Consider the following 72,089-nt stretch of genomic DNA (forward strand, 5'->3'; position numbering starts at 1 on the left):
GCAGGCAGAGAGAGGGGGGAAAGCAGGCTCCCTGCTGAGCAGAGAGCCCGATGCGGGGCTCAATCCCAGGACCATGGGATCATGACCTGAGTGGAAGACAGAGGCTTTAACCCACTGAGCCACCCAGGGGCCCCTATTATAGTCATATTTTAAACTTCATTGTATCTAACTTTATTTCTTGTATACATATAGTGTTTTTTCTCCTAAAAAATTTTGGGATACAACTCCTCCTAATAGAACCAAATATACTCTAAATCTAGTACAGGCCTTTGTTCTAGTCTCCAGCCTGAGCAAATTCTCTCCACTTTTCTTTTTCTTTCTTTTCCCAACCAACTTATCTTATCAACTCCGTTTTTAGAATTTTTTTTAAATTTTCATCTTTACAGTCATAGTCCATCCCTTCATAGTGCTTACCCTTATTTGTGTGTGTGTGTGTGTGTGTATATATATAGATAGATAGATATGTTTTTCTTTCCTTAAACTTTTGGTAGGTAGTTTATTCTAAGAGACCAAAATACACCCAAAATCAAGTGGGTGGCTCTGTCTATTCACCAGTCTAAAACATATATATATATATATATATATATATATATAATTTTTTTATTCTTGTTTTTGAACTTCTTCTTACTCTCTTCTCCCCATGATTTGGGGTCTCTTCTGATTTGGTTAACATACATTTTTCTGGGGTCTTTGTCACCCTTTTAGTATTTTATTCTCTCATTCATATATTCTTCTCTGGATAAAATGACAAGACAGAAAAACTCACCACAAAAAAAAAGAACAAGAGGGGCGCCTGGGTGGCTCAGTGGGTTGAGCCTCTGCCTTCGGCTCGGGTTATGATCCCGGGGTCCTGGGATCGAGCCTCACATCGGGCTTTCTGCTCAGCGGGGAGCCTGCTTCCTCCTCTCTCTCTCTCTGCCTGCCTCTCTGCCTATTTGTGATATATATCTCTCTCTGTCAAATAAATAAATAAAATCTTTAAAAAAAAAAAAAGAATAAGATGCAGTACCAAACCTAGGGACATAATCAATACAGACATTTTAGTATGTCAGGTCTAGAGTTCAGAATAATGATTCTCAAGGTGCTAGCTGGGCTTGAAAAAGGCATGGAACATATTAGAGAAACCCTGTCTGGAGAAATAAAAGCCCTTTCTGGAGAAATGAAAGAACTAAAATCTAACCAAGCTGAAATCAAAAAGCTATTAGTGATGTGCAATCGAAAATGGAGGCTCTTACTGCTAGGATAAATGAGGCAGAAGAGAAAATTAGTGATATAGAAGACCAAATGACAGAGAATAAAGAAGCTGAGCAAAATACAGATAAACAACTACTGGACCATGAGGGGAGAATTCGAGAGATAAGTGATACTGTAAGATGAAACAATATTAGAATAATTGGAATTCCAGAAGAAGAAAGGGGGGGGGGGGGCAGAAGATATATTGGAGCAAATTATTGTAGAGAATTTCCCTACAATGGCAAAGGGAACAAGCATCAAAATCCAAGAGGCACAGAGAACCCCACTCAAAATCAGTAAGAATAGGTCCACAACCCATCACCTAATAGTAAAACTTACAAGTCTTAGTGACACAGAGAAAATCCTGAAAGCAGCCTGGGACAAAAAGTCTGTAACATACAATGGTAAAAATATTAGATTGGCAGCAGATTTATCCACAGACCTGGCAGGCCAGAAAGAACTGGCATGATATATTCAGAGCACCAAATGAGAAAAGCATGTAGCCAAGAATACTATATCCCAACTAGGCTATCACTGAAAATAGAAGGAAAGATAAAAAGCTTCCAGGACAAGCAAAAACTAAAAAAATTTGTAAACACCAAACCAGCCCTACAGGAAATATTGAAAGGGGTCCTCTAAGCAAAGACAGAGCCTAAAAGTAGCAGACTAGAAAGAAACAGAGACAACATACAGTAACAGACATCTTACAGACAATACAATGGCACTAAATTCATATCTCTCAATAGTTACCCCGAATGTAAATGGGCTAAATGCCCCAATCAAAGGACACAGGGTATCAGAATGGATAAAAAACCAAGACCCATCAATATGCTGTCTACAAGAAATTCACTTTAGACCCGAAGACACCTCCAGATTTAAAGTGAGGGTGGAAAACAATTTACCATGCTAATGGACATCAAAAGAAAGCTGGGTGGCAATCCTTATATCACATAAATTAGATTTTAAGCCAAAGACTATAATAAGAGATGAGGAAGGATGCTATATTATACTCAAAAGGTCTGTCCAACAAGAAGATCTAAAATTTTAAATATCTATACCCCGAACAAGAGAGCAGCCAACTATATAAACCAATTAATAACAAAATCAAAGAAACACATTGACACTAATAAAATAATAGTGGGGGACTTTAACATCCCCCCTCATTGAAATGGATAGATCGTCCAAGCAAAAATCAACAAGGAAATAAAGGCCTTAAATGACACACTAGACTAGATGGACATCACAGATATATTCAGAACATTCCATCCCAAAACAACAGAATACACATTCTTCTCTACTGCACATGGAGCATTCTCCAGATATATCACATCCTGGGTCACAAATCAGGTCTCAACTGGTACCAAAAGATTGGGATCATTCTCTGCATATTTTCAGACCACAATGCTCTGAAGCCAGAACTCAATCACAAGAGGAAAGTTGGAAAGAATCCAAATATATGGAGGCTAAAGAGCATCCTACTAAAGAATGAATGGGTCAACCATGAAATTAAAGAAGAATTGAAAAATTTCATGGGAACAAATAAGAATGAAAACACAACTGTTCAAAATCTGTGGGACACAGCAAAGGCAGTCCTGAGAGGAAAATATATAGCTATACAAACCTTTCTCAAGAAACAAGAAAGGTCTCAAGTACACAACCTAACCCTACACCTAAAGGAGTTGGAGAAAGAACAGCAAAGAAAGCCTAAACCCAGCAGGAGAAGAGAACTAATAAAGATCAGAGCAGAAATCAATGAAATAGAAACCCAAAAAACCAGTAGAACAATTCAACAAAACTAGGAGCAGGTTCTTTGAAAGAATTAATAAGATTGATAAACCCCTGGCCAGACTGATCAAAAAGAAAAGAGAAAGGACCCAATTAAATAAAATCATGAATGAAAGAGGAGAGATCACAACCAACACCAAAGAAATACAAACAATTATAAGAACATATGATGAGCAACTATACGCCAGCAAATTGGACAATCTAGAAGAAATGGAGGCATTCCTAGAAACAAATAAACTACCAAAACTGAACCAGAAAGAAATAGAAAACCTGAACAGACTGATAACCAGTAAGGAGATTGAAGCAGTCATCAAAAATCTCCCAACAAACAAGGGCCCAGGGTCAGATGGTTCCCCAGGGGAATTTTACCAAACATTTAAAGAAGAATTAATTCCTGTTCTCCTGAAACTGTTCCAAAAAACAGAAATGGAAGGAAAATGGCCAAACTCATTTTATGAGGCCAGCATTACCTGGATCCCAAAACCAGACAAAGACCCCATCAAAAAAGAGAATTACAGACTAATATCCTTGATGAACACCGATACAAAAATTCTCACCAAAATACTAGCCAAGAGGATCCAACAGTACATCAAAAGGATTATTCACTACGACCAAGTGGGATTTATTCCAGGGCTGCAAGGTTGGTTCAACATCCACAAATCAATCAATGTGATACAATACATTAATAAAGGAAAGAACGAGAACCATATGATACTCTCAATAGATGCTGAAAAAGCATTTGACAAAGTACAGCATCCTTTCTTGATCAAAACCCTTCAAAGGGTAGAGATAGAGGGTACATACCTCAATATCATCAAAGCCATCTTTGAAAAACCCACAGTGAATATCATTCTCAATGGAGAAAATCTGAGAGCTTTTCCACTAAGGTCAGGAACACGGCAGGGATGTCCATTATCACCACTGCTATTCAACATAGTACTAGAAGTCCTAGCCTCAGCAATCAGACAACAAAAAGAATTTAAAGGCATCTGAATCAGCAAAGAAGAAGTCAAACTCTCACTCTTTGCAGATGATTTGGTACTTTATGTGGAAAACCCAAAAGACTTCACTCCAAATCTGCTAGAATTTGTACAGGAAATCAGTAAAGTGTCAGGATATAAAATCAATGCACAGAAATCAGTTGCATTTCTCTACACCAACAAAAAGACAGAAGAAAGAGAAATTAAGGAGTCACTCCCATTTACAATTGCACCCAAAACCTTAAGATACCCAGGAAGAAACCTAACCAAAGAGGCAAAGAATCTGTACTCAGAAAACTATAAAGTACTCATGAAAGAAAATGAGGAGGACACAAAGAAATGGAAAAATGTTCCATGCTCATGGACTGGAAGAACAAATATTGTGAAAATATCTATGCTACCTAAAGCAATCTACACGTTTAATGCAATCCCTATCAAAATACTGTCCTTTTTTTTTTTTTCAAAGAAATGGAACAAATAATCCTAAAATTTATATGGAACCAGAAAAGACCTTGAATAGCCAGAGGAATGTTGACAAAGAAAGCCAAAGTTGGTGGCATCACAATTCCAGACTTCAAGTTCTATTACAAAACTGTCATCATCAAGACAGTATGCACTGGCACAAAAACAGACACATAGATCAATGGAACAGAATAGAGAGCCCAGAAATAGACCCTCAACTCTATGGCCAACTAATCTTCAACAAAGCAGGAAAGAATGTCCAGTGGAAAAAAGACAGTCTCTTCAACAAATGGTTTTGGGAAAATTGGACAGCCATGTGCAGAAGAATGAAACTGGACCATCTCCTCACACCACACACAAAAATAGACTCGAAAAAGATGCAATACCTCATTGTGAGACAGGAATCCATTGAAATCCTTGAGGAGAACACAGGCAGCAACCTCTTCAGCCACAGCCACAGCAACTTCTTCCTAGAAACATCGTGAAAGGCAAGGGAAGCAAGGGCAAAAATGAACTAGTGGGACTTCATCAAGATCAAAAGCTTTTGCACAGCAAAGGAAACAGTAAACAAAACCAAAAGAATGACAGAATGGGAGAAGATATTTGCAAATGACATATCAGATAAAGGGCTAGTATTCAAAATCTATAAAAAAAACTTATCAAACTCAACACCCAAAGTACAAATAATCCAATCAAGAAATGGGCAGAGGACATGAACAGATATTTCTGCAAAGAAGACATCCAGATGGCCAACAGACACAGGAGAAAGTGCTCCACATCACTCGCCATCAGGGAAATACAAATCAAAACCACAATGAGATACCACCTCACACCAGTCAGAATGGCTAAAATTAACAAGTCAGGAAATGACCGATGCTGGAGAGGATGCAGAGAAAGGGGAACCTCCTATGATGTTGATGGGAATGCAAGCTGGTGCAGCCACTCTGGAAAACAGCATGGAGGTTCCTCAAAAAGTTGAAAATAGAGCTACCCTATGACCCAGCAATCACACTACTGGGTATTTACCCTAAAGATACAAATGTAGTGATCCAAAGGAGCACATAAACCCGAATGTTTATAGCAGCAATATTCACAATAGCCAAACTATGGAAAGAACCTAGATGTCCATCAACAGATGAATGGTTAAAGAAGATGTGGTATATACATACAATGGAAATGTATTTAAGAGAAATGAAATCTTGCCATTTGTGACGATGTGGATGGAACTAGAGGGGATTATGCTGAGTGCAATAAATCAATCAGAAAGAATTATCATATGATTTCCCTGATATGAGGAATTTGAGAGGTAGGGTGGGGGTCATGGGGGGGAGGGAGGGAAAAAATGAAACAAGATGGGATCAGGAGGGAGACAGGAGGATTAAGAGACTCTTAATCTCACAAAACAAACTGAGGGTTGCCAGTGGGAGTGGGGTAGGGAGAGGATGGTGGGGTTATGGACATTGAGGAAGGTATGTGCTATGAAGTGTGTAAACCTGGCGATTCACAGACCGGTACCCCTGCGGCTAATAATACATTATATGTTAATAAAAAATTAAAAATTTTAAAAATAAAGATTGAAGTACCTTCTGAGGGGGAAAAAATTATGCCGTGTTTTTGCTAGACTTTACATAAATCTGTATATGTCTCATGAGCCGGTGGAAGAACCAAACTAAAATTTATTTGGTAGGAGCCTTGAGGATCTTCCTGTAAGTAAACTTGTCCTAAAAGGAAGGAACCTGGCACCATGAACCAATACAACAAAGAAGCTTTGGTTGTTAGAGGCTGGGGTGATGCTGAAAACAGTAGGGTCTGCAGTTTGGATTTAGTAATTAAGACAGTGGACCAGAGGGATACCTGGGTGGCTCAGTTGGTTAAGTGTCTCCTTTTGGCTCAGGTCATGATCCCAGAGTCCTGGGACCGAGCTCCGCATTGGGCTCTTTCCTTGCTCAGCAGGGAGCCTGCTTCTCCTTCTACCCCTCCCCCTGCTTGTTCTCTCTCTATTTCTCTCTAAATAAATAAATAAAATATTTAAAAAACAAAAAAAAAAAGGATAGTGGACTGGAGGTCAGACTGCCAGTATTAACTAGGTAATCTTAGGCAAGGAAATTAACTTCTGAAGCCTTGATTTCCTCCTCTGTAAAATAGAAATAATAGGATCTAGAATTAAAAGGAATAATTATTAAAGGGCTTATCACACAGCTAAGCATCTATCAAGTGCTCAATAACTGTTAACGATCTATAACAACAATTAGGACACTCCCAAGCCCACCTCCCCCCCTCCATCCCCCGTGGATGCACACCTAGGTCCTAAGGGACACAAGTAGCATAAAAAGGAAAAAGCTCTGGTGGTATATCTGGGCCAGTCCTGCTCTGCAACCCCTCTAACTGAGAGCAACATCAAGCTCCAAGATCAGAGGACATCCCTCCCCACCTCACTGATGATGCACAGCTCGGGTCTATGAAAAGCCTAGGGCATCTGAACAGTACGGGAACTCAAGACTGAGATGCAGGCCCTGGGACCCAGCGGGAGCCAGCAGGACCCAAAAGGCAGGTACCCTTTGGGGATGGTGAGGCAGCAGCAGCACACAGCAGCACGAGGCTGGAGAGGGTTCATTTGTGTGCGCTTAAGAGAAACCTCCTGGGGACTTCCAAAAATGTTTAGCAGGGTGAAGCCCTACTAGAGTGGGTAGGAGAACAATCAATGTCATTTGGGTCATTGGGACCCATGCGATCCACTTGTACATAATAGGCAGGTATCTTGGGTCCCATGGGAGATGTTGCCTAAGCACTGATCATGAACAAGGAGCTGCAATCAACGTTATCTTTGATGATAAGAGGCCTCGTGTTTACTGGGGCAGCCAAGGCATGCAGCCTCGCTTACCTATAAGGAGTCCTCATTTTCCTGGGCTCCAGAAACATTTAGCACACAGTAGCTTTATTAGACAATAAAGTTGTGTGAACACAAAAACTTATAGGAGTTCAGCTGCAGATTGAACTTCAGATACACGTGAACTGAAATCAAGTAACCACCAAGCAAAAGTCAGCAGAAAAAATATATAAAAATGTATCATCATGGCAGGGCTGGGTATCGGGATAAAAGATCACTTCCTGCCCCCAGTTACTGTCACATGTTAATATTACATCTGGTATTATCCATGATTCGGTATTTTAGAGGGGGTGTCAGCAGTTATCCCCTTTGGACAAGCAACAAGCCCAAAGAGCTTAGCTTTAAGGGTTCCTCAAACTCCTAAGTGGTAACTTCTTTAAATGAGGGGATCCAGACTATTACATCGTTATTTCTACTGATGACTAAGATATCCTTCAATCCTGGAACCTACAGAAAAGTAAGTGTGGGTTTCCCCTTGCCCAGAGTTTCAGTCAGTTATGCTTGAGGGATGAAACTGTGAAATATTCCAGAAGGTCACCAATACCAGTCATTTCTTTTTTCTCCCAAATTCATTAAAGGGGAGATGAAATGCCTTGGCTAAGGCAAGAGCTGACCCTCTCCTAAGTTTAATAGAAGAAAACCCCTCTTCGCCAATCCAGAGCTCCTTGAATCGAGGGACAGTGCAAGGCCACTGCTTTTATAGATAACAAATGGGTTCAGTCAAGGAAAGACTATAGATCTGACAAGGAAAAAATGGCCTGCTCAAGAGAAGATGAATTTTTACCATATTTCAAGATAGAAGACCACAGTGAAAGAAAAGTGACTTCATCAATCCCATTCTGGGAGCCCTGGTGAGGCTAAGGATAAAAGGAGGAAGCCTCTGGAACTGGCTTCCTGTCATCTAAGTTGTATCCATTCAATTCAGAGGGACAGACGCAATCACAGGGGGCAGCAGATAAATCACAATTATCAAGACCTGATTAGCTACTGCCCTAGGGTTAAAGAGGGTCATTTGCTTCTATCAGATAAAAATCGATTGCTTCGTATGGGCAACAACTTATAAGGCCAAGGTCAAGGTATGGTGATGGAAAATTAGGTTGCTATCATAAATCCTCCAGCGCCAGTCCTTCTTATCTGAACGAGAGTGCTATAAACTATTAGCTCTGAAGACAGGTTTGTGGGAAATATAACAGAATCCAGAATCATAGCAAACTTTCTGATGGATAATACCGTATATCAGAAAAACCTAGAAAGATTGAACTTTCTTCACTTGAGAAGGGAAAAAAAAGAAAATTGGATTCACCCTGCCTTGATGGCACACGGGTAATTCTTCAGACCAGCAAGTACTCAGCGCAATGTGTGAAAAGACACTTCATGGAGGAAAGATACTCTCATTTCTCCTCTTCTTCTCTTGCTATGATCCAAGAGAACCCATACCCTGAATGAATGGCTCATAAGTAGCAGATACCACAAGGCTGGCACTGACCAAATGGTGAGGATAATTCTGTTACAGTGTCTTTTTGTCTCTGTAACTAATCACCAAGAAGCAAACTAACAAAAAAATAAACAAAAACAAAATACAATTCTCCACTGCCCAAATAAAAGATGTATTGCAATTTTTTAGAACTGTCAGGAAATATTACCAATTCATAAACCTGAGGTACTGAACATAGTGTTACTTATACCATTTCTTCAACTTTTCTGACTCAAAGTATTCTGATCAAGAAGTTGGAAAAAGATCTTGTCATTATTGGTACTAAAGTAAAAAGTAACTGGGGTTTAACCCATGAAAATAATTGTTTATATTCAACTTTGTTTTTCTTTTTTTTTTTTAAGATTTTATTTATTTATTTGACAGACAGAGATCACAAGTAGGCAGAGAAGCAGGCAGCGAGAGAGGAGGAAGCAGGTTCCCCGCTGAGCAGAGAGCCCGATGCGGGGCTTGATCCCAGGATCCTGGGATCATGACCTGAGCTGAAGGCAGAGGCTTTAACCCACTGAACCACCCAGGTGCCCCTCAACTTTGTTTTTCTCATAGTTACTTGAATTTTTACTGTCATAATAAATGGTATCTAATTTTATATATACTAAAGTTTTTATATCTAGCATTGTAAAAATGAGAAATATCTATAAATCAGCATTTTCACGAAAAATAATCAATGAACCCACCCATGACCTTGTTTGGTGATTTCAAAAAACTCTGAAGACAAAAAGGCAAAAATAATGTTATCTCTGATAATGGTCTTTAACATAGGTGAATTGAGGAAAAAAATGAATCAATTTTCTAAGCTTTATGAAGCATAAAGTTTTTATTAAATCCATTAGAAACAACCGCTATTTCTCAAACGAGTCTTATTCACAAATGTTACAAACTAGAGATTGTTCTTAAAAATTAATGGGAATGAGAATGGATCTGATAAATTCTCCAAGCCTAGGAAGCGACACAAGAAAATGTAAAACCAAAACTGTCTCTGGATTCCTAGCTAGTTGAGTACACCTTGACACCAAATCAAATTTTTCTTAAATCAAAACTGAATTTTTCTACAGATTTCCATAAAAGCAGAAGAAAGCTTCAGAAGCAGGTGTCTCTGAAAACTTTCAAAGGTCCAAAATTTAGTACTTTGCAATCTCCCACTGCTTTCTCCCACTATTGCTGGACACAATTTTCTCCCAAAATGATCTATAAGAAATGCTAGCTTTATCGTATTATGTCTCCAAGTTTCGCTAGCCTACAGATATTTCTAATTACTTGGAGACAATTATGTCTGCTCTAGTAATCTATCAGTTGTAACTATAATTTTTTTACTAGAATCTTGTATTGAAAAATACTGTGACTGAGGGTTGCTGGAGGGGGTGGGGGAATGGGGTAACTGGGTGATAGACACTGGGGGCAGTATGTGGTCTGGTGAGCACTGTGAACTGTGTAAGACTGATGAATCACAGACCTGTACCCCTGAAACAAATGATCCATTGTATGTTAATTTTTTATAAAATACTGTGATCCTCCACATCACAGCAAATTTAAAATAAAACACAACTCTGGTTGCAGTACTAATTGTAATAAGTACTAGAAGATTTGGGGAAAGTATAAAAGCTTCCTAGATTTAATTATATTTTTTACATTATTTATGCTGATTTTTTAGTGAAAACACATAAATATAAGGGGGAAATTATCCTGGAAATGTAGTTTCTTTCGCCAGCTAAACCTTTTTGTTCTTTAAGATTTTATTTATTTGTTTGTTTTAGAGAGAGAACACGAGCACAAGCAAGGGGAGTGGCAGGCAAAGGGAGAAGCAGGCTTTCCCACTGAGCAGGGAGCCTGATTTGGGACTCGATCCCAGGACTCTGGGATCATGACCTGAGCCGAAAGCAAACACTTAACCAACTGAGCCACCCAGGTATCCCTGCCAGCTAAACTTTAATGGTAAATAACAAAGTGAGCTTTTACTTTGCAGGCTCCTAACTAAAAGACTGACATTTCAGGAAAGATTCTTTTTTAAAGATTAGTATGAGAGGGGTGCCTGGGTGGCTTAGTCATTAGGCGTATTAGAGGAAAGGGAGCTGTGGCCTTGTGCTGATCCTTGGGTTTACAAGCCTCGTGTGCCCTGAGCTCTGGGGTGACTCTCTGTCTGCTGGATGACCCAGTATAACTTGTCTGCTAGACCCACCTGAAGACTCATGGTCTATTCTTTTGGCTCACTCAACGTTCTCAAGGATTATTGGCCAACTCCTTGTTGATTGGACCTCCTCTCAGCTTCTGCTGTCTCAGTACACCACTTCAATTTCTCACGGTGACCACCACGGGGTCCTAGCCTGGAGGGGCCACTCCATAGCCTCCTCCCTACCTTACAGAGACACCTCCCCCTGCCTTAGGAGGTCCTCTTTGATTCCCCAATCTGTCTCTCAGTAGTTTCTGGGTCCCATCTAAACCCCAAGAGAGCTAGAGCAGCCCAGGGAGACATAAATTCAAAGCCTCCCTCTGCAGCTCATCACTGAGTCTCCTTTGCTGTGGCCATGTCCCAAGTGGACAATGCACAGCCTGAGAGGTAGTCTTACCCCTCCCAGTGCCCTTCTGCTTCAGTCGGACACAGCTCCCCACCTCTGGGTCAGAGCCTCTGAACCACTTCACTCTCCACCCTTCTCTTGTGTACAATCCAAGGCTCTCAAGCTTATTTTGCTGCACAAACTTCTTTTGCACTTCTAGACTTTTGCTCTAAGGTCTAGAGGCAGGGTTTTGTTTTGTTTTGTTTTGTTTTTAATGGGATGGTTCTATAAGCCTAGTTCATAACTTTTTATGTTTTTTTTTTCTCTTTCACAATATATTATGGATATCTTTTCAAGTCATTTCAGAGAAAGTTAGTTCACTCTTTTCAATAATTGTGTGGCATTTCATCGCATAGATATACCACAATTTACCTACCAACCCTTTCTAATGAACATTTGTGAGGTTTCCAATTTTTCACTACTAAAAACAATGCTGTAATTATTATACACTGCTAGTAGGAGTATAAATTAGCATAGCAGAATGAATAAACAGGGGGCACCTGGATGGCTCAGTGGGTTAAAGCCTCTGCCTTCAGCTCAAGTCGTGATCTCGGGGTCCTGGGATCGAGCCCCACATCCGGCTCTCTGCTCATCGGGGAGCCTGCTTCCCTCTCTCTCTGCCTGCCTCTCTGCCTACTTGTGATTTCTGTCTATCAAATAAATAAATAAAATCTTTTTAAAAAATGAATAAACAAATTGTCCTGTTACCCACAAAATGGCATACTACACAAAGCAGCGAAAAATGAATTATAATTACATGTAAGAGCAGGATTAATTACACAAACACAAAAGAAGCAAGATATGAAAGGATACATAAAACATTTCCATTTATATAAATTTTAAAAATAGGTGAAACTGTGTTATTTTATGGATGTGTGCACAGATGGTAAAAAAATCTAAAGAAAAGGAAGAAAATTATTACCAAAAAGACAAGATAGTGGTTACTGGTAGAGCTGTGCTGTCCAATATAAATACAAGAGTCGGGGCGCCTGGGTGGCTCAGTGGGTTAAAGCCTCTGCCTTCGGCTCAGGTTATGATCTCAGGGTCCTGGGATGGAGCCCCGCATCGGGCTCTCTGCTCAGTAGGGAGCCTGCTTCCTCCTTTCTCTCTCTGTCTTTCTCTCTCTCTGCCTGCCTCTCTGCCTACTTGTGATCTCTGTCTGTCAAATAAATAAATAAATAATCTTTAAATACAAGAGTCACATAAATAGCCATGTAATTTTAAATTTTCTAGTAGTCATATTAAATAAAGGGGGGAAGCAGGTAGAATAAATATATATATTATTTAACCCAATATAGTCAAAATTCTGTCATTTCAACATGTAATCAATATTAAAAATCATTAAAGAAGTGCTTTACCTTCTTTTTCTTATACTAAGTCTTCACAGTCCAGTGCGAATTTTATACTAACAGCACAACTGAATTCCAACTAGCCCCATTTCAAGTGTTTCTTTGCCCTGTGTGGCCAGAGGTTGGCTACCACACTGGACAGCCAATTGTAGCAGACATCAAAGTCTGGAGGGAGGTTAGCTCTACAGGAGAAAAGTAGGGCTGTAACTGGGAAGGACATGTGGGAAATTCTGGGAAACTGATATTGTTATCTTCTTTGAGATGAGTGTTGATTATGTATTTGCATTGTAATTATTTATTAAATCATATATGTGAATTGTGTGAACTTTTTTTAATGCGTTTTATCAAAAAAAAGTTTTAAAAATACTGAATGCATATTCCTTACATGTATCATTATAAAATTGAGTGAGTCTTTCTGAAGGATAGATTTATAGAAATGTAACTATTGGGGGCACCTGGATGGCTAAGCATCTGACTCTTGATTTTGGCTCAGGTCATGAACTCGGGGTCATAAGGTCAAGCACCTCCTCAGGATCTGCACTCTGCATGGAGCCTGTTTACGATTCTCTCTCAGGTGCCCGGGTGGCTCAGTTGGTAATGCCTTTGGCTCTGGTCATGATCTAGAAGTTGCAGGATAGAGTCCTACATCGGGCTCCCTGCTGAGCGGGAAGTCTGCTTCCCCCTCTGACCCTTCCCCATCTCATGCCCTCTGTCTCTTCTCATTCTCGCTCTCAAATAAATTTTTAAAAATCTCTTTCAGGGGTACCTGGGTGGCTCAGTTGGTTAAGCGAATGCCTTCGGCTCAGGTCATGATCCCGGAGTCCTGGGATCGAGTCCCACATCAGGCTCCCAGCTCCATGGGGAGTCTGCTTCTCTCTCTGTCTCCTCTCATGCTCTCTCACTCTGTCTCTCTCTCGAATAAATTAAAAAAAAATAAAAATAATAAATAAATAAATAAATAAATAAAATAAAAATTTAAAAAATCTCTTTCAAAAAAGAGTCTCTGTCTCTCTCCCTCTCCATCTCCCCACTCTCTCTCACTCTCTCAAAAAAAATTAATAATAAAAAATAAAAATAAAAACAGAAGTATATAACTACTGGATCAAATGATACAAATGTTAAAACATTTACTAGTACTAAATTACTGTCCACATGGTTATACAAATTCTCACTCCGACCAGTAACAATAAATGGAAATTCCCATTTCTCTAATTACTTAGCAACACTTAATTTTAAGACATATTTGACAGTTAGGTGTAAGAAGATATTAGAAGAGTTAGAATCACTCAATGACTATTTCAAGAAATTACAAAGTATATTCCATTCAGGACAAGCTCTCTTTCAGCATATATAGGCACTAACAATTAGGCAGTTAGTCCTTCCCACGCCTCTAAAAGGGATTGGGCACCTGCATCCCAGGGTGGCCATGGCCCTACACCAGCAACTTCACCCTGCACTACAGAGGGAGAAGCAGTGTCCCCACTGATCAGGGAACCCAATCTTGGGCTCGATCCCAGGACCCCAGGATCATGACCTGAGCCAAAGGCAGACACTTAACCATCTGAGCCACCCAGATTCTCCAGGACTGAACATTTTAGACTTGGATACTTCATTTCAGGGCTGTTCACGCTGTCAAGTGTTGGCTTGAGTGGTGGTCACATGCAAAGACCTCAAAGCCAACGATGACCTTGACTCCACAGAATTTTTAAAAGATCTTTCCGTCCTGGCACTAGCACAACCTTTCTCCTCCAGAACATCATCACAGTCCTATCTCCTTTTATGCGACAATCTAAACTGCTTTAAAATAAATGTTTGGATCTCCCTTAATAAAACTGTCTTCAGAGATGGGTTATCAGTCATATAAAAAAATGAAATTTATTACTCCTTAATCACAAATACTCTTTTATTTTTCAGATTCTTTTCCCTCTCCCCCTCCTTCTCTTTCTTCTGTCCCTTTCCTCTTCCTTCTCTCCCTCCCTTTTATTTCCCAATATTTCTTGGCTTCATTCTGACCTCTCCTTCCCTGCTCTTCAACTTGAGCCCACAACCTGAGGATCCCAAGAGGTCACAGTCCCCAGGCAAGATGCCCCAGGATCAAAACATGGGCAGCACAGAAGGAAGGAATCCTGAAGATAAAATGAGACCTTAACCACAGAAGGACACAACTAGGAGCATTAGCAAGCAGGATCTATGGAGGAGGGCTCCCAAGTTCAATGCTTATTTGCTGGCCAGAATCAATACCAGGAGCACAAACAACTTGACACCTTAAGTGAAATGATCAGATATCAAGTCAGGCCTGCTTATACTTTTCTCCTAAATTAAGAAGAGAAGACTGTCTGGTATTGTAGAACTAGTAACTATAGAACCACATAACTGACTAGTAGGGATTTTGGGCTCCGTGCCAGATCTGAATCGGAACCATCAGGGACCATCATCCTGGAGAGGAACCCCTTGACAGAGGGAAGCGCACAGAGTTTCTAGCCTGATAGCCGTGGGCATATATCTGCAGACACATACACACACACACACATCACTTTTGAGTGTGTGACCTCTGAAAGTCTCTCCTGACCTTGCTTTCCTTATCTGTGAAATAGAGATGATACCGACCACACAGGACGAGTTAAGGATTCCGAGTGTAAAGTACTCATATATAATAGATTCTCAACAATAAGTACTGATGATAATAGCATGATGATTTTAACAAAATGTGCTAAGTGCCATCCAAACTTGCTGAAATTTTGTCCAGCAGATTTCCATCATTGTTATACTTGGGAGAAAAATTAAAGGTACTTCTATTTTTAATGGGTCTTGCTTTTTCAAAAGCATAGTCTCTAAGTATCCATTATAGAATCTGCTACTAAAATTTTAATCAGGAAGGGGAATGTGATTCCCTTCATGGAATAGCAAATAGGGGAAAAAAGTAATTTTCGTATCTTCAAAACGTAAGTTTCTTCATTCCAATTATATTTACAGATATTAAAATAGAAAAGAACAAGACAAACACAAGACCAACTCTCACAGTTTTTATAGACTAGTAGGAGAGAGATGACTTATAACACAAATCAGGGAAGTGTGCTAAGTGACCCTGTGTCCCAGGGCCCGCCCCTTGGTCTGGAGTGTCACAGGGCTCTCCTGAGGAAGAGATACCTATACTGGGTAGACCAGAGAAAATCTAGAAGGAGGGTGGGGGAGGCACCCTCCAGGAGAAGGAAAGAGCCTAGGTAACACCCTGAGCCCTGAAGTGGAAGGAGGCTAGGAAAGTGATGGGGAGTTGGGTAAGAGAAGAAAAGACTGTGGGAGCACCTGGCTGGCTCAGTCAGTGGGGCATGTAACTCTTGATGTCAGGGTTGTGAGTTCAAGCCCCATGCTGGGTATGGCGATTACTTGAAAATAAAACCTTAAAAAAAAAAATTAGCTGCTGGGTGGCTCAGTTGGTGAAGCATCTGCCTTCAGCTCAGGTCATGATCCTAGGGTCCTGGATAGAGCCCCACATCTGGGAGTCTGCTTCTCTCTCTCCCTCTGCCCCTGCCCCTGCTTATGATCTCTTTCCCTCTCTCTCTCTCTCTCTCTCTAGTAAATTAAAAAAAAAAAAAAAACTTTTTAAAAATGTATTTGATAAACTATATACTGCCCTGGGAATATTAAGTAATATATACTATTTACCTTCCTAAATATCCCAAAAATGAAGTATTTATATTACCAGAGGTTTTCAATAAGGGGTTATGGAACTCTATTTTTTATTGATTTCCAAAATGTTTTTGTAGATTAGGAGAGCAAACCCTTTCTCATAGATTTTGCCAGTTTTCCCCCTTTTCTGTCATGTTCCAATCTAGCTTATAGTACCATAGGTTTTTTAATTACTCATTAGTTCATGTCCATTGCAAAAAAAAAAAAAAAAAGAAAGAAAGAAAATACAGATTATGACAATGGGTCTTAATCCTTTCAAATCAATGTTGACTTTAAAAATCTGATTAAAGTAATGGGAAAGTTCCTCAGAAAATTTACATATAATTTTGTATATACTTTCAGGAGCTTTAATAGGCTTAGGCACCAGTTTATGAACCTCTGCTTTCTATGCTCTTCCTAGGAACTTCCATCCTCTCCAAGGGATGATCCTTTTCAATCATCATCTATCCAAGACAGGCAAATATATGTATATTATATATCGACATTTCTATTTATGTATCTATACCTATATATAGCTTCAGCCCAGATCCATTTCCTGATTATATCTCTATATTCATCAGACTACTAAATATGTCCACTCAAGTATTTCATTAACATCAAACTCAACATATCAAAAACTAAAATAATTTCCTCCTATGCCCAACTCATTCATCTCTTTAATTTTTAATGAATGGAATCACTAACCATTCAACTGAGTCAGCCAAAAATCCGGTCAGCAACCATGACGTCCATCTCTCCTAATTTTCTCTCTTCTCAAATCAGTATCTCTCAGTTTCATCCACTTCTCATCTCCACTGCAACAAAAGTTTTGGTCACCATGCATTGCCTTAAATTTTTAACAGCCTCCTAAGTAGCCCTCTTAACAGAGTTTTTATCCCCTCCAATACATGTTCAACCTCACAACCTTTCTAAAATGCAAATCTGATAACACTCGCTCACTTAAAACTCCTCAATGACTCCCCACTGCTCTAGGGATAGTGTCCAACCTCCTTAAATATGGCTTACAAAGTCCTTTACCAACTACGACCAACTGAATTCTGATCACCCTATACCTGATCCCTTCCCCCGGTCACTGTATTAGTGAATGTCACCATTTACCAAGTGGCTCAAGACAGAAGCCTGGCCTCTCTCCTTCCCATCATCAAATGTATCTAATTAGTCACCAAATCTTGTAGTTTCTACCTCCAGCGCCACAACCCTGGTCCAAGTTATCATGTTTTTCTCACCAGCTACTGACCTAGCCTTCTCTCATTGAGGACAGAATGAAACAGATAGTTCTCACGAATAACCTGACCGACCAGGCTCCATCATCTTCTCCTTAATGAAACTGAAGTCAGGGTAGAAGAGAAGGGAGCAGAGGGCACGGAGACAAGGAGTGGCTCTAAGCCAATAAGCAAGGCTCTGCGTTCAAATCCAGTGGCCACTCCTACATGGCTCACCTCAATGAAATTTTAATGTTTTTAGGTCTTTGTTAAATAAAATATTCCTCACTGCTGATGCCATTTATTTCAGTTTTTGAGATTCTTTTGCTTAGTAGCCACAGCCACATTGTCTTTAGAGTTGTCCCATTATCATAAGATTTCTTCTCCCATCTGCCCAACAATGAAGGCAAATTTTAGGCATCTTGTTCCAATCCTACTCCCTACTCAGCCTCTAATCATTCATTAAGAAGTAGGTAATAGGGGACCCTTACTCCCATAACCCACCCAATACTTGGGAAACAGCATTTACTACCAGATCATGAGGAGGAGGCTCCACCCTGGGTCTGGCCTGTGGGGTCATTACCCTTCCTCTTCCAGAGACCATGTCTCTGTCAGCTTCTCATCTTCATCTCCCAAACTGTCAAGAACTGTGAAGGGGCTGAGACTTTACCCTACTTGCAAGCTAACTAGTTAGTCTGGCCCAGTTCTGTGAGTGATGGCAGAAAGACTTGAGACTCTAGGGTTGGACACAGAGGACTTTATTACTCACAGCAACAGCCAAAGTATCATTGTCTTGTTCTGGTTCCCAAGCCCCACTTCCAACAGGACAATCAAAGGAAAGGCCAGGTGATATGTATACATGCAGAGGGTGGCATTTCAGGGAGGAACCCTGAGCAGAGGGAACCCGAATCTTTTATAGTGTCCTTTGCTCCAGAAGGAGACACTCTCTCATTAAATAGCCTTCTACTTAACAGACCTGTTCCTATTTCTGACTCTCAGGAGTCTCTGTAAAGCTAAACTTCTCTTCCGTCTATCTCATATCTCATAGGCCAGTGTTTCCATCACCACTGTTTCAATCACCAGCTATGCAACAGCAATTTAATGGATTTCAGAGAAGAGTGAGGGTGAATTAAAGATTTCCGTGTAGAGGTCTAGGATAAGTCATCTATACCTATCTAAACTAGTGAGTCTCAACTTTTCCTGCCTTTAACTCACCAGAAATTCAGATATTAGACAGCCACTTATCAGTGGTTCTCTATGGGAGGGAGGGGGGCGGTGGCCGAAGCCAAATTTGAGCATTAATGGAACAAATTCAAAGTTAATTCCTCATATTCATTAATTTGCTTGAATACTGAAATATTACAAATTATTCTCACCATCCGTATTTAACAGTAATGATATAAATTGACTCTGAAAATACCCAACTTTTATATATTACTGCATACCTCTAGGCTAGAAAACACTTCAAAAGGCTAGTCCTTAAAAATTAGAGCCAAAAATACTTACATTTTTTGAAATAGTAAAACTTATGATGGGAGGCATGTTAAAACAAGTCTAGTTTTTTTTTTTTTTAAGATTTTATTTATTTGACAGACAGAGATCACAAGTAAGCAGAGAAGCAGGCAGAGAGAGAGGGAGAAGGAGGCTCCCTGTTGAGCAGAGAGCCTGATGCAGGGCTCCATCCCAGGACCCTGGGATCACGACCTGAGCTGAAGGCAGAGGCTTAACCCACTGAGCCACACAGGCGCCCCCAGGTCTAGTTTTTTTTTTTAACAAGCAACACTTTTATGTTGAGAGAATGTTAAGATATACTTACTGCTTACCTGTCCACAGCAATCAACTCAGAAATTTAAATACTAGACCAATATTTAACAGTCAAAAAAAAAAAAAAATACACTGCTACATCAGCTGATTTTTCTTTGAATTTAATGAGTTTACATCAAAAAATCAGGTAGTCATTTTACATTTAAGGAATAAAAATCTTTAAAAAAAATACAAAGAGTGAAAGGATTTTAACCAAGTTTACATTTCTTTTTGCTATAGTTTTTAACAATTCATCTCATCTTATTGCAATGTGCAAATGCATCTGCAGCACCCATTACAATCAGGAAACTAAATTTAAGGAAGTACATTGTTTACAATAACCCTCAGAAGCAACTGATTTACTTTCTCCTAAAAACTCTATGGTATATAATCATTACATAATAATGCTATTTAACCACCTTTTGTCACTAAGAATCATCACCAAAGTTTTCTGGAAACGAGTCCGCATAAGAATTGAATATTTAAAAGGTGAAATGTTCCTTATTTTAACTTTAGCAAGATCTTTCTTTTTCATTGTTAAGAAATACTTGAGTAGTTTTAAAGCAAAAGCTGTTAAGAGTAGAGTCTAGATAGCTAAAACCATACTCCTGAGTTCAAACTTACAGGTAAGTCTTTTGCAAATAGTTCTCGATAAAATATCCTCCCTCCCCATCCCCCTGCCCTGGATCTTGTATTGTTTCTTACAAAACTTTGGTCCAGAGTAGAAATATATTCAGGCAGATGTATGTGCCATACGAGAGCGAGAACAGTACAGCCCAGCTAATGACTTTGGGTTTTAGAAATAGAAGGCAATTAAAATGTACTCAAAGTTACATTAAGAAAAGCTTTCACAGGGTAATATTGAAACAGTCACAAAGGTTAAGAAAATACTGATATCAAAGTACAAATGACTACAATGTTAAAATAGACAAAAACTACTATACAAGAGCCTCTTTTAAAATTAAAAATAAAGAACACAACACATGAGTCAGGATCATTTTCCTGTTCTACTCATGAATTTTAGTCTTTATATTCATAGGGTTGGTTGTGTTGACATCTAGTAGAGTTTCTTATGACATCTGATGAAGTTTCATTCCAACTTCAGAGGATGGTCCTTCCCCAAAGAGCCGCTCAATTTGGGTCACGTCTTGGTCACTGTACAAGTTCAAAGTAGTGCAGTATCGCCATGATGTGCTGAGGCATGAAGACGTAGCCTGTGTACAGGGCCATCCCCACGATGGAAACCAGCATGGAATCTGAATTGTAGTTAAGGAAACAACTTACCTTTTCTCCATTGACTCCAAAGCAAATGCCCGATCTCTCCAACTGTTTTATGCCGGAGTATCGGTTCGCTTAATGCTTTCTAATATATGTCAAGAACTAATCATTATGGCCACTAATATTAACTATGCCTGGCACCATTCTAAGTTCTGTAGCTCACTTCACCTTCACTATCACCTTCCAGGACAGGTATCTGTTTGTTACTCTCCCCGTTACACTTTGAAACACAGACAGCTTAAAACGAAGCACAGAAAGTGACACTGTTCAACCTAAGAAACAGAAATATGTAAGAATAAAATTATATTTAATGATTTCAAAAGGTCTACCAACTTCAACAATAATGTATGAAAAAAAAAAGAATGTATGATCCAAGAATTTTTAAGTTATTTAGACTATTTGGCTAAACGCACTGGCTTTTAGAGTCTAAGCCAAGATCAATCATGTACCTAATGACACATAAATTCACAATTTAATACCTCGAGTATTAAACATTTATTATTATTAACACAAACTTTGCAACATCAAATAAAAGTCATCCTGACCGCCTAAACAAAACATTTTTTAAAAAAGATTTTTTCATTTATTTGACAGAGAGAGGAGATGTGGCAGGGGGAGTGGGAGAGGGAGAAGCAGGCTTCCTGCTGAGCAGGGAGCCCACACAGGGATAGACCCCAGGACCCTGGGATCATGACTTGAGCTGAAGGCAGACGCTTAACAACTGAGCCCCCCAGGCACCCAACAATAAACATCTGTATTGTGTTCCTTTCTCCCGGTTCCAGAGGAACGGAAATGGCATACATGCAAATCAGCAAGGAGTCCTCTTCTTGGGCCACACAAAATACTGCTAACAAAAATCATGTAAACTCTAAGGGCTTTCTGCTTTGCTGGCATGTAGCTATGTTCAAGGGAATAATTGCTCTGGACTGGGACCACATTCTATTGATCTATTCCTTCACATCCTCTCTCTCTCTCCCCCGTCCCCACTCCTGTCTTTCAGACCTTTCAACTCTACATACTAGTAGTTCCACACTGCATGACACTCCTTCACCCAAAGATAGAGTTTAAATAAACAACGTGCTTACTACCAACTATTATTTGTATAACAGTTCAGTTGACAAACCTCTTTTACATACTATCTCACTTAACCCTAATAGCTTTCCTGTGAAATGTTTGTCATGACAATTACTCATCAGAGCCTGACAAAACAGAGTGACTCGTCCAGGGCCCTACAAGGGGTTATCTCTAGAGCCAGAGCACAAACTGAAGCCACCTGACTTCAACCCCCAAACACGGATGAAAGTCTCCCATAATCATTTTCTAAATTTACTTTTTAGCCTCCCTTAATCCAGTTCTTTCTAAAACTACCACCTTCTATTTACTCCTTAATTTCTTTAAACACACACACACACCCCATTCTGCTTTCACATCATTGCCATCACACAACCATCTAAGTTCTACCCCTGCAGGCTAGAGACACTGTTCTCGGGTCACCAGTGGCCACCCATCAAATCCAATGGCTATCTGAATTGACAGCTTTAGTCCTTCCTCTCTAGGACTCTCCTCCCATCTCTCTCACCATTTTCCTGTGTCACTGGCTCTTTTCCTTATCTGTTCCTCATACGTAAAATAATCAGAGTAAATTCTGTGCTTTTGCCCAAACATCCACTCCACCCCCCACACACACCTAGTATGACAGTCATGCTCTTTAGATGGGCCTAAGCTCTCCCATCTCCAGCCTGCTGATTTGTAACCAATCAGAAAACCTTTCTCTTTGTAACAATGCCCACCTCCTCAAAACTGATCAACCAGCTCCAAGGTTAGTACTTCTACCAGGAATTAAGGAACACAGATTTTCTCTCTCCTTCTGAATATGCAGTTTGCTGATGGAATCCTGGAATCACCAGAGTCACTTTGCCTCCCTTGAAAAACAACAAAATTTTGGGACACCTGGGTGGCTCCAGCATCTGCCTATGGCTCAGGTCATGTTCCCAGGGTCCTGGGATCAAGTCCCACACTGGGCTCCCTGCTCAGCAAGGAGCCTGCTTCTCCCTCTGCCTGCTCTGCCTATTCTGCCTGGAGCTCTCTGTGCTTCTGCTCTCTGACAAATAAATAAAATCTTTAAAAAAAAAAAAAAAAAAAACTGACACATGGAGGTGATAGGACAAAAGTAATCATAGAAAATGGAGCCAGAAACTTCACCTGAACACCTGAAACCTACCCACCACTGAGTTTTCAGATACTGAAGCCAATAAACCCCCTTTACTCTTAAATCAGTTTTAAATTTTATGCTTGTAGCTGAAACCATTCTAAATGACAAAATGGAATCCCCAACATTTTGTCTCGGGTCCCACAAACTAACTCCTGTTTGACCCTAATGTTGTTGACCTGAACCCACCTTCTGTACGCAGACAAGTATTTCCTACAACTTCCTGAACATTTTCACCTATGACATTCCTGAGGTACTTTAAATTCAACAGAGTCAAAACTGAACTCATTAACTCTTTCCAAAACTACCTCTTCCTAGGAGTCTTATTTTTTCAACTATTTGAAATAGTTGATAGAACTACTGATGAACTATTTGCCTAGTCACTCAATCTAGAAACTTCTGATTCCTCCTCCGTAGATTCAAATTATCTAAGACTTCTCAGTTCTTCCCAGTCCCTACAAACAACTTTTTCTATCTCCTGTTCCCCTACCCTAATCAATGATAAATGAGTGAGGTATTTATCACTCCTTAATTATGTCAAAGCTCCTATCTTAGGCCTCTACTCACTTTCCACTCCACGCCACTCTTTACTAAAGTGATCCTTTTAAAATACATGGCTCCTGGATGGCTCAGTGGGTTAAGCCTCTGCCTTCAGCTCAGGTCGTGATCTCAGGGTCCTGTATCCAGCCCTGCATCAGGCTCTCTGCTCAGCAGGGAGCCTGCTTTCCCCTCTCTCTCTGCCTGCCTCTCTGCCTACTTGTGATCTCTCTCTCTCCGTCAAATAAATAAATCTTTAAAAAAATAAAATAAAATACACTAGGTTTCCCAATGCAATAGGATAGCACTTGGAATTCTAAGCCAAACATCCAAGGACTTCCCCAATCTAGTCCGAAGTACCTCAGGTTGGAGTCCACAGAAGTCGACAGAAACTAAGAGATCAGGACAGGGATTCTTATACAAGAGTTTTAGCAGAAGGCAAGTAAGCAGAGCAGAACTAAGCAGGGAGAAGAAGGTTAAGTCGGTTCAGGGGCTCAGCTCCCACAGGATGCTCTGGAGCACAAATTATACAACATGCTGGTTTTGCTCTGAGGTGACCCTTCATCTGTCAATCACTGGCTGCAGAACTGAGTGAGAAACCCGCACCTGGGTAAGACAGCTGCCTTGGCCAAGGCCAGGACTCTGAGGAAGGGGGCAGCTAGAAGGGATGAGCAGAGGACGGGGGAGAAATACATTGGCTAGTGGAGGGCATCGGGGTGGAGACCAAGCGCATCACCTACTACACTCGTTTCCCCTTGTAACTTTCAACACTCAAATAATTCCCCTGACAGACAGAGCCTACTCACAGCCATAGGATGTCTCAGAAAACAGTGCTTTATATTTTCATACTGCTCTGCTTTGGCTTATGGTTTAATAATTATGAGTAAGAATAAGAGCGGTATATGCAGCTTTCATTTTGTGAGCGTCCAGTGTGTGCCCAGCACTGCCTTAACCCTTCAACAAGTTTAAGTAATCCCGAATCTTGAAATCAGAGTTAGTAATAAAGCAAATTCCCAACCAAATCCATCAAACCAAAAATCTGTGTTCTCAACCACTATGCTTAATACCTTCCTGTATGTGAAAAATCCTATTCCTTCGAATAAAACCCAATCATTCTCAGAGCTCGGTTAGTTATCCTCTCTCAAACGAGGCCTTCCCTAGCTTTCCTATTTTTCCCATTCTTACACCCTAACCTCTTGGCCCTACTGCTCATAAAGCTCTTCATTCACATAACTTGGCCCTTATTACTTGATATTACCCACTTTTTTATGTATTTATCTCATCCAGATTATCAACTTCTTGAGCATAGGAACAATGTCTTTCTTTTTTGTATCTCCAACATCTAACATAACACATGCTTAATAAATATTTGATGAATAATGAAATTTCTCAAGAAACATTATTTGATTCTAGATTCACTGTGGCAATTTCTACACATTTCACACACATTACCAGGATGAAAACCTTTACAGTGACCACAGAAATTGCAGGAGTCTGACTCTGTACTCAGTGGGGAGTCGGCTGGAGATTCTCTCTCTCCCTCTCCCTTTGCCCCTCCCCCCACTACTAAATAAATAAGTAAAATGTACACACCAAGTAAATGAAATGGTAAGATCTTTAGATTAATGGCTCAAATTCAACTCAACTAGGAAGTGATTAGTAAAAACAGCCATTTGAATGATTGTATTATATACTCTTTCTGGCACTCTAATTCTTTAGTTTAGTATGGAGAATATATCAGTTAGGAAACATGTATAAATTACCTTAACAGGTTACTTTACTGTAAGACAAGAATCTGAAACTTACTATTTTGTGAACACTGAAGTGTCAAAATTTTATTTTTTATTTTTTAAGATTTTATTTATTTATTTGACACAGAGAGCACAAACAGGTATAGCAGCAGGCAGAGAGAGAGGGAGAAGCAGGCTCCCCACTGAGCAGAAAGCCCATTATGGGGCTTGATCCCAACACCCTGGGATCAGGACCTGAGCCAAAGGCAGACACTTAACCAACTGAGCTACCCAGGAACCCCCAAAATTTTAAATCCCTCCTGTATGCATATCAAGTTATGTTTTGCAAGTGAAACAAGAATTTACCAAAATTGAAAAGGTCATCTGCCTGATTAAAACCTAAGGTACTAGAGGGGCACCTGGGAGGCTCAGTCAGTTAAGTGTCTGCCTTCCACTCAGGTCATGATCTTGGGGTCCTGGGATGGAGCCCTGAATCAGTCTCCTCACTCAGCAGGGAGCCTGCTTCTCCCTCTCCCACTGCCCCTTCCCCTGCTTGTGCTCTCTCAGATAAATAAATAAAATCTTTATTTAAAAAAATCACAAGGGGGGCGCCTGGGTGGCTCAGTGGGTTAAGCCGCTGCCTTCGGCTCAGGTCATGATCTCGGAGTCCTGGGATCGAGCCCCGCATCGGGCTCTCTGCTCAGCGGGGAGCCTGCTTCCTCCTCTCTCTCTGCCTGCCTCTCTGCCTGCTTGTGATCTGTCAAATAAATAAATAAAATCTAAAAAAAAAAAAAATCACAAGGTACTAGAGTTCATGTCTTTATATAGCCTTATGCTGTGATGCATGTATATGTGGAATAAAAGCAGCAGGAAATAAATGATAATTATATATGCTAAAATCAGGATGGTTACTTGGTGAGGTGAAAGGGGGAGAGGAAGAAAGGAGAAGTGACTGAGAAGGGGCATAAATGGAGCTTCAGATGTATGAGTAATGCTTTTTTTCACCAGTTGGTAGCATATGCACACTCACTATATTATCTTTTTTTTTTTTTAAGATTTTTTTTATTTATTTATTTGACAGAGAGAGATCACAAGTAGACGGAGAGGCAGGCAGAGAGAGAGAGAGAGGGAAGCAGGCTCCCTGCTGAGCAGAGAGCCCGATGCGGGACTCGATCCCAGGACCCTGAGATCATGACCTGAGCCGAAGGCAGCGGCTTAACCCACTGAGCCACCCAGGCGTCCCTCACTATATTATCTTTATGGAGGTTCTGTACGCCTGAATAGTCAGTAACTTTTTTTTTTTAGTAAGAACTGTAAAGGACAGGGGCACCTGGGTGGCTCAGTGGGTTAAAGCCTCTGCTTTCGGCTCAGGTCATGATCCCAGAGTCCTGGGATTGAGCCCCACATCGGGCTTTCTGCTCCTCGGAGAGCCTGCTTCCCCCTCTCTCTCTCTGTCTGCCTCTGCCTACTTATGATCTCTGTCTGTCAAATAAATAAATTAAATTAAAAAAAAGAACTGTAAAGGACAATGAAACTACATACAGTATTAGACTAAAAACTGTTTCATGTGAAGGATTCTCCCCCTTTAAAAAATTTGAGCTAGACATCATTGGGTCTAATTTGTTACTAGGAAATAAACAGAAAGCCTCAGCTCTCAAAAACAGAATAAACAATTCTTGATTCTGGCCAGATAAACAGAAAATTACTGAGAGTCACTTGAACCTAGATGCAAAAAATCCCAATTTATAAGCTGCTCAAAAAAAGTATTTAATAAAAAAATTTAACCTAACCCTCTGTCCATAGCCACTTATATTAAATTAAACTTTATCCCATGTCTCTCCAAAAAAAAGGTTTCTATGTATTCTGATCCCATTTCTAATTATTTCCAGAATCACAATAATTAAGTAGGCCTCTAACTGTACATTTTCTGTACAATTAAATGTCAAAATTATTCCCAAAAATATCTTAAAGCTCTGAAACATAATATTTAAAACCAACTTAACCATACAATGACACTCACACAGAATGAGTAGATAATGGGACCATGAGGAACTTCTACCAGCCTCAATAATCATCTTTCCCAAAAATGCAAAAAGAAGGCACCTTTTAGGGGCGCCTGGGTGGCTCAGTGGGTTGAGCTGCTGCCTTCGGCTCGGGTCATGATCCCAGGTCCTGGGTTCGAGCCCCACGTGGGGCTTTCTGCTCGGCAGGGGGCCTGCTTCCTCCTCTCTCTCTGCCTGCCTCTATGCTTACTTGTGATTTCTCTCTGTCAAATAAATAAATTTAAAAAAAAAAAAAAAAAGAAGGCACCTTTTATAAGTAGCTTTCTACAAATGCAATTTAAGCAATGTAGTTTAAATAGTTCCCATGTAACTCAGTTGAATATTCCTTAATATTATGTTTGACACCACTTAAAATGGTAGTTTTATTGACACTCATAGGCACCGGTTTCATTGCGATGTTTGCAAGGTTCATACTGATAAGTGTTCTCACAAACAGAGCTAAACATATACCATTTAGAGCACAGACTACCTATAATTTTATCTGGTACTTGAATGGATTTCTCAAACTACTGCATTCTTTAACACACCCTCTCACAGTTTAAAGTATCCTTCACACACTGTGAAATGCAAGAAATGGTACTGGGAAACACCCCGGCCCTGGAGGAAACTAGTCTTGAGCTGTGACTCTGCCAGTCCCTGACTGTGTCAAAAATTCTCTGATCACCAGTCTCCTTGTCTATAAAATAAGGACACACATCACCTCCCTTTCAGGGCCAATGTGAGAATTATGAATCAAATCCATTTGGCAAAAAAGACAATATAATCCTTATTAAAACTATTGTTCGGGGCACCTGGGTGGCTCAGTGGGTTAAGCCTCTGCCTTCGGCTCAGGTCATGATCTCAGGGTCCTGGGATCGAGCCCCGCATCGGGCTCTCTGCTCAGCGGGGAGCCTGCTTCCTCCTCTCTCTCTGCCTGCCTCTCTGCCTAATTGTGATCTCTCTCTGTGACAAATAAATAAATAAAATCTTAAAAAAAAAAAAAAAAGCTTAAAAAAAAAAAAAAAAAAAAAAAACTATTGTTCTAGTGCTCAGGCATTTAACATCATGACTTAGACAATGTTTGGGAATCGCCCAAAGTCACCCTATGACTGATTTGTTATTAATTTACAGTACAATTCTGGGACATCATGACCCCCCTAGAACCAAATTTCTTCTCCATAAGATGAGGCTACTTCCTGCATTAGTATTTTCAGATCCCACCCACATTGAGAGGGAACTTAGGCACCACCTCACAATCACCCTTAATGTAATCTTCTGTTTCTCACACAGAGAAAATGTAAACAATCAATGTTTCATAACATACATGTGCTGGAAGGTAATACACAAAACGATAGCGTAATCTATCTACCGAACTCTTACGGTTGTCCGCAAATAATACCATACATCAGCAGCTGTGCACAAGTTAACCAGGACAGCATTCTAGAGGGGGGTGCATGATTTGAGAAGTATAGAATAAGTTAGTGAAATCAAGAGTATAACAAAAACAAAACAAACCCTCAAAGATTGAAAAAAAAATTTTTGTGTGTGTGTGCTTGTAACAGTCTTACCACTGAACTCTACGTGCTTAGGAGTGAGCACGCCTTGGCTCGGCTGCTCCTTTGCTTCCAGCGGCAGGACGCGGCTAGATCAAGCAGGTACCTCATAAATCATTCAAGAACCAAGCAGACAGTTTGCCAGGATACGTGCAGGCACTGAAGATAAATGTTTGTTCAAGGACTGAATGAACAATCAGATGTTACTTTTGAACCTGGATAGAACATAAATATTTTACAGATTCCATGGATTTAAAGCAAAGAGTTTAAGGGGTTTTTTTTTATAAGATTTTATTTATTTATTTGACAGAGATCACAAGTAGGCAGAGAGGCAGGCGGGGGCGGGGGGGGGGTGGGGGTGGGGGAGCAGGTTCCCTGCTGAGCAGAGAGCCCCATGCAGAGCTCGATCCCAGGACCCTGGGATCATGACCTGAGCCGAATGCAGGGGCTTTAACCCACTGAGCCACCCAGGCGCCCCTAAAAGCAAATGAATTTAAAAGCAAATGTGAAACCATATATCTGTATTTTGTTTGCTGTTTCTTTAACAGGAATCCCCAACTAATCATGAGCTGGTAAGTTTCCAGACTCTGATAGGAAAAAATAATGATTTCTTTTGCCCATACAAGGGCCATCCCCAACCCTTTTCCCAGCAACTTTAAAAAAAAAAAAAAAAAAAAAATCCTGATAACAGAGAGAGGAAATGCTTTAAAGATTAAGTACAATACATCAGAAGCAAGATGACAGTAACTAACACTTTCTGTCCCAACCAGTAATGCACTATCATTGCCTACCTTAGTAACCTCTTCACAGGATTTTAGAGGAACCAAAGTAGTTTCTCACTGGAAAAAAAGCCCAAAGACCTTGTTCCAGCAGGTGTGACTTACACCTCTTCACTAATCTAAGTAATTTCGAAGCTTTAAGTCTCTGATTGCACTGTTCACTCAAAAAACAAAGCTAAAATGTCACGTAAAACAATCCAGTCTTCTTTTAGTCAACTTGCTTTTATAAAGTCAATTCTGAATGCTACTTTTATCCTTAGAAATACTCCAAAGTTCTGACAAATCTAATTTATCTTAAGGAACCATCTTAATAAAAAAAGAAAAATCATTTTATAAAATATATTATTATAGGCTGTTTTGTGAAAAAGCAATAAAAACCTAAGTGAAAACAATTGTCACTACTGAATAAAGCTCTAAAAGGAAATATTCCTGATTACTATGGGTTTTTTTCTCCCTTGACCTCAAAAAACTGGGGATCATCTTATACCATTCAACACCCAAAAACAACCCAATTTTAAAATGGGCAGAAGACATGAACAGACATTTCTCCAAAGAAGACACACAGCTGGCAACAGACACATAAGCAGATGCTCAGCGTCACTCATCACAGGGAAATGCAAATCAAGATTACAATGAGAGATCACCTCACACCTGTCAGAATGGTCTAAAATCAGAAAACAGCAAGTGTTGGTGAGGATACGGAGATAACAGGAATCCTTGTGCAGTATTGGTGGGGATGCAAACTGGTAGAGCCACTGTGGAAGACAGTATGGAGATTCCTCAAAAAGTTAAAAATGGAACTACCCTATGATACAGTAATGGCACTACTGGGAACTTACCCAAAAAATACAAAAACGCTAACTCAAAGGGATACATGCACCCCCTATACTTACTGCAGCATTATTCACAATGGCCAAATTATGGAAGAAGCCCAAGTGTCCATCAACAGATGAAGAGATAAAGACAACGTGGGTGTGTGTGTGTGTGTATGTATGTATGTATACACACACTGGAATATTATTCAGTATGTATGTATACACACAACACACACACACACACAACACCACTGGAATATTATTCAGCCATTAAAAAAGAATGAAATCTTAACACTTGCAACACAGACAGACCTAGAGAGCATAACGATAAGTGAAATAAGCCAATCAGATAAAGAAATACTATATGATTTCACTATATGTGGAATTTAAGAAACCAAATGAGCAAAGGAGAAAACAAAAAGGGGAGAGAGACCAAACCAAGAAACAAACTCTTAACTATAGAGAGCAAACTGATGGTTACCAGAGGGGAGGTGTGTTGGGGAGAGGGTGTGAACAGGTGAGGGGATTAAAGAGTACATTTATCAGGGCACCTGGGTGGCTCAGTCAGTTGGCTGAGTCAGTTTGGTTTCAGCTTGGGTCATGGTGTCAGGGTCATGAGATCAAGCCCTGAGTCGGGCTCCACATTCAGAGCAAAATCTGCCTGGGATTCTCTCTCCCTCTCCCCAACCCGCTACTCTCACTCTCTCTCAATAAATAAACAAAATCTTAAAAAAAAAGAGTATAGGGGCGCCTGGGTGGCTCAGTGGGTTAAGCCGCTGCCTTCGGCTCAGGTCATGTTCTCAGGGTCCTGGGATCGAGCCCCGCGTCGGGCTCTCTGCTCAGTGGGGAGCCTGCTTCCTCCTCTCTCTCTGCCTGCCTCTCTGCCTACTTGTGATTTCTCTCTGTCAGATAAATAAATAAAATCTTAAAAAAAAAAAAAAAAGAGTATATTTATGATGAACACTGAGTAATGTACAGAATTACTGAATCACTATATCATATACCTGAAACTAACTCTGTATGTTAACTATACTCAAATCAAAATTAAAAATTTATTAAAAAAAAAACTGGAGATTATCACCAAGAGAAGTGTTAAGAAACTGTATTGTTACTAAAATATCAACTATCTCTTGACACTTTTCTAATTGTCTTAAAATGAAAGCAAGTGGAAGATACGGATACTGTTACAGTCTGTGTATGTTAGCCAATTTGATATCTGTGGGTCATATTAAAGGACATCACACGAGCATTAGAAGTTAGTGTTTAGCAAGTAAAATACATTCCCTGACCTTTCTGTCGTGCGTTGTTTATACCAAAGTATAGAAACTCATTTTAGAAACTAAAATTTGATCACAAACTCTTTAAAAACTAAACAAACAAACAAAAGCATGCTGCTGAAACCAGTCATGATCATGTTCAATTCTGAACCAGTCCTGGAAATGGTTTGCAGCTCTGAGCCCGGAGACATTAAGGCTACATATTACTGTGTACCTTTATAAATAAAGCGTCTGTTAATTTCATGCAGATTTGAAGTCCCAAGGTCAAGGGGGAAAAAAAAATCCCAGTGTGTTCTGAAATATAATCTGTTCGGCTGTTAATACATTTTGGAACACCGGCTAGCTCACACCTGACCAGTAGAGCACAGAAGCTGCACTGTTTCCCATGGGACTTTTCATAAATTAGGGGAGCCAGATTAGTGGGGAGAAGAATTAGAACCTTCTTCAGGAAACATCCTTTAGTTCAGTTGCTGCACAGGCAGGAATTCTTTGAGATCTATCTTGGGTGGCTCACTGTGTTAAGTCTCTGCCTTCGGCTCAGGTCTTGATCTCAGGGTCTTGGATTCCAGCCCCAAGTTGGGCTCTTTGCTCGGTGGGGAGCCTGCTTCCCCCCACCTCCGCCGCCTGCCTCTCTGCCTACTTGTGACCTCTGTCTGTCAAATAAATAAATAAAATCTTTAAAAAAAAAAAAAAAAGAAAGAAAGTAAGAAAATTAAAAGTCAGCATCTGGGGCGCCTAGGTGGCTCAGTGGGTTAAAGCCTCTGCCTTCAGCTCAGGTCATGATCTCAGAGTCCTGGGATCGAGCCCCAATTGGGCTCTCTGCTCAGCGGGGAGCCTGCTTCCCTCTCTCTCTCTCTGCCTGTCTCTCTGCCTTCTTGTGATCTCTGTCAAATAATAAATAAAATCTTAAAAAAATAAAATAAAAATAAAATAATAAAAAATAAAAGTCAGCATCTGCCTCCAGGCTCCCTCTCCAGAAAGGCACACCTCCAGTCCAGCACAGCTCTCAGCGAGGGCAGGCCACAAGACCTCCTGACCTCCTCAGTGGCAGACCACCCAACCCATCAACACTCCAGAAGCCTTTCCAGTCAATCCTGTCCCCTGAGGCACCCTCCAGTTATTCCCCAAGATGCCAATTATTATTTCAGTTAGTGCTTGATGACTAAGTTGCCTTGATTTTGAGGAGTCTGCCCTAGTGCTCTTTTCCCATAAACCCTATTATCTGGGGATTTTTCAGGAACACATGATGGCCAGAAGTCTTGTTTTAGTAGTAATTCTACGCTTCATAGCTACTGATCATAAATAATATCTTTCTATCATTTCACAACTATTATTTTTTAAGCATTCCAATTTATGAAAAAAATATATGCTCTATTAAGTAGTCTTCTGGAACATATAGTTTTAATTATTGAATCTGAACGTGGGAGTTTGGTTTTCTTTTTTTTTTTTTGAAGCAAAGTATCTATTTTTGTTCCTATGTACCACAAATGTTACAACACTCAAAGCCAAGGGGATGAGGTGGGTCACAAAGTCTTTAAGAATGTGACATAGTGGAAGGGACTCCTGGCTGGCTCAGTCTGTAGAGCATGTGACTTGATCTGAGTTGCAAGTTCAAGCCCACTGGGTCTCGAGCTTACTTAAAAAACAAATATATATACATATATATGAACCACAGTCACCTCTGCTGACAACTCACTGGTACCACATGCTGAAACACTGCAGAATATCTCCATATGTTCTGTCCTCACGGCCAGCCTCCTGCGACTTGCCCTGCCCATGCCGGTACAGACCACTCAGTTCTTGTGTTATAGTTTTATTCACCTTCCACTCTTCCTGAAAGCTACGAAGAAGAAATTAGAATACCCTGAGGAGTATAGAAAAAGGATATTCTAACATTTTCCCTTAGCCAACCAAACATGGAGGCAGGGTAAAAACAGGCTAGAGCAGCTGGCTTTGAACTAAATCCCAGAAGCCTCAGACAGACAAAGACAACTTTCCAGAAAGTTCGGATGGGATAAGGGGGAAGGGTTTACAGATCTTCAGTGGCCACTGCACTCTCTCCTAAAACTGATCTGACGATTATGGTGACCTGCTAGTTCCCTTCCCCATACCCCTTACAACTTCATTTCTCCTCCCACTTTACTTCCTGACTCTACAATCATGCATTTCCCCGGGGGGTATAAAATAACTTCCGGGACAGCAAACAAAGGAATAATAACTAACTTGAGTTGTACTTTATTGCATGCAGGCAACAAACTCCTGGCACAGCTACAAGCCTCACCTATCCATCTGATAATCTGAATTCAGAAGTGAGACACCTTTCCAGCCTGGGCCTGACAGAATGACTCCTGCAAAAAAGGAGGGCAAGAAGAAGGGCCTCTCTGTCATCAGTGAGGTTGGGACCAGAGAACACACTGTCAACAGTTACAAGCGCACCCACGGACAGTGGGCTTCAAGAAGCGTGCCCTTCAGGCACTCAAAAAAAAAAATCTGGGAATTTGCCATGAAGAAGATGGGAACTCCAGATGTGCACACCTACATCAGGCTCCACAAAGCTGTCTGAGTCAAGGGAGGGAGAGATGTCCCACAATGTACCCATGTGTGGTTGTCCTGCAAACATAATGAGGATGAAGATTCACCAACAAGCTTAATACAGTGTTTTTCTATGCACTTCTCACCACTCAGAAAAACTTATAGTCAATACAGATGAGAACCAACCACTGACTGTCAAATCAAGTCATAAATTTAAAACAAAAAAAGAGGAGGAGACAGGAGTTAAATTGTTTAGGTAACAATTTTTGAGCAGAAAAATGGCGCCGAGCTTTTTCTGAGGGAAATTAAGGTTAATTTGCCTCTTTGGCTTCATGCTGAGGATTGGCTTTTTGCCAATTAGAATATGTGATGAAGGGGTGCCTGGGTGGCTCAGTGGGTTAAGCCGCTGCCTTCGGCTCAGGTCATGATCTCAGGGTCCTGGGATCGAGCCCCGCATCGGGCTCTCTGCTCAGCAGGGAGCCTGCTTCCTCCTCTCTCTCTGCCTGCCTCTCTGCCTGCTTGTGCTCTCTCTCTGTCAAATAAATAAATAAAAAATCTTAAAAAAAAAAAAAAAGAATATGTGATGAAGCTTTTCTATGAATTGTACAAGAAAAAAAAAAGAGGTTTAAGGTTTTAACAAAAATATACAATAAATGCACATAAGAAAAGCCAGGAATCGATTCACAGACCTGTACCCCTGGGGATAAAAATATATTATATGTTTATAAAAAATAAAATTTAAAAAAAAAAAAAAAAGAAAGAAAAGCCAGGAATGAAATCCTTTCTGTCTAAATTTACTATGAAATATTTCTGACGTTAACGTATATGAACAAGATGATATCCAGTGCAACATGGTTTTTGTGCTTGTAGGGGCTACACAAACAAAAAGTCTGAATGCCTCTGGGGTGGAGGCTTGCAAGTTATTGATTTCCCAATTACACTTACTCTTCCCTCTGCTTCCCCCCACCCTTCAGGCCTTCCTTGTTACAGAGACTGCATTCATTTCTACAAAAGGAAGTTCAAAAGGAAGTGGCATGAAACAGAAAACAATGAAGATTACTGAGAAGAAATTCTTTTTTTTCCTTAAGTTTGAAGGCAATGTTCAAGTTCTTTCTGTGTTATTCTGAAATCACATTTTGTTTGAAAATAACTTGATAAATCTTACCAAAAGGCGTTAAACTGATCTGCTAACAATATTTTTCTAGAAGTAACTTTCTCTGATGTTAAGAATTTTCCATGAAACCGCATGCTGATTTTTACTGGAACTCTATTTAAAGTGCCAAGAATTCTGTACATACAAACGTCATCTTCAAGAGGCACTGATTAAGAAGAAAGTTCTAGTGGAAGACTCTGGTGAATTGGGGGGTTTATGGTAATTCCTTCTACTGAACAGCTCAGAGGAAGCTCTGCCAAAGACAGAGAAAGTAATCTAAAGGTCCCTGGCCAAAATATATGGTTTTTCTTAGTCAATTTTATCTTGTTTCTTGTGTTTATTTACAAAATATTTTATGTAGGAAATACACAGAAAGAGATACTCAATTATTAAGACCTCCAGAAGTGGCATGGCCAAATATATTCCTCAATCACCTCTTTACTAGCTTATAAGAAATCTGACTTCCACCAAACCAGGCACTATTAACAAGGATGAAGAGCATTTTCCAGGTGTTCATAGGTATTTCAGGAGAGATACACAAGAAACTGGTGACACTGATTGTCTGGCGTGGCTGGGGTGGAAAGAAGACTTTTAACGTCTACCTTTTTGGTGCCTTTTGAGTTTTGAACCATGAGGATGTATAATCTACTTTTATTTACAATTTAAGAATTCATATTCTCTAAACTCTCAAATATTTTAGTATATTGAGATGCAAAGAAAAATTCTCAATCCTAGCTATAAGCACTTGAGGATATGGCAAAAATCTAAGAAAATAGATTAACTTAGCTGCTACTGAAATAGCATACACCATGAATTTTGTAATGCTTTTTTTTCACTATCATGCAAAGCCTACCTTAATCCAAAATACCTACCTTTACTTCTACCCTTGCTTCCTCTCACCCACCCTTAATCTATCCCAAACCCTACAGCCAAAGTACATTTTTCAAACTTACAATCAGATTAGATCACTCCTCTCTCAAAACCTTTAAAGGGCACCCTTTTCAACTATGATTAAAAGCCAAGGGGTGGCCTGGGTGGCTCAGCCAGTTAAGCGTCTGCCTTCGGCTCAGGTCATGATCTCAGGGTCCTCGCACAGAGCCCCAAATCAGACTCCCAGCATCAGTGGAAAAGTCTTCTTTCCCTCTCCCTCTGCCCCCTCACCCCCCAAGCGCTCATACACTCTCTCACTCTTGCCCTCCCTCCCCTTCCCTCCCATCAATAAATAAATCTAAAAAAAAAAAAAAATCTCCAGGATCTGCATTGACTCTGGCCTCATCATCTACTGCTCTCACCCAACTCCCAGCCCCATCTGCCTCAATGGTGGCCTTCACACACAGCCAGGCTCTGGACTCTGGCACTTTGCACTGACTGTTCCCTCCACCAGCTATGCTCTCCCTCAGATTTCTACCCTGCTATCCCCATCACTTCCTTTATGTTTTATTCAAATATCCCTTCTCAATGAAGCCTCTCCCGATTAGCCTCTTTTAAAACGGCATTATGGAAACCAGAAAGTAGGTCAGTGGGGTAAGAAATGTGCACTGACCTACTTTTCTGTTTTCCATAATGCTTACCACCTATCATATTATACAATTCAATTAGAACAAGTTCCCACGGACAAGGATCTTTTTCTCATCTGCCTCAGTGTATCTCAAGGTAACTCAGATGACCTAAGTCAGCATCTGGTACCAGGTAAGCAAACAGAAGTACCTGGTGAATTAATAAATGGCCCTAACGTGCTTTTTCAACTTCATTTCACACCTTTTCTTCCTTAAAGAATCCCTGTTCCAACAGTCAGCTGGTATACTCATGGTCCCAGCACACCTCTGCACCCCAGTCCACACCTCTTCCCCATTTAGGGGGAACAAAAAAACAAATCACTCAAATACCTACCTGCAAGTTCTCTCAGCACTCCCGGGCCTTGTGTTCTCCCTGCCCTGTGTTCCAAGGCACTTTCTGCCCAGCTCACTCTACTGCAACGACCCAAGGGTGGATCCAGCTGAGAATGTGTATAAATTCCCAATTTCCCCTAAAGGTCTGGCTCTAATTTCCTTGAAATCCATCTTCGGATTTCAAATCCATCCATCCTTGAAATCCTTTAAGTCCAATCTCTTGAAAACCTGTTATAGATAGAACTCAGTATGTTTAAAATGAAAAATAAAAATAACCTGTTCCAGGATGTTATTTTTTTTTCCATTCAAAATGAAAAGAGCTTCCAAGTCTCATGGAGAAATGTATGTTTTTGTGGCTTAGTTTTCCCAGTTTATTAAATATTAAAATACCAACGAGAAAATATTACTGGACTTGAGTGACTCTTACTCAAAGGTATTGCGTACCTCCTCTACCTCCTGAACTCTGAATCCAATGTCCTACATCCAGATCCTACAGGATCTGACCTCCTCTCCTGACACCCTCCTTCACTCTGCCCCCGCCACACTGGCCAGAGGGCTATCTGTGAAACAGGACAGACATGCTGGGCAGACATTCATATTTACTGTCCCTTCGGCCTAGAATGCTCACTCCCCTGGAATTCTCTCCTGCTGAAATCTTTCCAAATGCCCTTCCTGACCACTCTAGCTAAAATTGAAAAACACTCACTCTTCCTTGCTTCCTATCCTCTTCTGGTTTATTTTTCTCTGTAACAGCTATAACAATCTAGTAATAGTCTATATTCTTTTTACCTACTTATCTAGTGACACTAGAATAAATAACGTTATCTGTTTTATTCAGTCATACCCCCGCTATCTAGTATCTGGCGATTAGGAAGTACCTAATACTTGTGAAATGCAGAATTCAGCAAAGAGATATATTGTACAAATGAATAGACATAACAATGCAAATTTTGTTAATCTCTGTTAAAATAAATCAAAGAAGTTCTTTCAATCTATAGCATTTTCTTCCTTTTAAAAATCTGAATTCTAAGAACTGATTTCTGTTCATCAGAAACAGCCAAATTCCAAAGCTACCCTAAAAGTGGTTTAAAATCAGCTCTCTTCTACCATTCCCAAATACTTCTGCAATTCCTTCAAAATGACAAATCAATATACAAACAAATGTTCCTCAAGCACTATCTGTGTGTCCAGCACTGAGGTTTAAAAATTTTTTTTTTCCTGGGGCACCTGGTTAGCTCAGTTGCTTAATCGTCTGACTTCAGCTTAGGTCATGATCCCGGGGTCCTGGGATCAAACCCTATGTGGGGTTCCAGTATGAGCTTGAGATTCTCCCTCTCTCTCAGCCTCTACCCCTACCCCGTCCCCAAATGGTGTGTGTGTGTGCATGCACATGCTCTCAAAAAAATAATAATAATAAATTTTTTTATTTCCTTGAAGAAACAAAGAAACACAGACTATCTTTTGGGGGGAATCTAATTCCTAACACAAACCAAAAAACTGCCCACATTTTGCTTAAAATAAAAGTATAAAATGTCATGGAAACATAAGAAGCAATAGAAAGACTGCAAATATAGCTCAGTGACGACAGAATAATTTTTTTTTAAAAAGTCCAAACTTTTATTTAGGCTTCAAATAGTTTTATCAAGGTATTTTTAAATTTTCCACACCTCTCCTCAACAGCATGGTTACAATGTGATTCAGTGAGGCACTACAGGGAGTGTCTCACTAGTTACAAAACCTGTCTCTGTTACAAAACCTGGTCTTCTCCGTTCCCGCTGATGGCTGCCAGTAGGGAAAGGGGGCTTTAGAAACATGTTAAACCTTCTACTCTAGAGTAAGAGCTCAGTGGACTTCAGTCTGCACAGGTCTCCTGTAGTAATCATTGTAATACTACCCTGCACTTACTGGATTCACTTTATTGTTAGCTTCTGCTTTAATCAGGTGTCATATCCCCTTTTCCTGCACGGTAGAATCCATGTCTGCTCATGGTAAAAGTTCAAATACTGGCTGACAAAGCAAAAGCTAATTTATCATTTCAAATGTAGTAACAGAAAGCAGATGATAAGAGAGAAATTTAGGATATAGGCCCTAGCATGGAAGGATTTACAAAACGGATTTTTAAATCTTACTGTTTCAAGAACCATTTATGGTGTGCCTGACCTGACACAGATGCATTCCCTTAAAAACATACTGAAAATTATTTTTGGTGCATCACAATTCCCTTAGATAATTTCAAAAACCCTCATATTCAACTGGGATTGGTCTTTCAATCTATAACAACTGTTAATTAACTTCTAGCTATTAGATTTGGGAGACAGAGAAGCAAATTCAGATGTTCAGATGCCCCTAGAAAATGTGCAGAAGTAGTTAATAGCGAGGTATCAGTCAGTGTTCCTGAAAACAGGGACAACTTCAACTTATTAAAGGAATTATAGCAGTGACATGTAAACTAACGCAATTACCTTTTTCGAGAGTCTTTTTCTTAGTACCTTTGATTCTTTTTTTCAAGATTTTATTTATTTATTTATTTGACAGAGAGACACAAGAGGGAGGAACAAGAGAGGGAACACAAGCAGAAGAGTAGGAGAGGGAGAAGCAGGCTTTCCACTGAGCAGGGAGCCCAATGCAGGGCTCAATCCCAGAACCCCGGGGCTCGATCCCAGGACCCCAGGATCATGACCTGAACCAAAGGCAGATGCTTAACGACTGAGCCACCCAGGTGCCCCCTCTCTCAGGACCTTCCAACTCAGATGCCATTTCTCAGACCGCCAAACAAATTTCTCTTACATGAAATCTTAGGTTGCTGGCAGTGACAACCGTTTTCAACGGAATTTTTAAGAAAGTATGTCTCTTTCCAAAACCATTTAACTAGCCACAAAATTGTTCTATGTGAAGCTTACTAACTACTAATGAATTTATGAAACTCAAACTAATCCACAGTGATTAAAGCTCCTGACTGGGGGGAAACCCACTTTCTCATTCAGCCCCTTCCTCCACCCTAGAATGCAGACTCATCTCAAATCGTTGTTCCAAACTATACAATAATTAAATGCCTGACTTTAACTCTAGAAGTTGAGTTAGAATAACAAAACAGCTGATAGTAATTTAAGATTGGCTTATGTCAAAAGCATTATATTTCTACCTTGGATTAATTCAATCATGTGAGCTTTGAAATAAGTTTTGTTTTGGTTTGTTGTTGTTGTTTTCAAATTCTTGGCTTAAAACCATAAACTTCTACAGGACCCAATGCTAGTTGGTTGCAGTTCTTACTAGTTCCTTAAAAACTGAAATCACTTGGTCACATAAACCAATGAGAACTCAAAAGCTTCAAAACAGGGCCACCTGGGTAGCTCAGTGGGTTAAGCCTCTGCCTTCGGCTCAGGTCATGGTCCCGGGGTCCTGGGATCGAGCCCCACGTCAGACTCTCTACTCGGCAGGGAGCCTGCTTCCCTTCCTCTTTCTCTGCCTGCCTCTCTGCCTACTCTCTCTCTGTCTGCTCTCTCTGTCAAATAAATAAAAATCTTTATTAAAAAAAAAAAGCTTCTGGGGCGCCTGGGTGGCTCAGTGGGTTAAGCCGCTGCCTTCGGCTCAGGTCATGATCTCAGGGTCCTGGGATCGAGTCCCGCATCGGGCTCTCTGCTCAGCAGGGAGCCTGTTTCCCTCTCTCTCTCTCTCTCTCTCTCTCTCTGCCTGCCTCTCCGTCTACTTGTGAGCTCTCTCTGTCAAATAAATAAATAAAATCTTAAAAAAAAAAAAAAAAAAAAGCTTCAAAAGGAAAAATCTACAGACGCATTACATTTCAGTTCATAATTTACTCCTCCATCCCCCAAAAAGCCATCATCCAGGTTATTTATAGGACGCTGTTACTATTACTATGTAATACAGAAAAACCTTAATACCACTGACACTTTGCATGTATCCACATGCAGACAAAAGCTTTACAGTGTAAAAGATTTAATAAACTCCAGCAGTGGGCTCTACATTCAACTTTTGACTTAAAAAGTGTCAATTTAGGGGCACCTGGGTGGCTCAGTGGGTTAAAGTCTCTGCTTTCGGCTCAGGTCATGATCCCAGGGTCCTGGGATCGAGCCCCACATCAGGCTCTCTGCTCAGCAGGGAGCTTGCTTCCTTCTCTCTCTGCCTGCTGCTCTGCCTACTTATGATCTGTCAAATAAATAAAATCTTTTTTTTTTTAAGTGTCAATTTAGTGCAACATTGTTTAAATTCACTTTCAAGTGATTTTAACTGAGGGACACCTGGCTGGCTCAGTTGGGAAAGATGTGGTTCTTGATCACCTGGTTGTGAGTTTGAAGCCCACAGTGGGTGTAGAGATTACTTAAGTAAATAAATGTGAACCCCACAGTGGGTGTAGATATTACTTAATAAATGCATAATTTTTTTTTTTTTTTTTTAAGAAAAAAAAAGGGACACCTGAGTGGCTCAATTTGTCAAGCATCTGCCTTCAGCTCAGATCATGATCCCAGGGTCCAGCCATGGAGTCTCACATCAGGCTCCTTGCTCAGCAGGAAGCCAGCTTCTCCCTAAGCCTGTCATTCCTCTTGCTTGTGTTCGCTCAGGCTCTGACAAATAAAAATCTTTAAAAATAAATAAATACAAAGGAAAAGATGGCACATCTGGGTGGCTCAGTCAGTTAAGCATCCAACTCCTTACTTCAGCTCAGGTCATGATCTCAGGTTCCTCAAACTGAGCCCCTACTTAGGATCCGAGCTGGGCATGTAGCCTGCTTAAAATTTTCTCTCTCAGGTGCCTGGGTGGCTCAATCGGCTAAAGTGTCTGCTCTTCAGCTCAGGTCATGATCTTAGAGTACTGGGATCAAGTCCTACATCAGGATCTCTGACCAACGGGGAGTCTGTTTCTCCCTCTCACTCTCCCTTTGTGTTCTCTAATAAATAAATAAAATCTTAAAAAAAAAAATTCTCTCTCCCTCTGCCCCCCCTTAAAAAAAAAAATGATTTTAAATGAGTCGAGAAGCATGTGCTTCTATATTTTAGTATACATTTTAGAAAGATAACTTCATGAGCTCTAACCTATAGAACTGCAACAACAAATAAATGGTGCAGGAAATCAGAACATACTTTACACTGAGACTTTAAATCCAAAGTACGAATTATGGTTCTTAAATTCTGGAAAGCTCTGGAAACAAGTAAGAGGATAAATTTCCTTGTAAGCAGCTTAAGATTCCTCCAAGTGTTGAAATAAAAGACATCTTTGAGTACAATCTTATGCTAGTTCAATACGAATAAACAGACTTACTAATGCTTGTAATGAAATCATCTCAGTCACTCCACCTAAATACAATAATGCATTTACAAAGCTGTTCTGAAGCTACTCCGAACTAAACCGCACTGAAAAAGAAGCCGTGTAACATGCAGCGTTGTCCAATCACTGTTGTATACCTAAAACTAAAGTAACGCTATGTTAACTACAATTTAAAGAAAATGGGGGACCCTGTATGAAGTAGCATGTTATGTGAAATGTTCCATGTCGGGCCCCCCCAATTAAAAAAAAAAAAAAAAGGAAGAAGAAAGTTATAGCTCATTATTAATATGTATTCTGAAGACATATCAAGGGATGTCAACACTGACAAAATGATACAAATATCGCAGACTTCAGAAAGCCTTTTTTTCACAATCTTGCATATTAAGTGAGGTTGTTATAAAGTTAGATGAGTTAAGATACAGGCAAAGAGCTTAGCACAATTGCTGGGCTCATAGTGAACCTTCAATATCATTAGCAAGTATCTATCAGCTATCTATGAAAACAGTTTCAAACACTATCTACAATTAACCACAAATCCTTTCTTGGCTCGACTACTATGGACTGTGAAAACAGCAACTTAATGAATAAAACACACTCTTTAAACTCCCCATCCCGAAAACCAAAAAGGTACAATAAACTGTTTTCAAAAACTATACTGGGGTAGCATAAACACAAGTTCACATGATTAAGTCTGGTAAACACTGGTTAGCATTCTCATTAGGACCAAAGTCAGCTAACTCGGGGACAGTTAAAGGTCAAAAGCGTCCCAGCCAGAACGATTTGCTCCATTTACACGGTCCCTGCCTCCCAAAGACCTGGGGACTAAACCAAAGGCAGGCGCCCGAAGTTCAGGCGAGGACAATCCTCGATAGACATCGCCCTGGGGGATTTCCTCCAATAGTAAAGCCGCTTCCACCTCCGCTCAAGCCACCCACAGGCCCCCTCGGATCTCAAGAGTTCTAGCCCCCGACCCTCCACAACCGCCGGAGCGCCGACCCCCGCCCGAGACCTCCGCCCCGCGCGCCCGCAGCGAAGGGGCGAGTCCGCGCGCGCGCCGTCCCCGCAGGGCCGCCTCTCCGCCCTCCGCCCCCCAGCCTCCACCCCGCACCCCCTGGCGCCTGGGCCCGGGAAGATGCGGCCCGGGCGCCCGCTCGCCCACCCCGGCCCCCGCGCGCGCGGCCTGGGCAGGATACTGAACACAGTCCGCTCCCAGGGTTCCAGCATGTAGAGCGCCGTGACCAGCAGATACTGGTAGTAGAACCAAGACATTTGCTTCCAGGCCCGCGCCAACGCCATGGCCTCCGCACGCCTCCCTCGTTGAGGCCGAGCGTCAGTCTGGCCCGCCAGCCTCCGGTTAGCGTCCTCCAGTCCCCGGCCGAGAGGCCCGCCCGCCCGCCACGGTGCACCTATTGGCCGGTCAGGCCCGGCGCGTCACCCGTGGGCACGCCCAACCCCGCGCGCCCCCAGGCAGCCGGCTGCGAGCCCCGCCCGGCCGGCGCTCATTGGCCCATGTGAGGCCACGCGTCGTGCCCGCCCCTTCCCCGGTTTTCCCCTCTGCGGGCCGCGCCCACGGGAGCGGGAGAACCTTCTGCGCGAGAGCGCCCGCCGCACGCTGCCGGCCGCGCCCTACCGGCCGCGCCCTAGCCGCCCCGCCTCGCCCGGCCATTGGTGGGCGGGGAGTTAGTCCCGGCGGGGTCGCTGCGCCGGAGCCCGCGGAGGCCGCCCGGGGGTGGTCGGTTCCTGCAGCGCGACCCAGAAACGCTCGTTGAAGACATATTTGTGGACTATCTGGCATCCTACTGGGCAGGGGGATTACAGGGGAGAACAGGAACATAGGAGGTTCCTTAACTAGCGCAGGGTACGATCTAGCGGGGACGACGGGCACTAACCACACGAATGCAAGTCCAACCTATGATGGATGGGTGCAGAGAGAATAAGGTGCTCTTGAGGGTGGCGAGGCGGACGTCACCTAGTCAGAGAGGTCAGGGAAGGCGTCTCCGAAGAAGTGATGCACACATTGCCGCTTCCTCCCTATCCCAGCGCGCACACACACATACACACAAACACCCACACCGACCAGCATACCCACCCCATGCACTCCTTAACCTAAAGACAAAGATTACCTTAACTATATCCGCCATAGGTACCCTGTAGGTCAAGGCCAGGAAAACGACGCTGAACTGGGGGTTCTGCAGGTGACAGGCTGCTTGAGATCCGTCTGTAGGCATGGAGAAGCCTTGTAAATATCCAGATCTTTCCACTGACAGATGGGCCGGCACTATTGCTCTCATCTTCAGGAACAAGATAAACAGCGTAGTGAATGACAATTAAATGGCCTGCTGTTTAAAGCGAAGAAGTTTCTTTTTAAATATCCTACCGTTTAAACTTTAAAAACTTTCATGGTTGATCATTTTTATTTATTCATTTAGAAATATCAGCGGCTGTTATGAACGAATATTGGGGGATAGCCAGCTAGACAGAGATCTGCCTTCATAAAGGACCCAGTCTACTCAGGATGAGAAGCAAGTTAACTGATGACAGTGAGATGTAGGGAAGGGTAGTTTTATGTTATGTGTAGGCTGCCATGAGGGCCCAGCGAAAATCAGATTGGGAGTGTAAACGTCTTCTGGGAAATAGTACTTGAGCTTAGTATTGAAAGAAAAGTAGAAATGGCAGAATGAATGAGTTTAGAGAGGAGAGGGTAAGACAGATATCCAAGCACAGGCACATGGAACCATTACAGAAAGGTGGGAGGCTTTTAAAGGCTGGAAGAACTTTCATGTGGCTGATGCAGAAAGAATGCATAATCAGTAGCAGGAGATGGAGCTAGATAATGAACAGGGACCACATCCTGAAGCACCTTGGGTAAGAAGCCAAGGAATTTTTACCTGGATATACAAAAGTTAAAGAGCCAGTGGCTTAATAAGATTAAACAGGCCTTGGGAGTGGACAGCCACCTAGAAGACACTAAAAAAAAAAGAGGATCAGGTTGGAGACATTACAGAGGGAGAACCTATAAATGGAAGCAGCTATAACCCATATGCCCTCCCGGTCTCCTTACCCTTAAGAGATCTAAGTACATTTGGCCTTCCCATTTCTGAATCTTAACTGTGTTGGGCTTCTCTCTGTCCTCATTCTTCTCCAAAGTATTTCTTTTCAGATCTGTTTGGGTATGTGCAAGCTTTGTTCCTTTTTCTTCAAGAACTCCAAATACCTCAGCACTTAGTGATGCTCAGTTAAGTTTACCCAGGACTGGAAGATCACCATAGCTAGCTACTCTTCCCTCACTGGGCAAGCTCCCTCACTGCCATTCCCACCACATGGTTCTCCCCAACTTTTGTAGCCCCTCAATCCACAGCATCTCTTTGGGAGTACAGCCCTACCAAGCCAATCTGTAACCCTCACCTTCCCTGGGAATCTAGGGAACAAAATTCCTTCATCATACTATTATTGACAACTGACTAGAAATGGGGAAAAGAGACTAGGATCCCAGATGATGACAATATTCAGAAAGCATCCAGGGGAAGAAGCTTGGCTGAAAAGACATGAATTCTGTTACAATGAGGCTGAGGCTGAAGTACCTGGGGGACATTTAGTGGGCAGTTGGGCATATGGGCCTAGAACTCGGAAGAGAAGCCTGAACAGGACCTAGAAGAATGTGAGTTTTCAATAAGACCCTATTAATTGCAGCTGTGATTGCAGATAAGGTCACCCAGGGAAAGCACACAGCACAGAAAAACAGTACACAATAAACCCAGCCACTCAGGCATTTACGGGAGGAGAGTCCAAAGGGAGCCAATAAATTGCACTCAAGAGAAGCTGAGATCTGATAGCAACGACCAGGGACCTATGGGAGAAGCCAAGAAAAGAAGGGACAGCCAGGAGATCAAGTGGCTCAGAGAGGACAAGCAAAAGGAGGAAGGGAAGGACCAATTTGTTTTGTCCACTTGGGGCTCAACCGATGACTCATTCATTGTGGAATGATAGGGGCAAAATCTGGATTAGAGGGGGAGCAGGGAAGTCAGGAGACAAGGGAGCAAATCAGATTTATCTTTGCCGGAAGCTTGCCTGGGAAGAGAAAAAGATAGGAGGGTACCAAGGGTATTTGTTGTGTTTGATTTTCAGATGGGAGAGGTGTGAGCAAGTTTATGGGCTTAAAGATACAGGTAAAGATGGTGGGCTGGGGAATCAGATCTACAGCCTTAAGAAACTGGAGCCAGTAGCTCTTTTCCTAAAAGGGCAAGGAGGGAAAGCCGGGAGTCAGAGGAACATAAACACAAGAGCTTAAGTTAAGGAACTCCCTACTTTACAGCCTCGGTTTTCTTAGAGAAAAAGAAAGGGCTTTTCTAAAGTAAGGCCCTCTGTTGAAAATGAGCAAGATGTTGAGATAAGGGGCTTGAAAAAGGAAAAGGGGAGTGGGAGACTCTCTCTAAAGCTTCTTAGGAATTGGCAAGCCAAAAAAATCATGTAATTTTCACCCGCGATCCACAAGGACCCCTGTATGGAACTGGAGAGGATGAATTAGGAGACTTGCTCCAAGGTGGAGGTCCTGCTGGCTGAGCCCAAGAGAGAAACAAAGAAGCAAGAAGGTTAGTGGGGAGCACACAATCCTAATACCGGCTGCGAGAACTGGGTCAGAGTTCCTCTTAGCTTCAATAGAGTTGTACCTAATCTGTAAAGCTACCCTGTCCACCTAGACTTTGAATGTCACTCTTTGTCACAGCACCACAAGAGTCTCCTCTCTCCCCACACCCCCAGCTTCCCTGCACCCTCCATACATTTCTCAGGCAATCATTCTTCCCCTATTTTTCCTCCAAATCCTTTTTGGAATAATAGTATAAAAAATTTATCAGCTGTCTTCCCTTTGCGGTTAAGTTGTGGTGAGTCCCTGGGCCATCACTTCCTGTCTTCCAGTAGTCTCACCCACCCCTCCAAAATATAGAGTCTGGGCTCTACCTCCACCCTCCACTAAGACCAGTTACTCAAGTTTACCAGATCCAACCCAAATTAATCATACCTCTTCTTACTCAGCCTCTCTCTCTGTGTAGCATTTGATGCTGAACATTTCCAGCTTCTAAACTTCCTCCACCCTCTTGGTTTCTACCACTCAGCCTTATCCAACCTTCTCTGGGGAGTTTGATAAACCTTATTTTCTCTCCCATCCCTAAAGGGCTGCTGACCCCTCTAGCTCTCTCCACTGATGCCTTCTTCCTCAGTTGTCTCATCCTCCTTAGATCCCAAATGCCACTTCAAGTCTTTATTCTAACTGCTGGCAGAACATATCTAGATATAGTTAAAATAATAATAAAGGTTATCATTAACATAATTGTCTAGTCCTTCCCTTTTCAAATTTCAAAGTGCTTTCACATCATCTCATTGCCTCAGAAAGAGCAAACACAGCCCCTATTTTATAATTACGGACGCTGGAGTTCAGAGACCTGTTCAAGTCCAAACTAATCTGTACCTCCTTTCTTATCTCACTTTCTTATCTCTGCCAACAGCAAAAAGTATCTTATAATCTCCAGGGCAGAAACCTTGCACTAGTTTTAATTCCCTTCTCCCAGTATCTCAGGTGTGCCTTCTTTAGTCGAATCTGCCATTTTGGAGATCCACACACAACTTCACTCTATCAAGATAACAAGCCTAAGGACCGTCATCCCAACTTGGCTGACCAGCTACCACCAGTGCTTCCTGCTTGCTAACCGCTAACTTGAGTTCCAAGAAAACTTTCATCCCGAAAATCCTTTTTTTTTTTTTTTAAGATTTTATGTATTTATTTGACAGAAATCACAAGTAGGCAGAGAGGCAGGCCGCGGGGGGGAGGGGGTGGCGGGGCAGGGAAGCAGTCTCCCCGCCAAGCAGAGAGCCTGATGTGGGGCTCAATCCCAGGACCCTGAGACCAGGACCCGAGCCAAAGGCAGAGGCTTAACTCACTGAGCCACCTAGGTGCCCCCCTGAAAATCTTTTTAATTTATGAGAAAAGAATGACAGGTTTTCCAGAAACTATTCCATGTTTTTTGTGGGGTTTTTTGTTTTTACCTCTGGAATGTTTTCACTTAAATCATCCCTTCAGTTCAAAGGAGACAGTCATTCACCAAACCATTCACTCACCTCCCACTGCACTGTGCCACAATGGGCTGGGTTACAGGGACCAGCCCGTTGGGACCTCTGCTCTCAGAGTTCATGGTCTGATAAGAAACGTGTCCATATGTCCCTCAGAAAGAATGTTATAATTAAGTTTCACCATAGTAAGTACCTCCCTTTGCCAGGGGCCATGGGAGTGGTAGGGCAGGCCACACAGAGCCAGCGTTTAAGTTCCTGGCCCAGCGGAAGAGACAGGAAGACATTGAAACAGAGGAATCCTAGGTTTTTTATGACATTCTTGGACCAGCAGCCACAGTAACCTCGGGGTCCTTGGCCCACATCTCTCTGGCAGGGGCTGGGCAGAGCCTCTGGAAGCTGAGTTATTCCAGGAGCAGTGAGAGAAACATTTGTGGGTGAAGGAGAAAGAAAAGAAGGTGAAAAACAGATGAGCTCTGGGGAGGGCAGGGGTGAGAGTCAGTCCGCAGGGTAGAGAAACTGCTGGTATGGTGGCTTGGTATGGGAGGAAAGACTAGTCAGTTTGAATACGAAAACGAAGGAAAACCCTCCAAACCTGTGTACAGTCCCTCAAAACACAGTACAGGCTTGGTAAAACTTTTGTGCATTTTTTTATCATAGCAAATACAGAAAGGTACAAAGAAAATAAACATTTATTTATGACAGAATGACTATCAACATTTCGGCCATACATAATTTATTCAAATGGATTGTTCCTGTGGAATCAGAGTTCGGCAGATGGATGGGCTTCCAAATAGGGGAGAATGAATTTTGGAGTTTCCTTCAGCAATGTTATGTTTAAAAGTTGCCAACCTTCAAAGCAAATTTTATCTGATGCAAAATGGGTTTATTTGGAAATAACAGGAATTACAATTCAGGACAAGCGAGCTATAGCAAAAGCCACAGGCAAGTGCAGAGAACAAAGGACAGGAATGCTCTTTTATAGAGGGAAGGGGGTAGTTGGGAAAGGCCTTTACAAACAAAAAGTCCACTAAAGTAAACTGTGAGTTGGAAGTGTCGTGGCTTTTCATTGGCTTAGCTGTGACAGTCTTGCCTTGTGGGGGCCATTGCTGGACAAGGAGACAACCTTTCTTTCTCTTGCTGGGGTAGTAATGTTGGGTCCATAATCAAAGGAACGAGACTGATACAAAGCGAAAGTCAAGCAAAGCTTTATTTGACACCAATCATCGAGAATCAAACCGACCATTTGGGGCCACCTCTTACAGCAAGGGCGACCCCTCTCAGCCTCACAGACTAACTTTTTTAGAGCTAAGGCCATGTGGTTGAGCCTGGCCACACACAGGTGGCCAATGAGATTGTACAGAGAAAGCTGCACAGTCATGCTAGGTCACACACGGGTGGCCAATTGAATTACAATTAACCCCATAGTAACTATTTGAACTAGCCTATCACCTTGGTCAGATTTGGTGCCCAAAAGGCGCCCAAAAGGCAGAGGGGAGGGGAGGGGTCAGTTTAAGTTTTACTGCATAAACAACAAAATCACTGTTTAACTGGATGGAATCGCTTTGGCTAAATAGGCCCTTATAGTAAAGTGGGTTTCCTCCTATTGAGAATGCAAGGTACTTAAAAAAAAAAAAAAAATGCAAGGTACTTCACTTGTCTTCCTGATAGGTCTGCAAAGTCTACAATCAGTGGTAGGGTCTGAGGGCTCCCCTTCTGGCCTCCCAACTCCATTTTTTTTTTTTAAGATTTTATTCATTGATGACAAAGATCACAAAAGGGGGAGTGCTGTGAATTGTGTAAGATGCAAATAATACATTATGTGTTAATAATAAATAAATAAATAAAAATTTTAAAAATTAGGACATCTTGAAATTTAGAAACAAATAAATAAATAAATAGCAGGCCATTCCTATTATGGCATTCTTTGTAGCCTTTAAAATAACCTCTGAGGAAGCAAATATAGAATATAAAATAATTTACCTCACTACTTTGCTGTTCAGTGAATCATTCTGATAGGTGAGCAACAGTTTTAGGATGCTATATTTTTTTTTAAAAGATGTTATTTATTTCTTTGAGAGAGAAGAAGAGAGTAAGAGAGTGGAGGGGGGGGGGCAAAGCCAACTCCCCACTGAGCAGGGAGCCCAACGTGGGGCTGGATCCCAGTGGTGTCGTTTTGGAATATAGGTGAGGGGTGGAGTCCAGAACCAACGATCAAGAAAGAATTCTTGAGACATCTTTCGTGCAAAATGGTGGCTTATTAAAGCACGGGGACAGGACCATGGGCAGGAAGAGCTGCTGCCCTGGGGTTGTAGGCGGGTGTGATTATATACTATGGGGTTGGAGGAGGTAAGGAAAAAGGGAGGTTTTGCAAGAACTTTCATGTATTAAAGAAGACACACAGGATACCGTAGGCTTTGCTCTTTGTCAAGTTAAGGTTGTTTTCCTTCTAGTAAGGCATTAACAGTAAGAGAATTGGGAGCTCCTCCTATCACCTGTCCCTACTAGTGAGCTGTAGGTTTAAAAGAAACTCAGTTTTATTTATATTTCCTTCTGCCTCAGCCTCCCTCAGTTTTATGGAGGGGAGCATGATGTTAGGGCTTGGGGAAACTGAGTTATGGGTCTCTAGAAATTAGGCTATTGGTAAGAAAGCTTCTTCCTTGTAAATCACCAGGACATTTGTAAGCTGAGGGAGACTCAGGTCTTGCAGGATTGTGATCTGTACAAGTTAACTATTTGTTTTTCCTTTACAGCAGCCAAGAGTGCCTGAGGAATGTCACAAATATCCCATGGGGGGGGTGGCTTATAGGGTTTCAGCTTCTGCTTTGTCCTCAGCTTGTCTTCCATTCCCTCATCACCAGGACCGTTAGATCATGACCTGAGCCAAAGGCAGATGCTTAACCGACTGAGCTACCCAGGCGCCCCCTAGGGTGCTGTACTTTTAAAGTCTAAAATTCATATGCATGGGATTTGACTACTTAGGAAGATATTTGAACTGATTAGTAGTTTGCCTATGAGACAAAATTCTACAAAATAATCATTTGATAAAGTAAAATAACTTCCCTCTACGACTCTGAAAATTATATCAAATAGGCTTTGGACCAGGCTATTTAATACTAGACATAATTAACTTAAGGTCCTGGAAGAGTTTGTCCAAAACTTAAGGTGGAGGTGATTTCCAACTATTGGCTCAGAAATGCACATCTGCTCATTAAAGCTAACTGGTGTTTTCAGTCATTAATGCTAGATCTAGTTGGGCTTCCTACTGCTGAATTTCAATCCCATATGGAACAGATATTATGCAGGACAGGGATTTAGGTGCCTTGAATCATGATGTCATTTCATAATAATTTTATAAATTATTTGTACAACAAAAGCTGGATTATCTGACATTGTCCTAAGAAGTTCTAGGAATCTTTGGTTGTCTCTGATGTGCTACCAAAATAAGTCTTTATGCTAGTTGACTATTAATACTGAAATTCAGCCAGTATCAACACATTTTGAAGACATGTCAGAGTCATCTCAAAGTCTTTAGCTAAGTGGAGAAAGGAAAAAAAAAAATCTTTCTCCTAAAATTCAAAAATAAGAGAAGCTTAAGAGATTCATAAGATAATCCTTTTTAAAGAAATAAAATGGTATTTAGGATACAGGGCTGTTGGATTTTATGCAGGGGATGTATTCTTAAAGATTTTATATAATTTAAAACATTAATTCAAAGGGTGGCCTTTATTTTTGCTTATCTTCTAAAGAGGAAATGTCATGTAGCAATACTTAAATGGCATTTACTAAGCCAACTTCTTTTAGAATATATGATTCCTGATTATTTTTTAATTTGGGAGGATTTTCATTGTTTCAAACTTTGCATGTTAAGCATGACTTAATATCTTTATAATGCTCTATTTCAAATATAATGAAAAATACATTAAATGTGATTACACTACAGAAGAAACCAGAGGAGGTTATAGAAAAGGAAAAGAAACTGAAGGACATTCATTAAAATAATCTGGTTTGGTTACCAACTGCAATTTTTCCTTCATAATATTTGTAGCATATATGACAAAGAACCAATTTGCCTAATAATATACAAAGAATTCTTACAAGTCAACAATAAAAAAGATAAATTAGGGACATAAATCCTTCTCTCTACAGAATCTTCAGTAAAATCCACTTTACTCCTTAAAAAAAAGATAAACTATATTTTTAAAAGGGTAAAAGAGGAGCACCTGGGTGGCTCAGTGGGTTAAGCCACTGCCTTCGGCTCAGGTCATGATCTCAGGGTCCTAGGATCGAGTCCTACATCGGGCTCTCTGCTCAGCAGGGAGCCTGCTTCCTCCTCTCTTCTCTCTCTGCCTGCCTCTCTGCCTACTTGTGATCTTTCTCTGTCAAAATAAATAAATTTAAAAAAATTTTTTTAAAAATAAAATAAAAGGGTAAAAGACATGAAAAAAAAGTGTTTCACAGAAGAAATACATCCTATAAAGACTGATAAATAGCCAGTGTGTTATCATAGGTGGGGGTCAAGGATGGGAGAAGACTTTAATCCCTGTTAATGAGGATGTAAATTGTTACAACCTCCAAAAGAGGGTAATTTTGGCCATCTATGTGAGAACCAGAAATTTCACTTGTGGGAATTTGTCCTAAGGAAATAAAGCCAAAAGGAGGAGCAAATGTCCATGAGCATTGTTTACAAGGCCCAGGATGTGGCTGCCAGCCTCACCCATGAAGACTGACTCAGGTTTTCCAGATGCCAACTAGCACACCTTAACTGCCCCTTCAGCAGCTCCCACCAGGAATCCAGCACAAAGAAAACACAGGGATTTCTGTAGCTGCTCTGGGCTGGGTAAAAACATAGGTGGGATGTCACATCTCCCAGAGGCATTTCACTGAAAAACCCCCAAAGATCTGCCTCTTCACTTGGGCCTCTGGCCAACCCTGTGGCTCTTCCCAGGTCACTATTATTCAGGAAAACTGGTAGCCCTTCTTAAAAGCCAGCCCCAGGGGCTGGCATTCCCGCTATAGTCACAGCTTACCAGAACACCTCTGCCTGGGAGACAGGATTGCTTGCAATAGCCACTAAGAACCCGAAAATGTCCCCGGTATTATGTTTGTAACACTGAAAAGCTAGGCCATGAGTGTAAATGTGCTCTTTTAGGGGGTCAGACAAATTATGACACAGTTATCGAATGGACAAGCTTTCAAAAGGAATGAGTAGGATCCATTTCAGACTAAAACAGAATGATGTCTAAGAGATACAACTAAAGAGAAAAGACTTGCAGAATAGGATACATGCCTCCTTGTACACAGAGGTACCCCAATGTCTGAAACAATGTCTCGAACAAAGGAAGTACTTGATTATCTGTTGAATAGATGCAAGTTTGTAAAGAGAAAAGTCTAGAAGGCTTATAATCTTGTCTACCATGTTCCCTGCAGGCTTCCAGAAGCTGGAAAATTACCTGGTAGCTCAGGTAATCCCATAGCGTGTCTTTAAAAAATACACAACAGTTACAGCAGCTAACTCTGAGAAGAGGAAGACAGCAGGAAGAAGGAAAAGAGACCACTTTTCACTTTATGTGGTCCTATGTTCTGTAGCTTTTCTTTTCTTTTTTTTAAGATTTTATTTAGGGGCACCTGGGTGGCTCAGTGGATTAAAGCCTCTACCTTCTGCTTAGGTCATGATCCCAGGGCTCTGGGATCAAGCCCCATAGGGGGCTCTCTGCTCAGCGGGGAGCCTGCTTTCCCCCTCTCTGCCTGCCTCTCTGCCTACTTGTGATCTCTGTCTGTCAAATAAAGACAGAGAGAGAGAGATCACAAGTAGGCAGAGAGGCAGTCAGAGAGAGAGGTGGGGAAGCAGGCTCCCCGCTGAGCGGAGAGCCCAATGAGGGGCTCGATCCCAGGACCCTGAGAACAAAACCCAAGCTGAAGGCAGAGCAGAGGTTTAACCCACTGAGCCACCCAGGTGCCCAATTTCTGTAGCTTTTCTTTTTTTTTTTTTTTTTTAATGAGTTTCTTCTTTAATCTTTTTTTTTAAGATTTTTTTTATTTATTTGACAGAAAGAGAAAGATCACAAGTAGGCAGAGAGGCCAGCAGAGAGAGAGGGGGAAGCAGACTCCCCGCTGAGCAGAGAGCCCAATGCGGGGCTCGATCCCAGGACCCTGAGATCATGACCTGAGCCGAAGGCAGACACTTAACCCACTGAGCCACCCAGGTGCCCCTGTTCTGTAGCTCTTCTTACAAGCATGTAACATGATGGTGATCATTTACATAGTAGAGAAAGATAGCAGAAAGCTTGAAGTTTTTAGAAAAATATGGGTAAACAATAGCCAGACTATGGAAAGAGCCCAGATATCTATCAACAGATGAATGGATAAAGAAGATGTTTTATATATATATGTATATATATTATATATATGTATATATACACACACACACACACAATGGAGTATTACTCCGCCATCAAAAAAAAAAAAAAGAAATGAAATCTTGCCATTTGCAACAATATGGATGGAACTAGAAGATATTATGCTAAGCAAAATAAGTCAGAGAAAGACAATTATCATATGATCTCACTCATATCTGGAATTTAAGAAACAAAACAGAGAATCATAGGGGTAGGGAAGGAAAAATAAAACAAGATGAAATCAGGAAGACAAACCAAAGAGACTCTTAATCATAGGAAACAAATTAAGGGTTGCTTGGGGGAGAGGGGTGGGGATGGGATTACTGGGTGATGGACACTGAGGAGGGCATGGGGTGTAATGAGCACTGGGTATGATATAAAACTGGTGAATCACTGAACTTTACCTCTGAAACTAATAATACACTATATGTTAATTGAATTTAAATTTTAAAAAATATATGGGCAAAATAAGTGTATGTCCTACAATCTGTTATCCTTCTAATCTCATTTTAACTACTTCACTCCAGCCATTTTGTTCTAAGTCTCTAAGTGATCTAAGAAAAACTTAAAGTTAGCAACTGTATGACTCCTTCACTATGCCTGTTTACAAGAACAATCCTTTCCACATCTATTTCTAGGTCCACAGGTGTTAAGTCTTGAGTAATTGGAATTTTGTGTACCTAAAAACTCTCATTCCTCCAACACATGAAGTACCTAAGCTTTTAACATGGCATAAATTAATATTCAGGGGTTGTATGAAAAGGACGCTGGTGGGTGATGTGGAAAGTAGAGAGTGTCCCTTTTTTACCTTGAGTGGAGTGCTGCTGACCCAGTGACGGTGGGAGAGGAGTTGACAGGAAATAGAGGGATTCCTGTCCCGCTGCCCCAGTCAGTGTGAGCCACGTGACCTTCAGGCACCGCCATCACAAGTCTGTGAGTCTCCTTAACTCTCCTCACACCGCACACAGAGAGCATCTCACCCGCCCTCTCCACCACCCTTTACCGCTGAGGTGTCCCAGAAGTGTTGGGGGGTAGGGGGAGGTGACTTCACCCCTGAGGCAATGGAGGGGCCAGCCAGAACAATTGGCACATTTATTTGAAACCCCATTCTAAATTTGCATTCTGTTCAAAACCATATATCTGCATTTGTTTGTTTAAGATTTTATTTACTTGGGGCACCTGGGTGGCTCAGTGGGTTAAGCCTCTGCCTTCAGCTCAGGTCATGATCTCAGTGTCCTGGGATTAAGCCCCACATTGGGCTCTCTGCTCAGTGGGGAGCCTGCTTCCCCCTCTTTCTCCCTGCTGCTCTGCCTACTTGTGATCTCTCTCTGTGTCCAATAAATAAATCTTTTTTTAAAAAAAGATTTTATTTACTTATTTAAGAGAAAGAGAATATGGGGGGTGCGGGGGACAGAGAGAGAGGGAGAAGCAGACTCCCTGCTGAGTAGGGAGCCTGATATGGGGCTCGATCCCAGGACCCCGAGATCACGACCTGATCCAAGGCAGCAGGGAGATGTTTCACCGGCTGAACCACCTAGAAGCCCCTACATCTGCTTCAGTATAAAAGTACATAAATATTTTCCCCCACAATCTCCCAAATAAATCCTCTGTTCCAGGAAGATGGGACCTGTGAAGATGGTGGTTTCAAGCATCCCCAGCACACACACCAACTGAGATTTGAGTTGCAAACCTGATGGCAGCCTGTCCTACCTCACCTTCTGCTCAGACTTGATTATCAAAGTCAGTTCCCAGGACTCTAGGATTCCCAGACTTCAGTCATCCACGCACACCATCCCCCCACCACAGGGCTGTCTCATCACTCTTCTTGCTACTCAGAAAGCATAGGGGTCCTCTTTCTTCCTTCTGCATTTGGCACGAACTGCTGTACCATGTTCTCCCAAATCTCCATAGTTGGGACGGCCCCCTCCGACTACTGTAGTGCCTACACCTGCTGGTGGTTCCACACTCACAACGGCGTGTCTCCATGTATAAACAAGACGTGCTGCTCCCACCTCTATGCCTGGAATTTCTTTACCACTCAACTCTAAATGGCCAACTCATGTTCTTCCAGACCCAGCTTAAGTTTTCCTTCTCAAATGTAATGATTCCCTGCTCTTCAAGAATGAGGAGGCAGCTAACTAACAATTTGGCAGGTCACTTGATTTTTTTCTTTTTTTAAGATTTTATTTATTTACTTGACAGAGAGAGAGAGAGACCACAAGTAGGCAGAGAGACAGGCGGGGGTGGGGGTAGACTCCCCATTGAGCAGAGAGCCCGATGCAGGGCTCGATCCAGGACCCTGAGATCATGACCTGAGCTGAAAGCAGAGGCTTAAACCACTGAGCCACCCAGGCGCCCCAGGTCGCTTGATTTTTTTTTTTCTCACATTTTGGGTCATGCCTTACCTCTGGTCCCTAAGCCCCCCTGAAAACATCTCCCCCAGTGCCTTCTCCCACTCCCCCAATGCCATGCCAAGTCCCTGTCTTGGTCCCTGACTACCTTGTCTCTCCAGCCCTTCCAGTGATCCTGGCCCTGAACCCCAGCCCTTTCCTGCTTTCATGTCGGTCCTCCCTGATGCCCACCTACTGCTGCTTCCCCGGGGCCAGGGTGTCCTGCCCCTTGTAGCCTCCTCGTGGTGGGCTCTGGGTTCCAAACCTTCCCAGGCAGATAGAACATTGGTTACTACATTTCTGAATCCTGTACACTTCAACAGAATAAATTAAACTTAGGCTGTTTCCATATGTGAATAATGGCAACTCAAAGATGGACCTAGGCAGCCTCTATTAAAAGAACACATAGTCTACTGGAGAAAACGTGCCAGGAGAGGCAGGGATTTTTTTTCCTGCCTGAGATGTGAGGGTGTCAAGGAGGCAGAAGGAGCAATATTAGGCCCAGGCCTTGAAAAGTGTGTTATGATTCCTTGGCCTGAAGTTGGAAATGGGGAGGGGGGGCAGGGGGAACATGGGGAGACATTCTAGACAGAAGAAACTGCCTTGACATTGAAAACTTGAAAATACCAAACACACTAGCTCAGTTCAGGACTGAGTTTTCACTAAATCTTTCCTGTTATGATATGTTTTCCTAGTTCCACATAAAAGAAAACATTTTAAAGAATAGGGTAGAGCTTGGGCATGTTCTCTTGCAAATCCTTACTGGAGGGTAAACCTTATCCTTTGAAAGTAGATCCTTTTTTGTAAATATCCCAAAGTGAATTAAAGGATAATCTAATGATTCATGTGAGTTACCAAAGTGGTTCATTCACTATGGAATGAGAAAAAGGAAGACTAAATGAATCATCTTTATGCTCTATAGACTGAGTAAAAAAGGAAGGACCCTGATCTTGACCCATGAAAGGTCTCAGAAGGCAATTCTTTCTTCTTTTTTTTTTTTAAGATTTTATTTATTTGACACAGAGAGAGACAGCAAAAAAGAGAGAATACAAGCAGGGCGAGAGGGAGAAGCTGGCTCCCTGCTGAGCAGGGAGCCTGATACAGGGCTGATCCCAGGACCCTGGGAGCATGACCTGAGCCAAAGGCAGATGCTTAACACCTGAGCCACCCAGGCACCCCTCACAAGGCAATTCTTTTAAAGATTTTTTTATTTTAAAGAGAGAGAGCGAGTGCACATACAAGGGGGGTGGGGGGAGAGAGGCAGAGGGAGAAGGAGATCTCCTTTCCCTAACTTAGGTTAGCCATTGATTCTCACCTGGATAAACCAAAGGTGCATGCAACTCAACTAACATATTCTCTGGTTGGGGAAGTCAGGTTATCATTTTCTATATTGAAAAATGTTGGGGCGTCTGGCTGGTTCAGTCAGTGGAGCATGAGACTTTTTTTTTTTTTAGATTTTATTTATTTTTGCAAGAGAAAGAGAACATGAGTACATACGAGCAGGGGGAAGGCTAAAGGGAAAAGCAGACTCCCTGCTGAGTGGGGTACCCGATGAGGGACTCCATCCCAGGACCCTGGGATCGTGGCCTCAGCTGAAGGCAGACACTTAACCAACTGAGCCACCCAGGCACCCAGAGCGTAAGACTCTTGATCTTGGAGTTATAAGTTAAAGCCCCATGCTCGGTTTAGAGACTTTTTTTTTTTTTTTAATTTTTTTTAAATGTTTAAGGGTGCCTGGGCAGTGCAAACAGTTAAGTGACTGACTTTTTGATTTTGACCCTAGGTAGTGATCTCAGGGTCGTGAGATCGAGCCCTGCGTCAGGCCCTATGTTCAGCATGGACTCTGCTTGAGATTCTCCCTCCTTCTCCTTCTGCCCCTCCCACTTGCACTTTCTGTCTGTCTGTCTCTCTCTCAAATAAATAAATCTTTAAAAATAATGTTTAACTGCTATGTTCTTGCAGGACACATGGAACTATGGGCTACATTTCACCATGCACATCAACGGTTCACATACTGGATCATTCTACACATTTCTCAGAATTACAAAGGTATTTCACCCCCCCCCCAGGAATTTGGGGGTGCAGTGCATATTCCTTTGGGCACCTCCCACAGTGCCACCCAACTTTGTGCAAATGAGCAGTGGTGATCTCCATACTTCCTCTCCCTGTCTTGTCCCCGAGCCCAGTCCTTCCTCCTCACTACTGTAGGAGTGAACTTTCTAAGAATCTTTCCATGATTCTTTATTATCTCAGCACAACCAACAAGGTCCTGATCTGCCCCATCTCTCCCCCACACACTGAAAGATTACTACTCTCTGTGGAACACACCCTCTCAGTACATTGTGCCTACACGAAGGAACTGTTCTTCCTTCTGTCAGGAAGCATGTGAGTCCCACCCTCCCTTGCATCCTGCTGAACTCTAGTTCACCTTGCAAGGGTGAGCTCCATGTTGCCTCTCTGTCTCCTTCAGACCCCAAGCAGCCCTCCCCACTCACACCCACCACAATGACCCAGCACATAACTCACCCCACCCCTACAGCACCTTCTACCTACATTGTCACTGTCTCTGCACTGTCACAGCTGCCCCACCATTCGGAGAGCTCCTGAGGACCAGCCCTAGGCTCTTTCATCTTTTTTTTTTTTTTTATGATTTTATTTATCTATTTGAGAGAGCTAGACAGCACAGGTGGGGAGGGAGGGGCAGGGAGAGATGGAGAGGTTCCCTGGATGCAGGGCTCAATCCCAAGACCCTAAGATCATGACCTGAGCCAAAGGCAGAGGCTTAACCCACTGAGCCACCCCGGTTTCCCCCATGGGCCTTTTCATCTTTATGTCACCTGCAGTGCCTAGGACAAAACACATTCTCGACAAATGTTTGTTGAAGGAGTAAACAAAAGAATGAAGAGCTCTTAGAATATTTTACCAACAATAGCATGAGGAAAATAAGCACACAATTTCACAAAGTCACTGCTGTTAAGAATAAAATTAATTTTTAAAAATAGTGGCATATTGGGATGCCTGGGTGGCTTAGTTGGTTAAGCGTCTTCCTTTGGCTCAGGTCATGATCCCAGGATCCTGGCATCGAGTCCCACATGGGGCTCCCCGCTCAGCAGGGAGCTTGCTTCTCCCTCTGCCTGCTCTGCCTGTTCTGCCTGCAGCTCTCTGTGCTGCTGCTCTCTCTCTGACAAATAAATAAATAAAATCTTAAAAAAAAAATCTAGAAAATTAAAAAAAAAATAGTGGCATATTGGGATGCCTGGGTGGCTTAGTTGGTTCAGCATCTGCCTTTGGCTCAGGTCATGACCCCAAGGTCCTGGGATGGAGTCCCACATCAGGGTCCTTGCTCAGTGGGGAACCCACTTCTCCCTCTCCTTCTGCCTGCCACTCTCCCTGCTCATGCTTTCTCTCCCAATCTCTCTCTCTCTGACAAAAAAAAAATAAATCTGGGGCGCCTGGGTGGCTCAGTGGGGTAAGCCGCTGCCTTCGGCTCAGGTCATGATCTCAGAGTCCTGGGATCGAGCCCCGCATCGGGCTCTCTGCTCAGCAGGGAGCCTGCTTCCTCCTCTCTCTCTGCCTGCCTCTCTGCCTGCTTGTGATCTCTCTGTCAAATAAATAAATAAAATCTTTAAATAAATAAATAAATAAATAAATAAATCTTTTTAAAAAATAAAAATAAGAAGAGCAGTATATTATACTTACATTGGATCTTGCAGGGGAAAAGTCATTTTTTTTTTTTAATACAAAGGTTTCAGTGATACCATCACCTGACTTAAAAAGATATTAAAAGGGGCGCCTGGGTGGCTCAGTGGGTTAAGTCTCTGCCTTCGGCTCAGGTCATGATCTCAGGGTCCTGAGATGGAGCCCCACATCCGGTTCTCTGCTCAGTGGGGAGCCTGCTTCCTCCTCTCTCTCTCTGCCTGCCTCTCTGCTTACTTGTGATCTCTCTCTGTCAAATAAATAAATAAAATAAAATCTAAAAAAAAAAAAAAGATATTAAAAACATGTCATACTGAAACACCTAATAGCCATGACAAATCAAGCCAGAAATTATCACCTTCTTCTTCCTGTTCTAGCCTGGGATAAAGATAGAAATCAGAAGGTATGAAAATCTGATGACTAGAAGGAGTTGTTTGGAAGGAAAAAAAGTAAGTGTCTGATTTACTGATATCACTCTAAGTACTTAATTGGATATGCATCAAACCAACAAACTGGGAGATTTTCCCCTTCTCTGTCAGCTTTTCCTTCCTCCTGCTCAGGTCAGGCCAGCCAAGAGCTCATTTAACGAACTTCATCAATGTGCTGGGCAGGCACCGCGCTAGTAAGACTTGCAGTCCCGGCCGAGACATGGTCCCCGGACGTAATGGCTCTGACGCAGGGTTACTGGGGTGCCACCGGAGCCCAGATGGGAGGCACCTGGCCCAGCAAGGGACACCACCCATTCCCCAAGGAGCTCATTTTGTCACTTTACTTCATCAGCAGGCTGCCCTTGACTTCATACTTACAACTTCCACAGAACTTGCATTTTTTTCAAGATGCCCCTAAACCACCCTTTGTGAACAGAATTCAGCTCTTCTGTCCAGCTTCACGAAAATTCGATCCTAGCACTCCCCATTCTAACCAAGAGAATCTCACCACTTCCTAAGTACTATTTGTTCATTCCCGGAGTAGTACCTCTGTAAATGCCCTCCTCTGGCAAGCATCTCTCTCAGGAAGTCCAATGTAGTCCCCTCCTGTAAGCCAGTGGTTCTCGGGCTGGGGTGATTTTGCCCTCCGGGGAGTATTTGATAATATCTGGAGACATGTTTGGTTGTCAGAGCTAAGGACTACCACTGGCACCTGTTGCTCCTTGGTAGAGACCAGGGATGCTAGGAAACCTTCCACAGTGCACAGGACAGCCCCCCAACACACACAGAATCACCTGGCCCCAAAGTACCAGTGGTACCCAGATTGAGAAATCCTGCTCTGAGTTAGTCTATTTCAATCAGGAAATATTCCCAAATTAACCATTCCCAACTCTGATTATCCCATTGCTCTGTACAACCTCAGAACGTATCGAGGTATACGTTGTTCTATATTAACTCGGATATGAGGATAAGAATCAGAGGCTCAAGATCAGATAGGACTTTGAGAGTCACAAAGTCTAACCACTTCCTCACTGACTTTGCTTTGAAAGCGTCTGTTGCATGTGAAAACCTTGTCCTTCTTCAACTAGATTATAAGCAGTTCCGTTAAAGCCTTCTACATTCATGTGCTCTGCAAACACTTACTGAGCGCCTGTTCTGTACCAAGCACCATCCTAGGCACTGGGGAATGCAGTGATAAATAGACATTATTTCTACCCTTGTGGATCTTAAACTTAGTGGGGCAGACTTTTTTTTTTAAGTCACGTAACTTCCACTGTAATAAGTGCTCTAATAGGAAGAACGTGGTTTACCTGATAACAGAGGCGCCTAACCTGATCTGGGTCATCAGACAATGCTTCTCTGAGGATGGGACCTTTAAACACATAGTAGGCACCCCACCAAAAAGGAGAATTATAGACCAATATCCCTGATGAACGTGCATGCCAAAATTCTCACCAAGATACTAGCCAATAGGATCCAACAGCACATTAAAAGGATTATTCACCGCGACCAAGTGGGATTTATTCCTGGGCTGCAAGGTTGGTTCAGGGTCTGCAAATCAGTGTGATACACACATTAATAAAAGAAAAGATAGGAACCATATGATCCTCTTAATGGATGCAGGAAAAGTGACAAAGTACAACATCCTTTCTTGATTCAAAGTCTTCACAGTGTAGGGATAGAGGGAACATATCTCAATATCATAAAAGTCATCTATGAAAAACCCACAGTGAATATCATTCTCAATGGAGAAAAACTGAGAGTTTTTCCTCTAAGGTCAGGAACACGGCCGGGATGTCTACTCTCAGCACTGTTTCTTCGTTTTGTTTTTAAAGACTTTATTTATTGACAGAGAGAGAGCAGAGAGGAAGAGGGAGAAGCAGACCCCTGCTAAGCTAAAATTAACCACTCAGGAAATGACAGGTGTTGGCAAGGATGTGGAGAAAGGGGAACCCTCCCACACTGTTGGTGGGAATGCAAGCTGGTGTAGCCACTCTGGAAAACAGCATGGAGGTTCCTCAAATAACTGAAAATAGAACTACCGTATGACCCAGCAACTGCACTACTGGGTATTTACCTTAAAGATACAAATGTAGTGGGCGCCTGGGTGGCTCAGTGGGTTAAGCCGCTGCCTTCGGCTCAGGTCATGATCTCAGAGTCCTAGGATCGAGCCCCGCATCGGGCTCTCTGCTCAGCAGGAAGCCTGCTTCCTCCTCTCTCTCTGCCTGCCTCTCTGCCTGCTTGTGATCTCTCTGTCAAATAAATAAATAAAATCTTTAAAAAAAAAAAAAAGATACAAATGTAGTGATCCCAAGGGTGTACCCGCACCCCAATATTTATAGCAGCAATGTACACAATAGCCAAACTATGAAAAGAGCCTAGATGTCCATTGACAGATAAATGGATAAAGAAATATATATATGCATATACAATCAAAAAATGAAATCTTGCCATTTATAATGACATGGATGGAACTAGAGGGTATTACGTTAAGTGAAATAAGTCAATCAGAGAAAGACAATTATATGATCTCATATGTGGAATTTAAGAAACAAAAACCGAGGATCATAGGAGAAAAGAGGAAAAATAAGATGAAATCAGAGAGGGAGACAAACCATTAGAGACTATTAACCACAGGGAACAAACTGAGGGTTGCTGAAGGGGGGAGGGGGATGGGGGATGGGATAACTGGATGATGGGCATTAAGGAGGACGTATGATGTAATGAGCACTGGGTATGATATAAGACTGATGAATCACTGAACTCTACCTCTGAAAGTAATATATGTTTTTTAAAAAAAACCCACAGGGGCACCTGGGTAGCTCAGGCATTTAAGCGTCTGCCTTTGGCTCAGGTCATCATCCCAGGGTACTGGGACGGAGCCCTGCATCAAGGCTCCCTGCTCAGTGGGGAGACAGCTTCTCCCTCTCCTACTCGCCCTGCTTGTATTCCCTCTCTCGCTGTTACTCTCTCTGTCAAATAAATAAAATCTAAAAAATACAAAAAATAAAATAAACCCATATATTAGGCATTCAGTTAGTATTTATTAGATTAATACTAATACTATTATAATACTAAGGGGAAGACTGAAGGATCAACAGAAGTTATCCAGCTAAAGCATGCAGAGGCCAGAGGGAGACAGCTGGAGAGCTGAAGGGCCATGATGGGTTTGAGATGCCCTATGAGACCTCAAAGTGGAGAAACCACATGGGCCATTGGATGTTTATGTCCGGAGCCCAGACAGGGAGGCTGGGACCACACCCAGGAAACTCTAACTCCAACATGTTAAGTCAAAAGGGATGGAAGAACCAATAAGAAACTGAGAAGAGGAGGCCAGAGACAGAGGCAGAAAACTCAGAAAGCTTTTCAGGAAGAGGACAGCCAACCTGCAAGACTGACCAGGAGGCCCATCCTCTTGCTGCCGGATCTCCTCAGCATGAGGAAGTGAAGAGCCTAAACTAATTACAAGGCATCCTAGAGGATGAACAAACTGCTGTTTTTATATTTTGTTTTTGTTTTTGTTTTTTTTATTTTTTGTGGTTGATTTTTTGCTTTTTTTTTAAGATTTTTATTTATTTATTTGACAGAGATCACAAGTAGGCAGAGAGGAAGGAGAGAGAGAGGAAGGGAAGCAGGTTCCCTGCTGAGCAGAGAGCCAGATGCGGGACTCCATCCCAGGACCCCGGGATCACGACCCAAGCCAAAGGCAGAGGCTTTAACCCACTGAGCCACCCAGGCGCCCCTGTTTTTATATTTTGAATTAGCATAAAATCTTCTCCTGATGAATCTTCTACTTCAAAGTTGACCACATGGATTTATCAATCAGGATTAGATTTTGTGGGTGTTTTCATTTATGACACTGAAATTTTATCATCATTTAAAAAAATTAAGTCTAGCTAATTTTAGTTTCCTTTTAGGTCTTAGTATCACAGTGTTCTACCAGGTTAGGGCATCAATGAGAAAGAGTTTGAGGCTGGCATCTCAGTAGCTTAATAAATAAAAGATGCATCTGGCAACATACAATTAGATCTTGATAACTGGTGCAAGTGAGGGGTAGGAATTTGTGAATAAAGTTAATGGAATCTAAAACACCAAGTTCAACCTTTTTTCCAATTAAATACTTACATTTTTAAAAATTGCTAAACAGCAGCGAAATCGGATAGTAATCTCATTCTATGTTCCTTTTCACCCTGATCTGGAAGGGATGAAGCTGCTAAGAAGCCACTAAAATGAGGAAAAATTAATAAGGTCCCCAGATAATCTAGAAACTGAGAAATCAACTCCTCACTAAGGTTAAGTATAACAACCTGTTATTGTATAACATTAGATCCGCAAAGAGTACTTTCATTTCTTTTTTTTGTTTTTTAAGATTTTATTTGAGGGCGCCTGGGTGGCTCAGTGGGTTAAGCCGCTGCCTTCGGCTCAGGTCATGATCTCAGGGTCCTGGGATCGAGTCCCACGTCGGGCTCTCTGCTCAGCGGGGAGCCTGCTTCCTCCTCTCTCTCTCTCTCTGCCTGCCTCTCCGTCTACTTGTGATCTCTCTCTCTGTCAAATAAATAAATAAAATCTTTAAAAAAAAAAAAAAAAAAGATTTTATTTGAGAGATGAAAGGAGAGAGAGTAAACACAAGTCAGGGGAGGGGCAGAGGGAGAGGGACAAACAGACCCCGCTGAGCAGGGAGCCCAATGTGGGGCTCGATCTCAGGACCCTGAGAACATGACCTGAGCCAAAAGCAGACACTTAACTGACTCAGCCACACAGGTGCCCTTCCATTTCTAATTCTTTAAGAATGAGTTTTTATTGAGTACCCAACACAAGAATTATGAGACGAGCAAGACAGTATCTTGCCCTGAGACTCCACCAGAGAGACAACAAACTAAAAGTCTAACTGCAAAGGGCTGACAGAATCACAAAATGGCAGAAGCCCAGAAAAGGGAGTAAGTCATTCCAACATGTGTGGCAAATGGCAAAAGAGATCACAGAGGGCGGGGTGCCTGGGTGGCTCAGTCGTTAAGCAGCTGCCTTCAGCTCAGGTCGTGATCCCAGCGTCCTGGAATTGAGCCCCACGTCGGGCTCCCTGCTCAGCGGGAAACCTGCTTCTCCCTCTCCCATTCATCCTGTTTGTGTTCCCTCTCTCACTGTGTCTCTGTCAAATAAATAAAATCTACTTAAAAAAAAAAAAAAAGAGATCACAGAGGGCTTCGTGGAAGATAATGGGAGGTAAGGGAAGAGCATTCTGGGTAAAGGAAGAAAGGAGCAGGGCCTTTAAGTTACTCTGTGATCCCAAGTAAAACTCGTGATTAATTTGGCTGAAATGTGCAGATGCATAAGGTAAATGGTGGAAGAATGAGCAGGAAAACCTATTACAGTCAAAACATAGAAAGTCTCAAAGATCTTAAGTATGGACTGTATTCATGAAAATGGAGAGGCTTTCTGAGAACTGAAGTGCCAAGATTGGCTTTGAGTTAGAAATAAAATTGTGGCAACAATATAAATTGTGGACTTAGGATAAGAGAGATGGAGACAGGAACAAACCCCATTAGGAAGTTATTGAAATGACCAGGTCCAGGATTGCCCAACATGTTCCAAGGAATACTGGTATTCTCAGAAGAAAGGGGTGGGGCTCCTTCTTGGAAAGCTTTAATGCGCATTAGCACACAAGCTGCTCTTAGAAGTCCTTTGTTCAACCCAATGTGTCCCAAACTCAGCTGACCAAAGCATCTCTGTTGTTATGGTGATGGTTGTTATAGAACACCTACCAATACTGCGCAAGGCACTAAGGTATAAAACAGAAAGCAACGTGAGTGTACTAGAAGATTAAGTTGAGGAAATCTCCCAGAAAAAACAAAATGACAAAGAGATGGACAATGGATGTTCTACATGGTGGCTAACTGAACATAATAAAAATATGTTAAAATTTTTTTTTCTTGGGGCGCCTAGGTGGCTAAGTGGGTTAAAGCCTCTGCCTTCGGCTCAGGTCATGATCCCAGAGTCCTGGGATCGAGCCCCGCATGGGGCTCTCTGCTTAGCAGGGAGCCTGCTTCCTCCTCTCTCTCTCTGCCTGCCTCCCTGCCTACTTGTGGTCTCTGTCTGTCAAATAAATAAATAAAATCTTTTAAAAAAAATTTTTTTTTCTTTTTAAGAGTTTATTTATTCAGTTGACAGAGAGAAACACAGCTAGAGAGGGAACTCAAGCAGGGGGAGTCAAAGAGGGAGAAGCAGGCTTCCTGCCGAGCAGGGAGCCTGGTGCAGGGCTCAATCTCAGGACCCTGGGATCATGATCCAAGCCTAAGGCAGACACTTAACAACTGAGACACCAAGGTGCCCCTAAAAATTTTTTGAATAAAAAAGAGATGGATGATACTTATCCTGGCTGGAATAAAGACAAACAGATGAACAAATTTTTATCCATTCATTTTCTAAAGCAAACCTCAGAGAATAAGAATAAATCCGAAAGGTCCTACATCTGACAAGAGATCCTAAAAGAGAAGAGAGCCTAGTGGGAGGGAAATTATAAAGAAACAGTTTTACAACTGAAGATCCAGTTTGAATGGGCACCTGAGTGACCCACTCTATGGATTAAAAACAACTAAAGACACATTACTGTGAAATCTCAGAATATCATGGGAAAAAGAAGAGGGGTAGAATACGTGCTGTCATAGGTTGTGTATCTCCAGAAGCACACCTTGAACCTGAATACAAGTAGTTTATTTAGGAGATGACCCCAAAGAAACCTTAGTAGGGAAGTAGTAAGACAGAGAAAGTGGAGAACTCTGTCCCACAAAGGACGTTTTGGAGACAGTGTAGAACACACTTCAGAGCTGTCCCACCCCAGGGGTACTAACCACCCATTCCTGTAATCACTGGTTGCAGGCTACTTGGAAGCTGCCTGGCACTTTATCAGCTGGTGGGCATGGGCTTTGCGGGCTCCAAGGCCTAGAGAAAGCCCTGAGGCAGAGCTCCTCCAGCATGTACAGGGAGAAATGTTTAACATGTAGGCAAAGGGGCTAGTGGAGGGGTTACAAATGGGATCTCACAGTATCTGCACATCACGTACAAAGAAATCAAAATGGCCTCTGATAGCAACCCCAGATACTAGAGTACAGACAACAATGCCTTCAAAATTCTTAGTGACCATTATTTCTTAGCAAAATTATTTTTTTAAGAGACAGAGAAAGAGATCACAAGCAGGCAGGCAGAGAGAGAGGGGGAAGCAGGCTCCCCACCAAGCCGAGACCCTGACATGGGGCTCGATCCCAGGACCCTGAGACCATGACCTGAGCCGAAGGCAGAGGCTCAACCCACTGAACCACCCAGGCGCCCCTCTCATCAAAATTATTTTAAAATATTTATTTTAGAGAGAGTGAGCAAGAGAAGCGAGAGAGAGAAAGCACAAGCCAGAAGAAGAAGGTGGTGGGGGTGGGGGGCACAGGGAGAGGGAGAAGCAGACTCTCCACTGAGCAGGGAGCCTGACATGGGGCTCCATCTCAGAACCCTGGGATCATGACAGAGCCAAAGGCAGATGCTTAACCGACTGAGCCATCTGGGTGCTCCTCTCATCAAAATTCTTAACTGGCCAAACTTTCTTACATGGGACCTATTTCTTAGGTCCCATACACCCTTTCTCAGGTATTGAAAGATATGCTCTAGCAAAAAAAAAAAAAAAAAGAGGGATTAAGCCAAAAATGATTAAGTCCTAGAATCCCAGAAGCAAGGTCCAACAAAGGAGAGAAACAAAGAGAATTTCCCATATTATGGCAAAAGGGAAGTCCCAGAATGGCAAGTGTATGGCAGAGCTAGAGAGAGGTAGAGTAAGATCAAGGATTCCAGGAGTGTAGTTTCTAGGAAACCTGGAAGGAACAGTTTATCTGACAGGTTTGACCACATGGAATGATTCACTGAAAAGCAGTTAAAGGTGTGGGAAGACTTTTTTAGATGGTCAATAAAATTAAGCAAATGAATAAAGGTAATTTTTAGTTTTTAAGATTTTTATCTTTAGGGTCACCTGGGTGGCTCAGTGGGTTAAGCTGACAATTTTGGCTCAGGTCACGATCTCAAGCCCCGCATGGGACTCCATACTGGGTGTAGAGCCTGCTTAACATTCTCTCTCTCCCTCTCCTTCTCCCTCTGCCCCTTCCCCCGGAAAAAAAAAAAAAAAAAACAAAAAAAACCATAAGATTTTATTATTTATTTTAGAGAAAGCACGCATGCACATACCTACACAAACAGGATGGTGGGTGGGAGAGGTGTCTTTGTTGCTCTAGGTCTTTGTTGCCCAGACAGAAAATAAACACTATTACCTAAAGTTGATGAATCCAGAATCCATGGTATAAGCATATTATATAGATAGGAGGAGTAAATACAGGAAAAAAACAACTAAATTGGAAGGAGATGTCTCTAGACAGAAGCAGCATAGCTAGAGAGAAACACTGTTTTTGTACGTTAGTATTATTCTTAAAACAGTTTATGTATTAACTTGATAAAAACTAAAACTAAAAAGTTCCCCCCAAATTTTTTTTAAATATTTTATTTATTTATTTGACAGAGAGAGATCACAAGTAGAGAGGCAGACAGAGAGAGAGAGAGGAGAAAGCAGGCTCCCTGCCAAGCAGAGAGCCCGATGCGGGACTCGATCCCAGGACCCTGAGATCATGACCTGAGCCGAAGGCAGAGGCTTATTAACCCACTGAGCCACCCAGGCGCCCCCCAATTTTTTTTTTAATTTCAAGATTTGCAATGATAAAGGACAAAATTTTAGACATTATCTAAAGACAGAGATCAGGGGCGCCTGGGTGGCTCAGTGGGTTAAAGCCTCTGCCTTCAGCTCAGGTCATGGTCCCAGGGTTCTGGGACCGAGCCCCACATCGGGCTCTCTGCTCGGCGGGAAACCTGGTTCCCCTTCTCTCTCTGCCTGCCTCTCTGCCTACTTGTGATCTCTGTCTGTCAAATAAATAAATAAAATCTTTAAAAAAAATAATAAAGACAGAGATCATTCTTGTATTCAGGACACATTGACAAAGGACACTTTTCATGGAAGTCTGGAGCATCCGTACAAATCTCTCTTGAGATCTCCAGGTAAAAGCTAACAAAGGCACAAAGTATATTTTGACAGACGACAATCCTCCCTATGAATTATTTATCATGTTATTATATAGCAGAAAACTGCCTTGGCAACGGGTGTATTATGTGCATTACAGATGCACATGGTTAATAAGCAGGGGCTACGATATTTGATTTGATAAAATCATTCTGAACCAAAAGCTGAAACTGGAAAGCTGCAGATACTTCATAAAGCAGCTTACTACAGTAAAATTAGAAAGATTTCTCCAGTTCTAGTACCTGGAGCCCCATGAAAACTGGCATTTCTGCATTGCTAGGGGCCCTGGGTTAAGCACACCCCACCTGGCAATTTAACAACTGAAGGATGGAGCACCTGGGTGGCTCAGTCAGTTAACTGTCTGCCTTGGCTCAGGTCACAATCCCAGGGTCCTGAGATCAAGCCCCGCCTTGGGCTCCCTGGTCAGCCAGGAGCCTGCTTCTCCCTGTTCCTCTGCCTGCCATTCCTCCAGCTTGTGCTCTCTCTGTCTCTGCCAAAATAAATAAGTAAATAAAATCTTTAAAAATTAAAAAATAGGGGCCTTGAGTGGCTCAGTGGGTTAAGCCACTGCCTTCGGCTCAGGTCATGATCTCAGGGTCCTGGGTTGGAGTCCCACACCGGGCTCTGTGCTCGGCAGGGAGCCTGCTTCCCCCTCTCTCTCTGCCTGCCTCTGCCTACTTCTGATCTCTCTCTGTCAAATAAATAAATAAAATATTTAAAATAAATAAATAAATAAATTTTTAAAAAATAAATAAAATAAAAACCCAAGAAGAAGTGATTTGATTTGAGGGCCTGTAAAATGACTCCTATTAGGGGTGCCTGGCTGGCTCAGTGGGAAGGGCATCTGAGTTTGAGTCCCACACTGGGAGTAGAGATTACTGTGGAAAAAAAAAATTTTTTTAAGTGACTCATGTTGACTGCTCCTACTACAATACAGACAGCTTACACACCCAGTGAGGGTGGTTTAAGAGGCTAAGAGTTCATCTAAATATGATACCGTTCCTTTTAAACTCTGAGAATTGACAAAGCCATGACTGCTGCTTACCTATTTTGCATTGTTCCAGGAGAGCGTGAGATCACACTTCCCCAGGGCAGCTCAAGCCAGGAGTCAGCGCTGGGGTCCAGCCCCCACAGCTCAAGGACAGGAGGTGTTTTTAAAGGCCGGGGCCAGAGATTCTGCAAGAAGCTCAGAATATGACGTAAGGCCCTGCATGAAGACTCTGGCTTACTTGCTTTTGACACATAAGCAAATGACTCGCCTACCCTCTGTCCTCACCGATTAAGCAACACGGGGAGTCAAAAGCTCTCTTGCGGTCCTTGAGATTCTGGGGACACACTATTCAGCAGAGGTAGCACTTGCTACCTCCGCCTTGGATATGTTGAAAGAGTGACAGACAGATTGGGAAAAACTTGGAGGTGAGCAATCCTGATGACTCACGTGTGAATTCGCTCAACGTCATGTGCCGGGAACCAGCCATACAAAGGGACTCTTTGAAGGGCTCAGCTCTCAAGAA

The 72,089-nt window shown here is 42.0% G+C and overlaps 1 protein-coding gene across 1 annotated transcript; it reads right to left on the minus strand.

The window, feature by feature from the left end:
• Nucleotides 1-19,533: 19,533 nt before the first annotated feature.
• SPTSSA (serine palmitoyltransferase small subunit A) lies at nucleotides 19,534-43,895 on the minus strand. The gene is made up of 2 exons (XM_047738382.1): nucleotides 43,700-43,895; nucleotides 19,534-20,688 (listed from the first exon to the last, which is right to left on the minus strand). The coding sequence occupies exons 1-2, from the start codon at nucleotides 43,800-43,802 to the stop codon at nucleotides 20,585-20,587; spliced, it is 207 nt and encodes a 68-aa protein (XP_047594338.1). The 5' UTR covers nucleotides 43,803-43,895; the 3' UTR covers nucleotides 19,534-20,584.
• Between the last annotated feature and the right edge of the window lie 28,194 nt (nucleotides 43,896-72,089).

Source organism: Lutra lutra, chromosome 7, assembly GCF_902655055.1.
Source record: "Lutra lutra chromosome 7, mLutLut1.2, whole genome shotgun sequence".
In the NCBI taxonomy this organism is placed as follows: Eukaryota; Metazoa; Chordata; class Mammalia; order Carnivora; family Mustelidae; genus Lutra; species Lutra lutra.

Excerpts from the sequence above, each read along its gene's own strand:
- SPTSSA (XM_047738382.1), bottom strand. The coding sequence starts at position 43,802 with ATGGCGTTGGCGCGGGCCTGGAAGCAAATGTCTTGGTTCTACTACCAG. Across the intron at positions 20,689-43,699 it reads CTGGGAGCGGACTGTGTTCA|ATTCCATGCTGGTTTCCATC; the intron begins GTATCCTGCCCA and ends ACTACAATTCAG.